The 72,089-nt window shown below is 44.7% G+C and overlaps 1 protein-coding gene across 1 annotated transcript; it reads right to left on the minus strand.

Annotated features, from left to right (window-relative positions):
• Window positions 1–3,687: 3,687 nt before the first annotated feature.
• LOC124251346 (carcinoembryonic antigen-related cell adhesion molecule 1-like) lies at window positions 3,688–20,437 on the minus strand. Its single transcript, XM_046684088.1, is given in 10 exon segments — window positions 3,688–5,515; window positions 5,517–5,585; window positions 6,647–6,678; window positions 7,373–7,425; window positions 8,162–8,288; window positions 12,873–13,151; window positions 14,429–14,683; window positions 15,094–15,372; window positions 19,027–19,383; window positions 20,286–20,437. Coding segments are annotated over 10 exon segments (1,617 nt in total). The 5' UTR covers window positions 20,413–20,437; the 3' UTR covers window positions 3,688–5,476.
• Window positions 20,438–72,089: the final 51,652 nt, after the last annotated feature.

A 72,089-nucleotide genomic window follows, 5' to 3' on the forward strand; every position in this document is an offset into this window, starting at 1 on the left:
CTTTAGTTAGGGATTAACTGAGATGCCAGCTACCATCAGTGCCTGTGAACATTGCTAAAGGTTGGAGGGTAATGAGTGTATCTGTGACTCAGACATTTACAGGCTAGAAGGACACAGACCCTTGCTTTCTTGTCTCTGTATTTTGTCCTTAACTTCTTGTTATCTCACTTTGAGTTTGGACTGACCCTGTTTGGTTTTTTGCTATTTCTTCAGAAGAGGACCCTGAAGGAGCTCCTTGAGAGCATGAACAGCTTTATATGGTGCTGTGGTAGGCAGAGTTCTAAGATGGTACCCCAAGATTTACCCCTAATCCTGGACTGTGAATATGATGAGATATTGTGCCTGTGATTATGTTACCTTAAGTGGCAAAAGGGATTTTGCTGACGTAACTAGGGTTGCTTGGCAGTTGACTTCGAGTTTTACAAAAAGACATGATCTGAGTTGTTTAATCTAATCACACAAGCCCTTTAAAAGCAGACATTTTTTTCCAGCTGGTCTGAGAAAGGAAATTCGATTAGAAATGTGAGAGGGATTAAGGGATGTTCTCCATTGCCAAGTTGGAGGGGCCTTAGTGGCTGGGACATGAGGATGTCCTCTAGTAGCTTAGGCAGTACCTAGCAGGACAATGGGGACCTCAGTCTTATAACTTCAAGGAACTGAATTCTCTGAGCTAATAAATGGTTTTTATTTTAATCCACTAAATTTGTGATAAATTGTTTGGCAAAAATAGAAAATACAAGTACTTTGTACCTGATAGGTTAAATTAGCTTCTTCTTTGTTTATTTTATTTTTAAAAATTGAGATAAAATTAAAATACGTTAAAATGCCTGCGGATTTTAAGTGTAAAATTTGGTTTTTGGTAAATGTATACACCCATGTAATCACCACCTGCGTTGAGATGTAGAAATTTTTCATCAGCCCAAAAAGCTCCCTTGTGTACCTTTTCACTTAATTCCATCCATTATCGTGAATTCTAATGCCATTAATTACTATTGCCTATTCTTAAAGGTCATTTAAATGTCATCATATTGTATGTACTCCTTTGTGTCTGGCTTCTTTTGCACAGCGTAATGTTTTGAAGAGTAATCCATCATGTTTTAGCACTAGTTTGTGCCCTTTGTATTGCTAACTAGTATTCCACTGTATAGATATACCACAATCTGTTTATCCATTCACATGTTGGGGGATGTTTTAGTTGTTTCTCCCTTTTGGCTACTACAAATAATGCTGCTATGAACATTGGTGTATAACTCTTTGTGTGGATATCTATTTTCATTTCTCTTGGGTAAATACCTAGGAGTGGGATTGCTGCACTGTATAAGTATATTTAACTTTACATGAAAATAGCAAACTCTTTTCCAGAGTGGTTGTGCCATTTTATATTTCCCCCAGCAATATATAAGAATGCCACTTTTTTCCCATTCTCACAAGACTTGGAATCATCAACTTTTAAAGTTTAGCTATTTGCCAATAATTTACTTTTGAGTACTTCTCTGTGCCTTGCAGAATACATTATTCATTTCATGCCCATCTCATGGAATATTCTTCTAACTCCCCAGTTTTTCATTCCTCCCTGTTTTAGGTCACTGTTGCCTAACATAAAATATATGTGAGAATCACCTGGGAGTTTTTCAAAATATACAAGTCCAAGTCTCATTCCAGACATACTGTATCAGCTTCTTCTGGGATGGTTTTAGGCTTATTATGTATGTTGAAAAAGTTCTATAGGTAATTCTGGTTCATGCTCCTAGCTAAAACCACTACTTTTAGGATTAAATCCTACCTACTATAGTGGAAGTTCTCCATCCTGGCTACACATAAAAAGTGTCTGGGAAGCTTTAAAAAATTACCAATGTCTGGGTTCCACCTCACGCCAATTAAATTGGGATCAGTGGGTGGGACTGAGTATGAGTAGTTTTTAAAGTTTTCCCAGTCATTCTAATGTGTAGCCTATTTCCCACTGGATTTCTCTTGTCTTCTCTTGTGGCATTTACCCCTTTCTATGTTTGTATTATAATAATTTTTCATGTCTTATCTCCTGTCTCAGGCTTTATGTTCCCTGGGGTAGAGACCCTGACTTTCTTCTTTCTGTATCCTTCCTGGAGTCTAACGCTGAGACTTGTAGCACAGCAGGTACTCAATAGGATTCCATGAATACAGGAACTGGTCATCAGGAAAAGATTCTCAATCACAGGTAGGTTGTATCCTGAGTCTTAGGTTCACATGTTAATGCTACTGGGTCCCTGTTCTCCCCTGGGGATTGAGTTTTTGATTGTGATGACCAGTGTAGGTAACTCCTCTGTTAGAGAACAGGGAGAACATTGCCCTGTTTGGTTTTTGTTTTCAGGTCTATCATTGGCCCTAAGAATTATATGTGTATAAGTGGTGGAGGGGCAGCAATGGGTAAGGAGAAAGATCTAATTAGAATGGAGGAATTATACTAGAGAGTGGTGGTAAAGAAAGTAAGAAATGTTAGTAAAGAGGAAGAAATGTGAACTTATCTGGTAGGCAAGGATTGACCACTGTAGATTCTTGAGTAGGAGAGTGAACCAGTTTTTAGGAAGGTAATGAGGCAGCAGTATGCAAGGAAGATTTCAGTAGAGAGTCCAGAGACAAACAGTCAAGCTGTATTTCCAGCAGCAGAGTTGTTGAGGGCCTGGGTTATTAAGCTTTACGGGAATGGAGAGACGAACGCAACTGAGAGATGTTAAAAAAGAATCAATGTGTTTTGATGATGCATTGAATCTGGGAAACAAACAGGCAAGGTATTTGGATTTGAGTGTCAGGTGTTCTGGGAAGTAGCAGGGGCTAGAGACAGAGATGCAGGAGGCACCTGCCGAGAGGTCATCGAGCTGTGGGAATAGGGTGGTGGAGGGAGACAAGCAGGGTCTGAGAATTAAATCTGGAGTGGGCGTGCTGTGCATCAGTAGGGATGGGAGGAGGAGAGCGTCCAAGAAGGAAAAGGTTGTCTGTGCTCTTAGTTGTTGTGAAAGTGAACAATGTGAAGACGGTGAAAATACCTTTGAGTTTGGCCAAGAGATGGATACTGATTTTATTCTACTTACAGCGGTCTTGGGTCTGGAGGCACTAATGAAGAGAGCCCAGAGAAATGAGGTGATGAGGAAGGGGAAAGACGGCACACATGTTTCAATTGCTTGTAAGTGAAGGAAATGTGGTAATAGTTTAATACTTAGTGGAATTAATAAATGAAGGTTATTCATGTCAGAAGACATCTGATCCTCTGAGAGGGCAGAACAAAGGAACTGGGGACAGGAAGATAGAAGGTGCTGGAGAGATTTTTATATGACTGAACCTGTGGAGACTCTTGTGAGGGAAAGCTGTGTTGCTGCATCTGATTCACTGGAGCCCACTGTGCGGGAGGGGTTATTTGTCCCTAAGAAAGAGGCTGAGAGATCTTTACTCATGAAATCATCTTCTTTCTGGGAGGAAGACAGGCAATTTCCTTCAGGCAGGTTGGAGCTGTGGCCTGTTGGTACTAGATAGACCCACTTTGTTAGCAGATGTGCAGATGAATGTAGCTAATTCTCCGACGCTAGGTCAAATATCTGTAGACTTAGAAAGAGACTTACTCTGATGCCCAGTTAAGCAAGTTCTTTTTCTTCTACCTGTAAAGAAGACATTGTCTAAAGTGGTATCAACTATGAAGCAGCATGCTGATCTCTGATATGTAATATTTATTATAAATATAGAGTACATTTTATAAATAATTCACAAGTGGCTGCAGCCAGGCAAAATTAAATAACACAGAATAGCATGAATAAGTGGAAGTCTATGCAGTCTGTGTCAGGGTTAGGAATCCCTGAAAGAGATACTTGAGTACGAAGCACTCTCAGCTAATTTTCTTTGACGTGTCTCTTAGATACAGCCTGAGATAAGTAATCAGTGTCAAATAAGACCTTTCAACAGCCCCGAAAAGATTCCATCTTTGTAGAAAAAGGCTGGGTGGGAAGTATTTTTGCCCTACCTTCTCTTGCCCTTCCTTTTATCCTAAGACATATTGGGACTCATAGACTCCATGGGATAAAATAGATTTCACAGACTGTTCAAGAAACCTAAGGCCCAGTTATAACCCTCCCCTTGTGTCCTAAGGAGCGTCAGCACCAGTGCAGCTTTCTAGGTTGCAAACAATGCCAACAGTCTGAGTGCGAATGTTCCCTTCAGGGCACTCCCACTTCTCAAGGACCAAATGCTTCTTAGGAGGGGCCATGATTTCCTGAGAAAGAGAGTGGGGCAGACAGACAGAACATGCACAGACAGATTCATGGGGTAGAACGGTGTCTGCTGATTTGCCTGAGATGCCTGGAAACTGAGTTAGATCCATTTCCAGCCATGAATGAGGAAAACAGCTTCTTTTCTGTTTGGAGCCCCTGACATAAAAACCTTGAGGAGCTCCTGGCCAAGGGGACTTGAGGGGTTTTGGTGGCTTCTTTCACCTGAGGCAGTCAGATTGGCTTACACAGCTAAGCTAAGTGAAAATAACCCCTCTCTCATAGATAAGCAGTTACAAAAAATGAAATGGCAGAATGTCTGAGACTATAGAGGAAAAACTCAATTCTGTAAATTGTGCATTCTTCAACAGTTCTTTAAACGATATCTGAAGAGTAGCCCTCTGATTCCTTTCCAAAATTCCCAGCAGATTGTCTCTGTTAACAGCTGACTACTACTAATTCCATAACCCTTCTTCTTTGGACATTTACTTGAATAAAGCCCATAAAGTAATTAAAACATCTGAGAATTTTTTTTTTGCATTTTCCATTAGGAATCTCCTATGGACCTTGGCAAATAATTTTCCTAGTTGCTTCTAGTGGGTTCTCTGAAGACAGCCTTGCCAAAGGGCCTAGGTGATTTTCCAGCTAAGCAGCAATGTTCTTAGGCCCTGGTGCTACAGGTAGACAACCCTGTTTTGGACAAAAGTGTAGAACTTCTCAGTTCAGAATTGGTTATATATTTGTTTCCCTGTGTCTGATGGGTTCACTGTGGGCTTTGGAAAAACAGTAGAAACTTTTACTTTTACTTTTTCTCTGTTCTTTTTTGGCATGTGCATTTCAGTGGATAAGGACAAAACTTGAAAGGTTATGGCAAATTCAAGTTAGACTAGTCTGGGGTAGGAAGGTGAGTGTGCTCTGACTAGGTAATTTTAAAACAAGTCTAGGTCAGGAGAGGAGGAGGAGTGGCAGGTTCTGGCAACTCTCTCTGAAAGTCTGCTTTGCCAAATTTCAAAGACTAGGAAGATTGGGTTTCCTACAGACTCCTGGATGTACCTTTTCACGTATTGACACTGAAGTGAGGGGCTCTGACTGGGCAGCCTGGAGGTGCTTCATTTGAGAATTAAGGGGGGAGGGGGAGTCTTCTTCACTTATTCTTTGAGGGTAAAGGGATCCTTCCTGTGATGAGGATGAGAAGCTTGGAGTAAGTCAGCAGTGCAGCGAACAGGGCAGGTTGCATTACTTCTTTTTTACTTCTGAATAAACTGTTTCTGTGGCTGATGGAAGGAGGGAGGCTGAAGTTGGTTTCCTTGATTCCTGGGCTTTGAAGGTCAAGGAAGAATATGTAATTTCTTCAACCTGAAAGGCATGAGCAGCCGTCAGTTAAATCAGTGTCATAGGTCAGGCCCTCACCTGGTCTAGTGTGATTCAGTACCACCTGCTATCACCACTTTGAAACTTTTAGCTTTGGAGAAGGGCTTTTATCAACCATTATCTCTGCTTGCTAACATCCTATGAATGATCATTGGAAGAGAAAGATTATGGTATTCATATAATGGAATATGATGATTACAGCTATGAGAATGAACACACTACAAATACGTACAACAGTATGGGTGAATCTCACAAAATAAGTTTGAATGAAAGAAAGCAGACACATATAAGGATATGCTGTGTCTTTCATTTATGTAAAAGCATAAACAGGCAAAACAAATCTAGTGCATTGGAAGTCAGCATAGTGATTTCTCTTTGCAGGGAAGTAACTGCAGGTTTTTTTGAGGGGATGACATGTTTTCTTGATTTTGGTGCTGCTTACGTGAGTATGTTCTACTTGTGAAAATTCATACATTGTTAAAATATACTTATTATTTAAGCACTTTTCAGTATATATGTGCACACTGTTGAAAGGATAAGATGAATAAAACTTGGTAAAAGTATTATAAAGTAAAGGAACTAAGACCTCAGACCCAATAGAAGGGAAATTATCCTTTGAGAGTAAGAGCAAAGTCAGCCTGAAGGTAGAGGAGGGAGAATGACTGAGGCCTTCCTTGTGTTGGGCACTGTGCTGGGTGCTGTACATTTGTATGTCATTGAATTCCTTCACCTCTTCTTTGAAGTAGGCAGCATGCCCATTCTGAGATGACAAAGCCGAGAATCAGAAAGGTTAAGCTATTTGTCCAAGGACACAGAGCTACTAAGAGTCTCAGCCAGGATTCAAACACAGGATAGGGATAATTCCAAAGTCCACATGTTTGCAATGAGGTAGACTCATGGGAGTTGTTACCAACACTTCTTTGTTTGCTGCTGCATTGAGGAACTTTGGTCCAAACCTGGTCTCACATTAGTATTTTCAAGAATAACCCATTCTTCACTGGGATATTTCCATGAGAAAGTGAACCAGTGAAACTGGCCCTGCTTACCTTGTTAGGAGAATTGTCAGAGTGGCCCTGACCTGGGAAAGCAAAAGAAGAGTTACCAACCAATAGAAATACAAAGCTGACTTGTGTCCTTAGAACAATGGTGTTCCTAAGCTGTTGTGATTTCTAGCTTAAGGAGATGGCAGGTGTTGGGAGGGTGGAGTAGGGGAGGTGGCACATGATCACTTAAGGAATTGGCTTCCCTCAGAGTGTGTGATCCAGAGCCAGGGCATTAGTACCAGAGGAGGGCCAGGAGTAGAGCCAGAGGAGACCTCCATCCACTTCTGAAGATTTCTTCAGGCCACAAGGGCTTGATTTTTTCCCTGATATGTTTCTCAGCAATGGGCTTCAGTGGCAAGGAGGGGCACTGAGGCCCACAGCACCCAGAGCACCACAAGACAGGGAACCTCTCACCAAAGGAGATGCCCACATCCATGAAGAGGCAGGAGGGGAAGGAGTATGGATGAGGAAATGGCTCCTGGAAACATGTCCATCTTACTCAGTCCTGCCTAGCCTAAGTGGAGTGAGCGTCTCTCCTGGAGCCTTCTCTCAGGGAATCTTTTGTGTCTAGGAAGGTTGTGAGCACCTGTGCCAACTTAAGTTTGGGAAATGGAGATCCCCTCTAAAAATTCAGAAGGTAGGGAGTGGTTTGGGAATTCAGAATTCACTGCTGTGTGAGGGCACGTGGTAGAACACAACAGTTCTCACTGGGGGAGTGGCTTTACTTACTGTGGTTGGAGGCTGAGGTTTTGTGCTCTGTGAGATCACGCTGGTCACTTGCCCTAAATAAATATCAGACACTGTGACTGCTATTCCCAAGCAGAGGATCTTTGCTCCTTGAGTGAGGAAGGAGACTGTCAACAGATAACTCATTAGGGCTCCTCAGTGTTCATCTATACCATGGTGGGTACTGCCTTTCCCCTCAGGGGCTCCTTCCACAGTCTACCCTTGATTCCTTCTAGTGTTTACTCCTTTCCTGTTTGCTGGGTGTGCACATTTAGGTCCATTATCTATCAACTGCTTCTGAGCCTACTTCTACCCTGACACCTTTCCCCTTTTGTAGGTAGATGCTATTATGTTTTCTCACTTTCTTTATTGTCCAAGAGGCCTTTGTTTGTTTCTGCTTTTTCTTAGGTTCTCTTCCTGTCTTATCCCTCCCTCCTTCCTGCTGCTATGGTTCCCAGAGCACAGGATTCCCTTTATCTTGCCCCTCCTTTCATTTCCTCATTTGTTTTCCTTCTTGAACTTTGGCTTCCCTGACTGGGGAACAGAGGAACATAATTGGAACTGCCCCCCCAAGCCAGGTGTGGATAGGAATAACCATATCCAGCAGACAGTGACATAGAGGAATCCTAAAGACCAGGGAAGAAGAAACCCATAGTAATTAGTGCGAGAAGCAGAGGTTTAGGAAGAAGGAGGAGCAGATCCAGGCCCAGAGACAGAGTTGAAGTCTCTTTCCCTCTCCCAAGCATGGTCGTTCACCTTAGAAAAGTGAAACACTAAGAAAAACCATCATACCCTGAAGTCTTTCTGATGTACAGAAAGTAGACCAGGGCTGCTATCAGAGCGACCCCGGCCAGCACTCCAATCACGATGCCACCAATAGCCCCAGCTGAGAGTCCAGAACTTCCTAGTGTTGGATCATCTGTCATGGAAAGAAAAGAGAATGAATGAAGGTGACATTGTTTTACAGTGGGGGGGTGCCCTGGGAAATAACGCTCAATATGGAGTAATCTCTACTTGTTCCTTCAAGGAATACATTTTTTGTGGAAAGCTTGCAGTGAGGTAATTAGCTGACTATATCCTTGCAAATTTTTTCTTTCACCGTATTTCTTTTCTTTCTTTCTTTTTTTTTGAGGAAGATTAGCCCTGAGCTAACTGCTGCCAATCCTCCTCTTTTTGCTGAGGAATACCGGCCCTAAGCTAACATCTGTGCCCATCTTCCTCTACTCTACATGTGGAACGCCTACCACAGCATGGCTTGCCAAACAGTGCCATGCCCGCACCCAGGATCCGAACTGGCGAACCCCGGGCAGCTGAAGTGGAACGTGTGCACTTAACTGCTGCGCCACCCGGCCGGCCCCTGTCACTGTATTTCTAAGTTGGTGGTCAGGCTTGCCTCAATTCCATCCTGGCCTTTCTGCATTGAAATTTTTGAAGGCTTTGGAAAAGTGAGAAAGGCTGATGGCTCTTTTTGTGTGTTGTAACTTCCCACCTTTTCATGGTTACATCTTTTTCTGTGTACCAAGCATGGCAGCCATGAATATGTGCCTCTCAGGTCTCTTGTGGTGGGGACTTAATTGATGGAAGGCCTGGGCTAGTGCACTCTGAATTCACCATCTCCATTCACCATCACCATTCACTACACAGAGACCATGCTTCCCCTAGGCTCCCAGCAGGAATATGAAAGCAATCCCAAGTCTGTGAGAAACAACTTTCCTCTGATGGGTGTCTATAGCTCAAGAACTCCCTGTCAGCCTTATGGACACTCTCTTAGTGCTGCATTGCAAGCTAAAGCTGCCTTCCTTTTCTTCTGCTTAACAGGGATCAGATCTGCACCATGGTTTGAGGAATCGCCCATGCTCTTCCCACTCCTGCCCCACTTTCCTTCACAGGCATTTTCTCCAATAAATTTCTTGTATGTCTAATTTCATCTTGGCTGCATAATAGAAGATGAAAACTAACACACTAGGCTTGAAACTTTGTACTCAACTCCTTTTTTTCCTTTCCTATATTGAGTCAGTAACCATGTCTTAATGTTTTTTTTCTGTAATGCCCTCCAATATATAACACCTTTTGCATCTGTTTCTTCTTTTTCACTTCTTTGCATTCACCAGTCAACTCAATGCTGATGATTAATATTAATGTTAACTACTGTTATGGAGTACTTACTATGTGCCAGGCTCTGTGCTATATATATACTCTATATATATCTTTATATATATCTCAATTTGATTCATTTAATAACCCAGTCAAATAGACATTATTTTCATTTTACGGATGGAAAAACTGAGGGTTACAATGGTGAAAAATTTGCCCACTTTCTTATGGCTAGTGAAATGTGGATGTGAGATTTGACCCTAGAACTTACTGACTTTATAGAGTCTATGACAATAGTAGTAATAATAGCAGCTAACACTTGTGGAACATTTCCTCTGTGTGTGGCATTTTCGAAAGGGTTTAATTGACTATCACATTAAATCTTTAAAACAATACCATGAAGCAGGTACTGTTATTGCAATTTTCAGTTGAGGTTTATGAGACTCAGAGAAGTTAGGAATCTTGTTCAAGAAATTTGTAATTGTAAATGCTTACATAAAGAAGAAGAAAGATCTCAAATCAACTACCTAACTTTACATGTAAAGAACTAGAAAAAGAAGGACAGGGTAAACCCAAAGCTAACGTAAGGAAGGAAATAATAAAGATTATAGTGGAGATAAATAAGTAGAGAATGGAAAAACAGAGAAAATCAGTAAAACCAAAATTTCTACAAAAATGGTTAACAAAATTGACAAACTTTTGACTAGATTGACTAAGAAAAAAAGAAATGATTCAAATTACTAAAATACAATCGGAATTACTAAAAGAAATGAAAGCGGGGAAATTACTATCAATTCTATAGATAATACGAATTTTAAGAGTTAAAAGAATAATTATATGCCAACAAATTGGATAACCTAGATGAAGAAACACAAAAGCTACCATGAAATCATGAAGAAACAGAAAATTTGAATAGATTTTAACTAGTAACAGACTGAATTAGCAAAAGCATTCAACAAAATTCAACATCCTATCATGAGAAGAAGACTCAAATTAGGAATAAAAGGAAACCACCTCAACATAATAAAGGCCATAGATGAAAGACCCACAGCTAACATTATCTTCAATGGTAAAAGACGGAAAGTTTTTGTTCTACGATTAAAAACAAGACTAGGATGCCTGCTTTTGTGATTTCTATTCAAAATAGTACTGGAAGTCCTAGCCAGAGCGATTAGCCAAGAGAAAGCAATAGAAATGCATCCATATTGGTAAGAAGAAGTAAGATTATCTTTGTTCACAGATGACATAAACTTACATGTGAAACACTGACGATCCCCCCAAAGAGTTAGAACTAATAAACAAAAACAGCAAAGTTGCAGGAAACTAAATCAAAATAAAGACCAGTTGTATTTCTGAACACTAACAACAAAAAAATCTGAAAAGGAAATTAAGAAAACAATTCCTTTTGCAATAGCATCAAAGCAAAAAATACTTAGGAATGAATTTAACCAAGGAGGTGAAAGACTTGTACATTGGAAATTACAAAACATTGCTGAAAGAAAAAAAGACATAAATAAATGGACGGACATTCCCTGTTCATGCATTAGAAGACAATATTGTTAAGATGATATTACCCAAAGTCATCTACAGATACAATACAATCCCCATCAAAATCCCAATGACATTATTTTTTTGCAGGAATAGAAAAATCCTTCCTAAAATTCATTTGGAATTTCAAGGGACCACAAATATCTAAAACAATCTTGAAAAAGAACAATATTGGAGGACTCACAATTTCTGATTTCAAGTCCTGATTTCAAAATTTACTACAAAGCTATGGTAATCAAAATGGTCTGGTACCTGCATGAAGACAGACATATAGACCGATGGAATAGAGAGCCCAGAAATAAGCTCCTGCGTATATCGTCAAATGATTTTTGACAGGGGTGCAAAGACCATCCAATGGGAAAAAGACAGTCTTCAACAAATGGTGTTGGAAAAACTAGACTTCCATGCAAAAGAATGATATTTAACCCTTAATTAACGCCACATACAAAAAATTAACTCAAAATGGATCAAAGACCTAAATGTAAGACCTAAAACTATAAAAAGTCTTAGAAGAGAATATAGGGTGAAAGCTTCATGACTTTGGATTTGGCAGTGATTTCGTGGACATGAAACCAAAGGCACAGGCAACAAAAGAAAAATTAGATAAATTGGTCTTCAGCAAGATTAAAATATTTTGTGCATCAGAGAATGCTATCAACAAAGTAAGAAGACATCCACAGAGTGGGAGAAAATATTTGCAAATAGTATATCTTATAAGGGACTAACATCTAGAATATATGGAGAACTACAACTTAATAAAAACAAAAACCCAATCAAAAAATGGGCAAAGGACTTGAACAGTCATTTCTTGAAAGAAGATGCACAAATGGCCAATAGGCACATGACAACATGCTCAGCATCACTAATCATTAGGGAAATGCAAAACAAAACCACAATGAGATACCACCTCACATCCATTAGGATGGCTGTTGTAGAAAAAAGCAAAACAGGAAACAAGCGTTGGCAAGGATATGGAGAAATTGGGACTTCTGAGTATTGTTGGTGGGACTGTAAAATGGTGTAGCCACTGTGGGAAAAGGTATGACAGTTCATCAAAAAATTGAACAGAGAATTACCATTTGATCCAGCAATTCCACTTTTGGATATATGCCCAAAGAACTGAAAGCAGGGATTTGAACAGATATTTGCACACCCATGTTCGTAGCAGCATTATTCAGAACAGCCAAAAGGTGGAAGCAACCCAAAAGTTCATGTATATATTAATGATAAACAAAATGGGATATATACAAAGAAGGGAATATTATTCAGCCTTAAAAAGGAATGACATTCTGATATATGCTAAAATATGGGTGGCACCTTGAAGACATTTATGCTAACTGCCAAAAAACAGACACAAAAGGACAAATATCATCTGAAGCCAATTATACGAGGTATGTAGAATAGTCAAATTCATAGAGACAGAAAGCAGAATGGTGGTTACCAGGGGTTGAAGTAGGAAATTGGGAGTTGTTCATTGGGTACAGAGTTTTACTATGGTAAGATGAAAAAGTTTTGAAAATGGATAGTTGTGATGGTAGTACAACAATACGATTGTGCTAAGGACACTGAACTATACACTTAAAAATGGTTAAAATGGTAAATGTTATGTACATTTACCTCATTAAAAAATGATAAGAGAAAAAAAGAATCTAGTGCAAGGTCACACAGTAAATGCCAGACCCAGGAGAAGAAACTTAATATATTCGATTCAGAGACTGAGCTCTTAACTACTTTGCCATACTGTTTGCTGTAATAGTCTCTCGATGGATACTCTGTCTTCTATGACTTGTATCCATTTTGCACACCACTGCTAGAGTCATCCTCCCAGAAAGATGTAGGATAGGGGCAAGTGGTCACTTACATTTCACATCCAGCGTGAGGATGTCACTTTTGCTGGAACTGACCGGGTTGGAGACCTCACACTGATAATCCCCCGCATCCTCCCTCCTGATGGGGTCTATGGTGAGGGTGCTGTTGTCCTGGGACAGCTCCATCCTCTCTGTGAGCCCTAGAATCTGGTTATTGAAGAACCACTGGATGGAGATCCCAGTGTCACTAGTGAGGCAGGTCAGGACCACGATGTCCTTCTGTTCTGTGACTGTGGTGTTGCTGGCTCGGATGGAGGGCTGTGCCACTGGCTCTGTGGAGAAACGGGAGGTGACTGATTGACAGTGGGCCTGGAGCCTGGGACCTCACTCCTTTCTCAGAGATCTGAGCCGGTTCTCAGATCCCACAGTGAGCTCTGTAAAGGTGACTCATGGGATGGATGGCCCAGACCCCTGCAGAAGGACAATGGTCCTTTTTCTGGTGATGATCTGTAAGGAGAGAGCTGCTCCTCCTCCTTTGTTCCCCAGGTCACACCAGGATGACCTCTGACTGGTTCTCCTGGACATCTCCATAGCATGAGCACCAGGAAACTCTCTCAGCCCCTGTGTCCAGCATCCTATCATCAGCTGGAATTTATTTTCCCATTGGATTTTGTGTGACCATTTGCTAGAGCTTTCTGTGAATTTATGAATGATCAGTCCCCCTCTCTAGTGTGGTAGCTTTAAACAGAGAAGGGAAGGCGTTTCCTTTTTGTTAAATAATTTATCAGAGGATGAGAATGGCCCAGCCAGTATTCATGACCTTAGGACCTGGAGGAGTTCCAATCGAAACGGTTTCTCAACATGAATAGGACTTTTACTTCCTGGCCTGTGGACTGACTATCAAAGAGAGGGGACTCTCAAGAGAGAAGTGGTCACACTTTTAACAAAAGGCTGGTACTCTTAGCCCTCTCTATAAACTATAAACTTTTTGGCACTGCCAGTCTGTCCCATGAAGGGACTTCATGAATGAACCTACCTATTTTTCCAAGTGTGTCCCATTATTCACTGTTCTCCTTTGGTATGCATATGTGCTGGTGTCACACAGCCTCATACAGCTGGTGACTTCAGAGACAGGACAGTTCAGAGGAGTCTGAACCAAGGTTTGCTCTTTTCCCATTTTACTGCAGCCTGGCCGGAGAAAGACTGTGGTGTCAGTGGGTGGCACAATTTGGCCACTGAGGTCAGGCCCCCCATGTACCTTCTCTACATGCCCGTGTCCCACACAGATGGCATCAGAGCAGAGTCAGTCATGTGGTGAGCCAGGAGCAGAACGACCTCCTTTCCTCTCCCTCTGTGAAGCCCCCTTCACTGTATGGGACTTTCTGGGGCTGACAGAACCCCCTCCCCATGTTTCAGGCTGGACCCACTCCTGCCCTGGGGAATCAGAGCAAGGGGGTGAAGGATCTTCAGAGATGTAGTGGGAGGGTTTAAGGACAGATTTGGGATTTGCTTCTGTCCATGGACAGAGGATAGGAAACAACTTCTTCTTCTGAACACCAGAGAGACTCCACCTCAGAGCCTGGTGCTGATGGTCCAGGGAGCCACTTACCAGAGACTGTGATGGTCTTGACTGTGGTCCTATTGAGGCCGGTGTCAGAGTTATGGACGAGGCAGGTGTAGGATCCACTATCACTCACAGTGATGTTGGGGATAAAGAGCTCCTGTGTGAATTGCTGGGGCCTCCCGTTGATAAGCCAAGAATACTGTGCAGGTGGGTTAGAGGCTGCATAGCAGGAGAGGCTGAGGTTTGCCCCTTGCTGGTAATAGGAGTCTGAGGGGGAAATGGTGGGGGCATCCGGGCCATCTGGAGCAAACAAAATAAAGCCACATGTGATGTAATCATGGGGAAGGAGAAGCTCCTGATCTGTTGAAGGGCCACAGTATCCTTCTGAGCAGGGTCACAACCTATTTTTAAAAAGTCCCAATCCTGGCCCCTCAGTGTTCACTCGTCCTGAGTCTGAGACATTAACCTGTTTCTCCTATCGTGGGTTGCTGGCCCTGAGCCTCTAAAGGCAGGAGCAGGCTGTCCCTTCCTAGTCTTGGCTTAAGGCTTGGCCTGCCCAGGTTTACCTGAGACTGGAAGTCATGGCCAGCCTGGGGGTCCAGGGATGAGGGTCTGTGTACTTGGACCTGAGAAGGTTGGATGTGGCCTTGCCTCTGGCAGTGTGGATTTGGGCAGGCAGCCTGGGTCAGGTAGGGACAGAAGTTACTCACAGAGAACATTGAGGTAGAATGGGTCACTGCGATGGGCACTCACTGGGTTCTGGGTTTCACACTCATAGGGTCCAGTGTCATTCCTTGTGATGTTGAATAAAGTGAGAGTCCTGTTGTCCGAGGATAGCTTCAGCCAGGTGCTGTCCGGGAGGTTCTGATTGTTGATCGACCACCGGTAGGTGGTGTTCTGAGTCTCAGGTTCACATGTTAACACTACAGGGTCCCTGTGCTCCACGGGGTTGGAGTTGTTGCATGCGATGTTGGGTTTGGTTAACTCCGCTGCACAGATAACAGAGAGAATAACCTGTGTGGTACCTTTGATTCCTCCAAAGTCATCTTCAATCAGAGTTGGCATCTCTCACCTCTCAGCCAACCCAGGTCCTTAAAAGAATAAGGCAGGTATCTCAAGGCAAATGCATGAGGATCTGAGCACTCAGAGAGTGTCAGGCTGCCTGTTTTACATCTGGGAGAAAGCAGAGACATTCCCAAGTCAAATATGCATCAGGATTGGTCATGGGAAGACACAGGACAGGGAGTCAGAGACCACTCAGTGCTTCTTCTAGTTCTTCACTGACCAACTAACTGTCTCACTAACCTTGGGGTCCTCACCCTGAAAGTGTGGGTGCTGAGGCCCTTTCTATTGCAGAGACCTACATTGCCCAGCCTAGATGTGTTTTCCCTGAGGCCTTGCTTTCCAAGATTATCCTAGAGATGGATAATGATGGGAATTTCTACAGTTCTTAAGCCCAGAGAAGACTGAGGAGCATAGCCTGGAACTGGGTATTTGAGCAGAAATACTATATAAGGAGAGCAGGAACAAACCCAGAGTTCAATTCAGTACTCAGGTTGCAGGGCCATGAATTGGGGCAGGCTGCCCAGGTGTTCCATGGTGACTGGCATGAGACAGTGACTTCATAAAGGGTAGAGCAGATTTAAGACTAGAAATGATCCAGAAAAGAATGAGGAGTTCAGGCAGGAGCTGGCTGGCTTGGGCAACAGAGCTATGTACTCTGCCCTTGGTCTTTAAAGTCTCTTCTCCCATGGCAGAGGGCAGTGAAATACATGTTCCTCTTTCCTGAAATGCAAGTGGATGTTTTCAAATGCAGAAGGGGTGACCAGTGGAAGGCGGGGCGGGGGGGGGGGGGGGGGGGGGGGCGCTGGAGAATCTAGCTCTCATGGACCATTTGTAAACACAGTTTTCAGACAGAAATCTGAGAAGTTAATTGGTTTCTATATTGAAAATGAGTATTAATGCCCCAAAGATCTAAAACCAGTTTGTGGAGGAATGTCTCTCTAGAAAGCACTAAATGTCATAGGGCAAGCTCTGCAGTCCAACCAGCATCACATTATGATCAAAGGAGGATGCTAAAGTGGGTTTGAAATCACTGTCTCCCTGGGTAGAGAGAGACACTGTTAAAAGGACAGAATTAATCAGGGTGCAAGTCTTAATATAAAGGGAAGAATGCTACCAAATTAGTTAAAAGGATATGTGGTAAATTTAAGATAGAGGTCCCCATCAACAGTTTCTATGGACTATCAGGCTAAATTGGAAGAAAGTCCAACATTTGCATGTAGTTTTATTTCAACTTCAGGAAACACAAGTTTGATCGAATTCATCCAAATTGGGAAGAATCTACGTGAAACCACAGTGGGTGGTGGATCTCAGCATCTACCCACCCTGTGGTAAAGGCGTCATCATGAAGACCTATGTGTGCGAAATAGTAAACCAGTCAGACAGTGCAGGGTCTGGCAACCCCACCTTGGGAAGGTCTCAGGAACTACTGGATGATGGGAGCCTCACCAGGATGAGGATGTGAGTCAGGAGTCAAAGAGGTGAAATGAGCCTGTGAGCTTTTGGGGTCTGCAGACCTGTCCTTCTGCCTTTGAGTCTCTGGTTGAGTCATGTAGAGAGTAGATTGAAGAGTCACACATCCCTGTCATGTAGCATGTTCCACATATTGGCATCATGAAGGGAAAGAGCCTTGGATGGGGTCACAGCAGAAGCTTGTTCTCTTGGTGACCTGGGGAAATCAGCTAGTGCTGGAGTCTCAAGGGGCTGCTGCTCCCACTGATTTCTGTGTCCTTTAGTATTTCCCGGGAAGGTGGGCCTGATGACAGGTGTTAGTGGAAGAATCCATGGAAGGCTTAAGAGTGGAGGAAGCTGTGCAGAACAGTGGCAGTCCCAGCTGGAATGAAGCGAGAGGAAGATGAGGGACGTGGAAGGAACTACGAGAGCCAGTAACATCTAAGGTTGTGAGCAGTGTGGTCTATAAGTGACTTCAAAGACCCCAGAGACCAAGAGCCTGTGGCCGCCTCAGGGGCAGGACCAGAACAGCCCTGAGAACTCTCCCATGCTGAGCAGCCCCACAGTCATCATGATACTCTGCTTTCAGAGAGGCCTTAGGGACTAGTGGTCAGAGGGATGGAACTTGGGTTTCAGCCCCTGGGGAGACAGGGATCAGGTATCACCATAACCTTCAAGGATTCTGCATCCAGGTTCCAGTCTTTGAAGAGATTATTGATCATTCATTCATTCATTCATTCACCATTCATTCCTTGCCTCCTTCATGAAAGAGCAGTTGAGTAGTTGGGACCTGTGCTGACTGCAGGTGTAGAGTGAGGAGTGAGAAAGGAAAGTCCTTTCCTTTATACTCCAGTGAGAGTGACACCAATATATCAGGAAACAAGTCATATCAAGTCCAGCTCAGGCAGAGTAAGGATTGATCACCTGAGGGGGAGGCCTGAACATTCCTGTCACTGACTCTGATTGTTGATGAAGGTAATTTAGTTCTCAAGTAAAAACAGATTGATTTTCTATTTGCTCTCACTCCCCAGACCAGAAAATCTACCTTGAGCTGTGGATCCCTAAGAAGAAAGCATCTGATCCAACGGCTGGTCTTGCGATCTATAGATGCTTAATAAGGCCCCTGGGGTGGTGGAGAGGTCAGGATTCTGGCTGCACAAAGATCTTGTGACTCTGATCTGCTGTTCATGGTCTGTGACCCTAATTCAATGACCGTATCTCCCTGTGCCTCAGTTTCCCCTAAATAAAAGTGGGTAAATTGTCTCTGGATTACCGTGTCATCTGTGAATTAACCTTAAAACATCCCCAAATACCTGACCTAAAGCTTACTATGGAGAAGCTGCCAAATAAAGGCAACTCCATATTATTTGCATTCGTCAGAGATAGCTCCCTGGGCCTGATCCCTTGTGGATGAGGAGCTACCAGGAGCATTTTCTATGCTCTGTTCCTCCCTGGGGATACTGACCATTATTTAGAGTCCCCTATGCCTCTAGGGCACATGGCTAATGGCCTGGGGACCTTGTCCATCTGTGCTCTCCAAGCCAAGTCTCAAGTGAAAGACCAGGCTCTGCCTCTGCCCAGATGTGGCTCTTAGGGATGAGCCCTGGCTGGTGACCAGCTCAAAAGCCTCAGGCCTTGGACAGCCAGGAAGTCATTCCTCCCAGTCAACCCTGCCCAGGAGGTCAAAATCTAGCTCTGGTACAGGCTCCCCAGGGTCACTGGAGTCAGAAGCCCTGGGACAGGTGTCTGGGCAGGGGCTTCCGAGGGCTGAGCTTCCCTGTGAGAATTCCAGGGGCCCCCACAGGCCAAGCTTTGGCCAAGCCCTACAGGGTCATGTTCACAGGGAGGGGCCCAGGGGGCTGGACTGACACTGATCTCCCTCTGCTGAGTTATTCCCGTCAGATTAGTCCTTCTCTCTGCAACAATGTCTGTGGAGGCTGGAATCCAGAAAAGGAATTCTGATCTTATGGTGTTTGTCTCCACTGTGTGTCATTTACACTAAAAACTTAAACCTCAACACAGGACATAATGCAGAGGGGGGTGTAGGCACAGTCAGGCCTGTCAATCCTGTGTGTGGGAAGTAAAATTCATCCCACCTGAAACCCAGAGGTCAGAGAGGAATCACTCACGGTATATGCGGAGCTGTCCCATTCCTACTTCAGTTTGGAAATTTGCCTTGAAGACTTGTAGGGTGTAGTATCCTGTGTCCTCCTGGGTGACATTCTGGAACAGCAGGGATCCATTGGAGTATATTGTCTCTCGACCACTGTATAGAGGCCCTGGGGTAGTTTGTAGTGTGTTTATTACATAGGACACAATTTCTTGACTGGGATCTACTCTGTCCCCTTTGTACCAGCCATAGGCTGCAAGATTCCCAGGCAGATTGTGGACAAGCAAAAGAACATCCTTCCCTTGGACAGCATTGGATGGCACCGATTCAATAGTGAGTTGGGCAGTGGTGGGCAGGATCCAGGTTAAGAGTGAGACTAGGAGGGAAGAGAGAGAAATCAATCAATATTTGGACCTATGTATTGGGAAGGAAAGATGAGGCCCTGGGTCCTGAGCAGGACTCTTCATCTCTTAGACTTGGAGTGTGTGTGTGTGTATGTGTGTGTGCATGTACATGTGTTCGTGTCTCCTACTGGTCAAGGTCAGGAGCATGACCACCATTACTTCAGTCCCTCTGAACTTATTTCCTCTGTTCCCAATACTCCTCCCAGATGTCTGCCTGGCTCACTCCCCAACTGTCCTCAGCCCCCTGCTCACTCTCAGGGCATCCTTGGGAGGTGCCTTCCCTGAGGTGCTCTAAGGACCCTCTGTCTTTCCTTTCAATCTTTCCCTGCTCTGTTTCCTTCATGACACTTGTGAGTCCCTGACATCGCATTCTAGATCTCTTTGCTTGTCTGTCTTCCTCCCCATAGAACATGAGCTCTGTGAGGGCAGGGAGTTCTCTGATCTTGTTGTACCCCTGGTGCCTGGAACAGGCTGCAAACACCTGCGGAAGCATGACTGAGTTTTCCCAGGGCTCTCTACATCTGGTGTTTCTTTGCTGATTTCTGAGCTTTATGAAGAAGGACAATGTTTAGTGCCCCGAGTTATGTTTTTTTTCTGAAGTGTTACTCTGATATAGTTATTGTCTTATTTTTCAAAATGTAACTTGAAAAACATACATCGGTTAAGATATTCCTGTCCCTCACCACTTCCAGATCATGAGAATTTCCTGTTCCTCAGTCCCCTCCCCCCATCTTCCCCTGCTCCTGTGTCGTGTCCCCTCAGGTCCAAGCAGAAGTCCTCTGTCCTCACTCAGAGCCCCATCCTCCCGAGGAGACTGCAGCAGTCTCTGTTCTCCCAACCTCTGGGCCACCCTCAGAGAAACATCCCCTCTCACCTGCCAGCAGAACCCCCTGCCAGGGGACAGGCCCTCTGTGGGCAGGGGCTGAGGGGGGCACCATGGTGTCTGCTGCCTGCTCTGTCCCTCCCTCTGTGAGAAGAGCTTGGGCTCCAGAAAGTCTCATAAGCACTGCTGTCCCGATGAGTAAACTCTGCTGTCCTTCCTCCCTCTGTGCTGACTCTCCTCCTAGGGCAGGAGTGCCTCACTGGGTCACATGCACCAGGGGTGGGATCTCTGCCCAGGGCCCTCCCCTTCTCTCCCTTTATTCCTACCTCCATTGTCTTCTCCTTCCTCTTTCCTTTCTGTCAACATTTTACTTCTCCTAGAACTGCAGACGCCTCTCCCTCTTTAGCTGAGACCCCCATACACACACACACACACACACACACACACACACACACACCCTTATTTGGACAAGCACAAGCCTGGGGCATTGGTGTCCTGGGCGGTCTCCAGAACTCTGGGTCACAGTGCACAGTCGGTCTCCCCTACAGCTCTTTCACTTTCACATTTGACTTTTCCCTTCAGAGCAGGAGGTCTGGGACTACATCAGGAACTCTTGTCACGGGGACGTCACCCCTGCTCTGTGTCAGAATCACCGATGGAACTGTCTAAAGATTGTGAATGCCTAGGTGACAACTGAGAAATGCTACCTTAGCAGCTGCCCAGGTTTGTGGATAGGCAGCCAGGTTAAGACTCCATTTTGTGAGGGTGGGGCTGCCTCTCCCCTTCACCAGTTCAGAGTCAAGAGATTCTGTTAAAATGAAGGTTCTGACACCACAGATGCAGGGTGGACCCCACAGTCTGCACCTCACAAGCTCTCAGGTGATGCTGATCACATTGGCCTGTGGAGCACACTTTTAATAGCAAGTCTGATGGGGACCTTGTCCCCTGAGAGGATGATGCCTCCTGCTCCCAGCATTGACCTCTGCTGTGTCCTGGCCTTGGATCTGTCCGCACCACACAGAGACCCAGGGGTCTCCAAAGCCAGGGGATTATTTCTGTTTGTGACACAGAAACCCAGCTGGCCACCAGGGTCTTCTCAGTGTTCTCCAATGCTCTGGGAAGTTTGGATTTACTCCCAGCCACAAGGTCACAGAGATGACTCCGGGGGTGAGAAAGGGGCAAGCTGAGTGATGATTGGTGAGGGGACCAGCCCTCTGTCTCTGGGTGTCACCATTCTGGCCTCTGCTTTCAGAGACAGAGACCCAGTACCAGTGTCTCAGAAGCTTCAGTTCCCGGGTGTGACAGGGAAGGTTTCCTGCATGTCCTGGGTAATGTGATGGTTGTGGTGGGATGTCAGGTGGCTGTGAGTTCCCTGGTCCTCTGGGGAAGGTTTCACGGAGGCCCTCCCTCTCCATGTGTGTTGGCTGAGCTCTGGCTCAGAGCCTGTCCATGTGCTCCCTGACCATCCTGGGGGCCTCTGTCCTTTGCCTGGCTACCTTCCCTGTGGTCACCCCACCTTCCTCATGGATGGCACCAGGCAGGGAATGGGGAGCTGCACTGGACCCTCTGACACAGCAGAGTGCTCTGACATCCTTAGAAGGGGCAGGCAGGATAGAGCAGGTACATAGGAGGAACCCAGAAGGATCTGTTGGACCTAAGGATGGAAATCAGCCTCCTTCTCCACTTCCTTAGCCAAAGCCACATTCCTGTGTTAATTTCCTGCTAATTTCCTGTGTGATCTGATATTGTCCCCTGGAGGGCATGAAAAGACCTGCAGCCAATGTTAGGATCTGCACCAGGGCTGCTGATCAGGCTCTAGGAGGTGTGAGCTGGCCTTGAGCCCTGACAGAGGTGGGCTCTGATCTCCAGGCTGAGGGACCCTTCAGCCCAGGTTCTGTCACTGAGGGTCCCCAGGCTGCCCAACTCCATCCCAGTGCAGGTCGAGTCCAGGGAGAGGACAGGAATTGTCCAGTGGATACCTAATCCAGTGTTCTGTGCTGCCTGGTGGATGTGCTCCCTCAGGAGGAGCTCTCTGCCCCTGAGGTTCCAAAGAAAATGCCCAGTGAGTGGTCTACTGAGGGCTCAAGACAGCGTGAAGGGTCTCAAGGCCTAGGGGGCTGAGATCTCAGCAGTGGGGCATTCTATCTGAGTCATCTGTGCTCCTGTCTGTCATCTGCTCCAAGTCTCCCCACAGGGCCCAGGATCTGGAGCAGTTCCACATGGAGAGTCAGCCAGGGGATTCCATAGGTTCCTCTGTTACAGGAGGGGAGGCCCCTGTGGACCCTCAGCCCCTCTGAGATGGAAGCAAACACATCCTGGTTTTCCTGTCCCAACTAGATGGGGAATTCCCCTTGTTCCACCTGACACTTTGGGCTAGTGAGATGTCTTCGTGTGTTGACAGCCAGGTGTCTCCACAGACCAGGAACCCTGGGGATGGGGAGTCAGCCATGACTTCCTTTGTGATCGGGGTAGGGCTTTGATTTTTCTGGTGGTAACTTTACCTGGGGTGGAGTATCCAGAGTTTGTGTCAGGTCAGGTCTCTGTGAGAAGAGGAGGCACACAGGCTCCTGGCCCAGGCCCTCTGGGGAGAGAAGTCACTCACAAGGTTGAGATGGGGAGGGAGTGTGATTTTCTGGGATGAATGGATATCTGACCCCTGACTGTTAGGAGGTCCCTGTCCTCCCTCCTGACTCTACAAGGAGTACAGTTCCATCTCTGGGATAGCCGTGGGCACTTGTTGGCTTCCTCCCATGCGATATCAGTGTCCTTGTGTCTATAGGGAATGTGCTCTGACCCCCAGGTGTCACATGGGGGTGACAGGCTTCTGTTGTGCGGTTCCCCTCATCCATTTAACAGTGTTTATTAAGCATCTCTTACTAGGTGCAGACAGGGATGGCTAGATATCTGACTTGGCTTGTTTCTCATCCTCACAGACATTGTGGCTGGAGTGGAGGCTTCTGTTCAGAGTCCCTGCCTGGGCACAAGGAAGGGACCCTATGTTCTCATCTCTCATCAGGGATTAATCATGGTGGCCCAGGCATTGTTTCCACCTCTTGGTCTCACTGCAGGTTCCTTGTCAAACCTCAGTCTCCCATCTTGGCACTGCCTTGGACTTAGCATCAGCTCCCTGGAACAGCGGTCTGGATATACTAGGTGCTGAGCCCACCAAACCCTCCTCCTCATGTGACACTCCCTGCATCAGAGAGGAGGGCCAGGTGATGGGATCAGAGTGGTGCCTGGGCAAGTGCCTTCAAGCCTTGGGAATGCCAACTGCACAGACTGGCAGGTCAGTGCTGTGATATCTTGACGGGTGGTCACAGGGTCCAGGCATGCACAGGAGCTGCCCTGAGATCTCAGGAGGGGGTCATTGCTTTCCAGTAGGAATTCAGCTTCCAGAACTTCCCAATGTCTGTGGATGCCAGAGGCAAAGAGCATAGGGCTATGGTGATATTTGAGATGGAGCCGTGAAGAAAGATTGGAACTCTCTGGCCTTGGGTCCCACACCCACCCATCAGCACTCTAGGGACTTGGGGACATCAGAGCACAGGGACAGCCCGGGCCACCCTTGCTGTCTTAAAGATCAGAGGACCTTGAGTCTGGACTCTCCTGCTGCTGGTCACAGGTGGTAGGATCTGGGAGAGGTCCCAGGAACCACCTCTACTTTTTTATTTCAGATTTAAAGGGAAAGGGGAAGTCATTTTTTGCCAGGTCAGTAATTGTAGGTAGGCTATTGACAGAAGGGCACTCTTACATCATTGTGAACATGAACATAATGCACTGGAATTCCCTTCTATGGAAAAAGAAATAACTATTTTAGTTTTATCAGCAACTGTGATGTACGTTTTATTCTCTAGCACATTGTTAATGTAACTTTTATAGTTTAGCTTTTAAGGAAATGGTGAAAGCCACAAGAATCCATTTTTTCAGCACAGGAATGTGGATTGTACGTGGACTCTCCTATAATTTTAAACTTCCATGAATTTCTATAGGTCTTCTGTGAACACTAATGCGATTTCTCCTTGTCCATTTCTGCTGGTTATCCCTGTGGAGAGAGTCACATTTCCCCCTAAGAGTTGGAAAGCATCTGATACCAAAAAATAGTGTCCAAATCCTTCTGGGTAGTGATGATGGCACTCAAATGGAGGTCTGTTCTAAGTGGGTATGGGCAAGTGTTTTTGAGAACTTTTCCCTCAAAATCACAAGCAGGAGGCACCTGTTGGACCTGTTACAATGTTGGGATGGATGAAGAACAGAACTAGAGATAAATAATTTAAGTATCAAATCCAAGATGGACAATAGACTCTGCCCCGAGTGTGAGACTGGAGGGGTGAGGACACTGAAAAGGCCTCCTGCCTCTAATGGGGGAGCATCAAAGGCTCCTGTGATTCAAAGAGGGGTCCTGGGTTGGGAGAGCAGGGCACTGTCAGCCCACAGGTGCTAGGAATGAGACCCTGACACTTGCCAGTCTCTGACGAAGTCCATTTTTCGGGTGTAGATTCATGCTTAAGGAATGATGCAAGGTATATGATCCTGAAAATAAAGAGAAACTCCTATGATACAATTTTCTTCGTAATAAGATATTTTTTCCTAATGATAGAATTACTTTGCATTGATTGCTAAGGTGCCTCTTAAGATGATAAGAACATCAGAGTAGACTGTCTAATGACGTTGCATATAGATTTGTCATGTCTTTTTTCATCTCAATGTCTATAGTATTTCCCTCATCTGACTTTGCAGTATAACCCAGTGGTGTCGTTCTGATTTGTGGTTACACCCTTTGAAAAACCACAGTCTTCTAGCTGGTGAGCTACAGGCAGCTATAAGTTAATTACCCCTAAATATGCCTCCTTCTGAACCTGAATGCACCATTTCTCCAAGGTCAGCCCTAATCTCTCAGCTCTCCTGGCCCCATTTTGCTCTTCTTCCAGTGGGAACCATCCATTGGAGGGCACTCCTCCTCCGCCTTGAGGCCTTGTGGACCTTTTCCATCACCTGAGACCAATGCAACTGTTCTTACTGCTACAACCCCAGGCCTCAAACGCTCTTTAGATTTACTCTGGGTGAAGCTCCTGGGAGACATCAGGGGCCCCAGAGAGGAACCTCCCCTTGGAGGAGGTATCAGCCTGGACTAGTGATCTGGAACTGATACCAGAGCCTAAGTCATTTTGGAGAGGGGGCTAGCACAGAGGACAGTAAAAGATGGACACTCAGGGCCCAGATGCCCCTGCCCAGGTGTGGACACTGAGGCAAATGTCCATGAGCCTGTGGCCCTGAAGGCCCTGTCACTTAGGCTCTGTGGACATGGGCCTTGCCTGGGCTGCTGTGGATTATTCCAGATTGGGCCTTCCACAGATAGAGATGGGTCATTACTCCTGGAGGTCAGAGTGGTAGATGGTGGGCAGACAGGAGCATGCAAACCCTTGAGCTGCTGCAGCTGAGTTATTTCCTCTGGAGAATCCAGCATTTTACCTGCAAACATTCAAGAACTTTCTAGTTCAGTGCTTCTGGCTGAGGTCCCTCACTTCCATTCTCTGACCCAGTCCTTCCTCAACTCTGTCCATATCACACTTGTGCAGCTCTATGTGACTGCCCACTTTCCCAATACCCCCAGGTCTTCAGATGGTCAGTGCCTCCTGTCTCCATAAGTCTGGAGGCGAAGTCCTACCTTCCTGATGAGCTGGACCAGGCTCTCAGGCTCTATCATCCTGATTTTCAATCATCTGCCAGGATGTGGCAGCAGCTGAAAAGATGAGAGATGCATAGATATTTGTGAGCCACCCTGTGTGACTGCAAGTGGACCTGTAGGGGAGGAACCCAGGAAATGACTGAACTTCCTACTAATTTAGATGTGGGCAGTGTGTGCCCTGGGGACTTTCTTTATTTTGTAGGACAGGCTTCTGAGTTTGGAATTTTAGGTTTCCCTTAATGTCACTGTCAACCTCAATCCCAACCATTTGGAGCACAGACTGCAAATTCTGCATCCTGGAGCAGGGTTGGTGTTGGGCCGAGGCATTGTCAGCCTGGCCTGGGCACCCTCTGTATGTGCAGTTGCTGCAGAGAAATGTGTTCTCTGTTGGGAATAGTGCACCTTCCTCCTGGTGCCCTCCCTGCTCCCTGCATCACCCCACTCCTCTGAGACATATCCCACCCTCAGCCTCCTTTTAACCCTCACAGCAGACTCTGAGCTGACTGTCCCAGGGACATCGCATGGGTCCTCACTCTCTTTACTCTGTTTTTGATGCCTGCCTGGTGCAGTCCAGGATCCTGTAGGTTCCCTGAGTGTGCGTGTGTGTGTGTGTGTGCGTGTGCGTGTGTGTGTGTGTGTGTGGTGGGCCCCTGCATACATGTAAAATCTCAAGGTGAGGGAATTTGAGAGTTATTTAACAAGTATTTATTTTAAATGCAAGGATTCATGGTTAGAACTTCTACATCTAATAAACATGGGCTCATGTCATAGATTGGATCACTCTTCTTCATCTTCCTGTCTTCCTCACATTATAATGACACATCCATGCTCTTTTCTTGCTCCTTCCAGCTCCTTCTACTAGTAAGAGAGCATATCTCCACCCTAGCCCCATTTATCTCAGGCTTGGCCATAAGAACACAGAGCCCAGGGATCTCCATTCTCAAAAAGTGATGCGGGGTCGGTGAGCCGAGGAGTCGAAAGAAAGATTTCTTGGACTCTCAAGATCTGGCAGTAGTGCTCTCTTTATTTAGAGAATAGTGTGGAATAGCATGGGGACAGGACCCATGGGCAGTCAGAGCTCCTGCTGCTGCATGTGAACAGGACCCATGGGCAGTCAGAGCTCCTGCTGCTGCCCTGAGTTGAGGGTTAGGGCTAATTTTATAAGGCATGGGTACGTGACTTATTTTTACTGGAAAAAGAAAAGATGATGTAAAAAGTCATTAAATGATTTCAGTGCAGATGGGGTCTGGTTATTGTGCGGTCATATAATGTTTAGATACGAATCTGGCCATATAGATCGGCATGTAGGTGAGGATGCTCTGGGCTTCTCTCCCTGGGGCAGCCCTAATTCATACCATAAAAAAATCCACCAGGTCATATAGTTTGGCATGTAGGCCAGGTCACCTTGGGCTTCTCTAGCTGGGGCAGCCTTAATCCACATCAAAAAGCACCCCAGGTAATTCTCAAAAACACTGAGAATATAAGAAACATTTCCCTAAAGAGTATAATTTGAGATATTCCACCAGTAGGACAAATTATTGCCATATTGGTTATAGGTTATAGGAGAGTTGCAAATTGGATCTCCTTATCCTAATCTATAAAACTAAACCAAAATACTCAAGCAATCATGTAATCAATTATGTAGAAGTACCTGGAATATTAGGAGATAAAAATATTACCTGTTACTCTGAACTCCCTCAAAAAATAGCAGAAAAGAATCATAGTTAAATTACTATTCCCCATTCTCCCACACTGGGGACTTCAGACAAGCATGTATCACAGTCTATATCACTGTTTGGGGCAAAGGGATCAGCAGCTTACCTGTGTTTTAGACTCCAGTTAGGACCCAGTCCTAAAGCTGTTGGAACAGGTACTGCAGATGATCATAGCAGGGCAGGCAGATATAAATAGCTACTCCAAAGGGAGTCTTCCTAGAGAAAATGCTCAGGAGATTTTAGTCTTCATGACCTTACAACAAAATTAATAGAAATGGGGATCTGGTCCAAGGAATGAAAAGACCTGGAGACCCACCCTCCCTGCTCACAGCCACACCCACATCCCCTCAAAACTGAGAGTGGCCAATGTACATGGAGCCTGGTGGGGGGCATTTGGTGCAGGGCCTTGGGGGCCACATGAAAGAGTCTGTGCTTTAATCTGAGTGTGGTAGGAAGTCACTGAAGGGTTAGTTTGTTTGTTGTTTGATTGATTTGTTTTTTAGGAGTCGTATGATCTAATGATGTGATGTTATTATAATGACATCACTCTGCTTACTGGATGGAGAATGCACCAGAAAGAGGGCAGAATGGGAGCTGGGATGATGGGCAGAGGAGTGACCTCCAAAATGTCCAATCCTAGTCCCCAGAATCTGTGAATATGTTACTTGACATGACAATGGGGTATTAAGGTTGCAGATAGAATTAAGGTTGCTAATCGTCTGGCCTTTAAATAGGGAGATTGTCTTGGATTACCCCTATGGATATGTCTATGTTAGGCTTCTGATCTACAGAAGTGTAAGATAATAAATTTGCATTGATTTAAGCCACGAAGTTTGTGGTGATTTGTTACAAGCAGCAATGGCAACTTAATGCACTAGAAGACTGGGTAGACATTGCCGGATCCGAGTAGAAAATGGTGGTGTGGATACCTGGTAGTAGTGGAGAGGAGAACAGTAGAGAAATATGAGAAATGGAGGGGTAACTATGGAAAAGAATTTAACAGAATGAGACGTATGCAGTGTAAGCCTGTGTGGAGACCAGAATTAAACTTTTAAATTATGTGCAGTTCAGATAGCTGAGAGTGAATGGTTTGACTGGTTAAGAATGGTCCCAGCTTATATGAGAGGCCAGAGAGGAGCGGTGAGTGCAGTCCATCCAGAGTGACATGATTCTTACAATGTTGACCTTGGCCTTGATGTCTTCAGAATTATAAGACAGAGAGGAACTTCAGTGGGCAATGGAACAGCTGACAGAGCACACAGGCCTGAGATCTGACCTCAACCAGTGCCTTTCTGGGCTGTAGCCTGTCATGTATTTTCCCGGCTGCCCTGCTGGTAGCCAGCACTGTCCTGCACGTTACAGCTAGAGTCGCAGAGTCACTGACTGGAACATTACCAATCAGTTGCATCCTCCCATTTCCCTTGTTTTCTGTGTTAAATTGTGATTAATTGGGGGCTGGCCCCGTGGCCGAGTGGTTAAGTTCGTGCGCTCTGCTGCAAGTGGCCCAGTGTTTCGTTGGTTCGAATCCTGGGCGCGGACATGGCACTGCTCATCAAGCCACGCTGAGGCAGCGTCCCACATGCCACAACTAGAAGGACCCACAACAAAGAATATACAACTATGTACTGGGGGGCTTTGGGGAGAAAAAGGAAAAAATAAAATCTTTAAAAAAAAAAATTGTGATTAATTGCACATCTGCACTTTACTGGCCCAAGTAGAATAAGAGTGATTCAAACTACATTTTGTCCTGAGTACCTTTTGTTTCTTTTCCTCATGCAGCTTGAATATATTAAAAGACAAAACCAAATAAAAGCCCACCATCACCAGGGTACTGGCAGAAGCAAACACCTCTTTACTCAAAAGACTTGGCTTCCTTTCTTCCCTCAGATGCTGCTTCTCCCCACACAACCATGAACAGTAACACAAACCGCAGAAATATGCACAGGGTGTTTCTTGAAAGCCTGTGACTGTGCACCTCCCGGCACACACACTTTCAACTCTCGGAGTCGACGGCGGCTCCTCTGTGGAGCCCCGGGACCAGCCATGTTCTAAGGAACCCTCAGCCTCACTGTGGAGCTCCTATGATGATGTAAAGGAAAAAAATTACAGGAACGATGCCATTGCCTAAGGAACATCAGTAAGCTTTTTCTGTGACTAGCATACCAGAAAAATTTCTGGGGTTCAGATTTTGAATACATCAGATCTATGGGGCACCCACCTAACTTTGTCAATATCCGAGATCGTGAGTTTAAGAAGTTCTTCCAGAGAGACACAGTTTTGTGTAGGTTTCTAGTGACATCATGGCCTTGTGCAATGACGTGCTTTTCAGCATATGATGAAAAAAGAGTCAAGAAGTATCATCTGGACAAAAGAGTCATTTGGTAATGGACAAGCAGCTGCCTTACTTCTGACTATGGTTCTCATTTGTCTATACTGAAGCAAACTTTAAAAGTTTGGATTTTCCTGTCAACTAACTCACATTTAACACCGTAAATAGAGCAATTGTTCTATTTCTCTCACCTCTGGTGAATATGAGTTAAATTCACTGTACTTCTTCACTTGGAACTCTCATTTTTCAACAAAATAATTGTTACTCCAACAGTTTCTTGCACCCTCTGCTATCATTGAATCTATACCCACTGATTGGTTGCCTGATATTCAAGCTATCAGAACTCCTAGGGCAAAGTTCTGCAGGTCCCAGGGTGCTGGAAAGGCATCCATCAAGGGCCCCCAGTCTCCCTGCACCCACTTGTCAGGTGTGTCAAGAATGCAAGGCCTGGGGCCGGCCCCATGGCCGAGTGGTTAAATTTGCCTGCTTGATTTGGCAGCCCAAGGTTTTGCAGGTTTGGATCCAGGGCGTGGACCTAGCACTGCTCACCAAGCCATGCTGAGGCAGCATCCCACATGCCACAACTAGAAGGACCCACAACTAAAAATATATACAACTATGTACCAGGGGACTTTGGGGGAATGAAGGAAAAATAAAATCTTAAAAAAAAAAAAAAGACTGCAAGGCCCTATATGCTCTTTATCAAGCTTTTGGCTTGGCTGATGTGGGGAGATAGTGTTACCATCTATCATATGGAGAACACTAGGGAAAAGCAAATTGGGAGTTTAAAAAAATCAAGAGATTCATTTGGACATCAAACATTAAGATGCCTATCAGAGAGCTGAAATATTCTGAATGCTTGTTCTGTGGAGTCCTTACTTGCCCTACCCATAAAGATGGGCTAATTTCTTTCAAACTCTCTAATCAATTTCCCTGGTTTTTGTTTCACTTATTAAATAACCAAGTGTGGTGAGAATCTGGAAAACAAATTCTGACATTTTCATGGTGAACGTGTGAATTAGTGTAACCACTCCAAGGAGCATTCTGGCAACATCTATCATCATTTAAGATGCCCTTGCCCTAGCGCCAGCTACTCCACTTTCGGATATTAATATATCCCCTGGATAAACTCTGACCTGTGTGTAAGAAGACATGTTCAAGGGTATGCAAGTCTTGCTGTTATAGCAAAATGTGGTTTCAACTTACTGCCTTTCAGTAGGGGAATGAACTGTGGTTTATTGCTACAGTGGAATCCTACCCAGCACTTAAAATGACGGAGATTTACATACAACCACCAGGATACATGTGCTAAAGAGTGGAGGTTTTTTTTATAGCTTGTTATAAAAATACTTAGCTTATGGCCCATTTACGTATATTTAAAAATATTAAACTATGTATTATTGATGAATACAAAAATATGTAAAAAGTATCCAGACATGCATGGGGTAAGACCCTTCCCTGCAGGATGGTGATTGCTTCTTGGGAAAAAGGAAGGGGGTGGGGGTGTTCAATTTTATGTAACATTTTGCCTCTTTTCTTAAAAAGAGAGATGTGAAGCAAATTTCTAAAATGTTCACATCTGTTAAGTCTTGGAGATGAGCAAACAGAGGAATGTTATATTTTATGTATTATGAAATGTTTCATAATTAAAAGGAAAAAATCTATGTATTATTATACATGACATCTCTCCACATCAAAAAGTCTTAATTCTCCCTCATCTTAAAGATACCCATTTGATGGCTGTAGAGTATTACACTAAATGGATAAAACATACTAGAAAAAACAAATGACGGACATAAATTGTTTCCACATTCTTTTTCTAAAAAATACCATTAGGAACATGCTTTGACATAGATCTTTACACATTTGTCTTACCATTTCTATAGATTAACTTTGTAAAATGGGAATTTTCCAAAGAATGAACACATTTTAAATTTGGATAATGTATTAGCATATTTCTCCTGCAAAAGTTTATGACATACTTTCCTCAAGAACATTAGAAAGGATTCTCTTTTCATGTTTAATCCTAGAAACTATCAACCATTTCAGTGATCGCTAACGATTTTCCACTTATGAACTGTAATCATCAGAATAATCCTATAAGGTTAGCAATACCGTCACCCCCATTTTGCAGATAAGTAAACTGCACAGAGAAGGTAAATGATTGTCATTTTCACCCAGTTATTTAGTGGCCAAGAAGGGATTTGAATCCTGGCAGACTGGCTTCAGAGCCTACAATGATCTTAAGCACTCCAATTTTTGGCAATCTGATGGGTTAAAAAAAAAAGAATTAATTTTTATATATTATAAGTAATAGATACTAAAAATATACATGTAGTTTAAGGTACATAGTTTAAATTGTAATTAATTGTCTATTATTGAGGATAAGAATCTTTGCATATGATCATTAGGTATTTGTTCTTCATTTATGAAGTGCCTTATGTCTTTTGTTAATTTTTCTACAGGTGGCATTTATTTTTCCTTATAAATATGGAAGGGCTTTTTATATTTTAAGGGTAGTATGATAGGTAGTTATAAAACATGTTTACGTGGCTTGACTTTCACCTTTTAATTTTATTTGTGGTGACTGCTTTAGAGAAGTTTTAAATTTTGCGTGTGGCTCATGACTTAAAATTGTATTTGGTTTTGCTTTTGCCTTCCACAGTACCTAGCTTAACACCGAGCATGTAATAGCTGTAAAGGTCAAAGAGTAACATGGGAAAAAGGACTTGTAAAAAAAGGGCACATTTCCTGCATAGTTCTTCCTCTAGCAGGACAGACCCAGTGCCCTGGAGGTAGAGGATTGGGCTTGGGTCCCTGGATACAACTCTTGACATGGTTTTTGGAGATTGTGCAGGACTCAGAGCTGCCTCTCTCATTTGCTATTTCCCCCACAATACGCAACATCTCTTTTGCCCAGAGCCCATTTTCATGTCTCTAATATGAGGATAGTAGGAAATATCTTAACACAATTAGGAGGATCAAATGTCGTGACTAAATTAATGTACCAGCACTGAAAACTCTTCATTTCCTGTCCTCTTCCCCCTAAAAAGGAAGAGAGCTGGATCACCTCTTGATAAACTAGATGGCTTTTCAGGAGAGTAAAGAATTCCATTCACTTGTAATTGATCACATGTTCTCTCTTGTTTGAGGGATGGCCAGGGAGCTAGGAAGGCAGAGATGCAAGGGGAATTAAAAAAAAGGTGGGTGAGGGAGAGAACGTATGCTCATCAGAGGGCTTCCATTCCAGACGCACAGCACTGGAAGGGCCACAGGCAGCAGCTCGGTCCCTGGACTCATCCTGTCCTCACAAAAACTAGAGGCTGTAGATCAGCTGACACCAAATGAGGTAGGTCTCCACAAATTGATGCAGAAGAGAGCCCAAGGCAAATTCTATAGTGGAAAAAAATCAAATTGTAAAATAATATATACAGTATCATATCTTCTTCTAAAGCGGGCAGGAGGAAGAAAGGAAAAGTCTAATTCTATGTATATGCACCAGCTTGTGTTCTACCCGTTCATTTATGCATCGAATATTTATTGAACATCTGCTATGTAGAAAGCATTATTTCTGGCACTGAGGATGTAGTAGTGACCCAGAGAGGTGAAGTCTGTCAAAACAAACAAAAAAAAACAAGTCTGAGCAAGTCCAAGCATAAGTCAGGAAAGACTTTATAAATAGGGACTTGATTCCATAGGGGATGGTTGTCACACAGTGTAGACTGCAATAGGGGAGACACACAAAGCCTGAGGCAGCAACGTCTCAGGGACTGGGTAGGTGAGCAAAGGTTTTGTATGCAGAGACCATGTGTTAAGTGACTGGAAAGAGGAGGGGCATGGCTAAAAGAAAAAATGGCTAGGGGGTTTCTTGAAACTTAACAAGCTGCATCAACCATTGCGATGACAGGGACTCGAAACAGGAAATGTTCATTTGTGGTTAGGCAGATGGGGCAGGAACCTGGGTGGGAGCTGATGAAAATAAGTCCACAAAGTTTGGGCCTGTTTGTCTTAGAGAAGAAACCTAAAGTTCTATCAAGCACAAAGTGCAGTCAGCCTTGTAACTCCTCCCTGGGCCCTCCCTTCTTAGGAAGATCTCTGAGCTCTTCGGCAGAGACCCTTAGGGACCCTGAGGACCACAGGCAGCCCCCACTCCTATCCTGTCCCTATCACAGCCAGTCAGTCAGGAGCTCAGCAAGCAGAGGGGACTGCTGACTGCCCAGAGAGACTGATATGCCAGGGTGGGAAGGAGCAGACTGAGACCAGGAGAGGCCCTCTGCATGGAACCCGGAAGTGTATAGGGTGGGTAGGGACTGGAGAGTGAGATTAGGGAGCTGTGACTGTGAAAGGGGACACCAGAGTGCATGAGAGGGGACCCCAGTCTCATCACAGGAGGCCCTTTCTCCCCAGAATCTACATATTCAGAGGGAACAGCCACACCTCTGAACCATTGGGAAACCTTGTGAGCACAGATCCCAAGCTCTGGGACCTTCTGGGTTCTAGCTCTTCTGTCCCTGGATTTAAATCAACCCAAGTCCCCGTACCTTTGCTCTCAGAGAGTGTCCATCATCCCCAGTGCCCAGAGCCATTTGGAGACACTTTAGGATGTTGTTGGGGTTGGGGCTTCAGGGCACTTGATTCTGTAAGGGATGGTTGTCACATGGTGGAGACTGCAAGTTTCTCCCTTCAACCCCATCCACTCACTCTCTCTTCCTAAATGAGAAACCCCTGATATTTGGTCTGGCTCCAGGTATGATCCCATGAATAAGTCCTAATAAATGGTGTATTCAAGGATTCTTGTGTGCCCGAGTGTTTTCAGACGTGTTTTTGATAAAAACAAATTCTTTTTCTGCTCAATTAATTTCTCTTCAAAGCTATTTCATTGTGAAAATATATAGTCAGTTTTTGGCACTGTAATTCTAACAAGACAAAATATATAAACCTTTTCCATGACTTTAAATGCTTCCTTCACTTTGTTGGTCCTTATGGAAATGTCAATGTTGAGAGAAGTTCCATCTTTATCTTAAGGCTGTTTGTTCTTGTTTTCGGGTCTTGGCAAATGCTTAAAGTAGACATACAATACATACTCAATGGCCACATCAGGCCCTTTTGGAAAAACAAGGTCAGACCAAATTAGGTTTACACCAAATGGCTTCCTCATATACTCCAATAGATCCTATTATTTGCCATTTGTCTGTCACACAGGTATTATATATATATATTATATATAATATATATAATAATTATATATATAAAATATATATATTAAGTGTAATGATTTGGGCCTGTTGATTTAAAATTAAAAAGTAGTATTTATTTATTATTTGGGGGCAGGCCTCTCAAATGCTAGACCACTACCTCCTCATCTTTTTTTATCTTTATAATACTTTTGTCTCAATTGTCTAAAATTAACATCTACCTTTTTATAATTAAAAAATCAAATTCTATTACTTTTCCAGCTTTACTGAGATAAAACTACCTCCTTATCTAACTCTCATATGCCAAATCAGTATTTCCCCTGCCCTTCGCTGTCCCAGGGCCGGGTCCCAGGCAACTAGAGACCACCCCTATAGCTCCAAGCCTCCAGGATGATTCCGTTAGACAATATTAAACTGTTTGCTCTGCCCTGCTGTGGACCCTTTACTGGAAACCAGGACTCTGGCTTAGGCCCTCCCCTCTCAATGATCTTTTGCAAACTTCACCCAACTTGGTGCTTCTCCTGGGTCCCTGCATGGTATGCAGCACCTATCCTGTCTAGGGGAATGGTGAATAAGTTTAAACTTCTTTTTAAATGTCATTGGCCTCTCTGTCTTGCCACTCTGTCACCTTTATAAATTAAGACCCAGGCACCAGGTCTGAAGTCATAGTTGAGACTGAAGGAGGTATTCATTATGTTTTCCAAGGATGTGATAATTTTGTCTATGAAAGGCATACCCATGGAATTTCTAGTGCATATCATGGTGACATTTCTAATAGATAAGATGATACTATTTTTACCAGTGGAATTAATAACATATCTAAAGGAGTTACCAATATTCATAAAATAGATATGCATGTCTGCAACTGAAAATATTCTTATGTGTGGAATGAGAAAGATTGTGTCTGCTATAGAAAACCTGTTTGTGGTTAACCCCATAAAAATTATCACATATTTCTTTAAGTTTAAGAAGCTCCATGAACCAAACTGTGCAAATAAAGTTTAAGGAAAAAATTATAAACACATATGGAAAATGAGTATAACTGGTGAATGTACTGTTTTGCTTTCCTCAAAGAAGCAAAAATTATTAATTGATATCATCACAAATGGAAAACATCTGTTATTGGAAATATTTTTGCAAGGAGGCACTTTTTTGTTGAGGTTTTTTTTTTAAACCAGTGATTTGCTTCATCATTTTATCAAATCTGCTTGCCTGCCTAATAAGACCGATTTGAAACCGAGTAAAATAAAATATTCTTAAATAGAATGCAGTGTTGGAGAGGATGTGGAGAAAAGGGAACTCTTATACACTGCCGATGGGAGTGCAAACTGGGGCAGCCACTATGGAAAACAGTATAGAACTACCGTACAATCCTGGTACTCCACTGCTGGGTATTTATCTAAAGAACATGAAAACATGAATGCAGAAAGATATAGGCTCCCCTATGTTCACTGCAGCATTATTCACAATAGCCAAGACTTGAAAGCAACCTATGTGCCCATTAAGGGATGAATGGATAAAGAAGATGTGGTAAATATACACAATGAACTACTACTCAGCCATAAGAAATGATGAACTGTTGCCATTTGTGATAACATGGATGGACCTGAAGGGTATTATGCTAAGTGAAATAAGTCAGAGGAAGAAAGTCAAATAGTGTATAATGTCACTCATAAATAGAAGATAAAAACAACAACAAACAAATACATGGACAGAGATTGGATTGGTGGTTACCAGAGGGGAAGTGGGGAGGGGGGAGGGCAAAAGGGATGATTAGTCACATGCGTGTGGTGGTAGATTGTAATTAGTGTTTGGGTGGTAAACATGATGTAATCTACACGGAAACCAGAATATAATGATGTACACCTGAAATTTATATAATGTTATAAACCAATGCTACCTCAATAAAAAGGAAAATAAAAAAAATTAAAATAATGGAATGCAGCCTATGGCCTGTTTCTGAGGTGAGGTCTGTCTGGGGTTCAGCCCAGAGTCTCTGTCCTGGACCCTCAAGGGGGGAGTAACAATGGCACAGAGCCCTGGATTGAGGTGGGAGGAGATCTCCCTGGGGACTGGGGAGGCCTGCCAGGGGCTTGAGCTTGGATCTGGTTCAGAGAATAGGGGAGGGGAGGCCCAAAGGCTAAAACTGTGGAGTTCGGAGTCCTGATTGGCTTTGAGAACCTCCTGCCTCAGTAGGACACTCTCCAGGGAGGCTGAGTCTCATGGTGGGTGGTCTGAGGGGCAGTATATGACCTGAGGAGAGGTGTAGGAATCAGGACCAGGGTAGACATGGCAGCCTGGAGGATAAAATGAGGGAATGAAAACATACAGGGAAACCTTCCAAAAGCTTCCTGATGTCATCTTTTTGGTCATTGGGACACTGGAGGCCCAGATCCTTCCTTCTTAAAATATTGTCAGTACCTTCTCAGTCAGCTGGAAGAGCCCTGCCCTCCAAGCTCCTGCTGGTTAAAGGTCTTGAAACAGGAATGATCTATGCATCTGCCTTTGAATGCACAGTTTTTGAATCCCATTTGGTTTAATATGACACTAAACCTTTTGGGAAAACAATGTAATGAACAGGCACTTCTTTTGGACAATTTAAATAGCTCATTGTACTGTAGAGGTGCTTTGATATATGAAGAAATAAAATTATGCACATAGCTGACCTCTGGAGAGGTACCCCTCCTGCCGTGCCTGCCCCAGTTATGTAGGGTCCTGGGTCCCCACCCTAAGCCCTTTCCTCACTCCCTTGGGCTCAGCATGCTCCAAGGACATCCTGCTATCTACCCCCTCGACCCAGCACCCCAACACCCCACAACCTTTCCTTCCCTCCCACCACTAGGCTGCTCCTCAGAATCTACTTGGTGCCTCCTACTTAAACAAAATTCCCTGGGGAGCTTGCTACATTGGAGGTTCATGAGAAGAGGTCTTGGCGGACTAGAGAGGTGACACTTTGCTTGTTTAGGGTGCTCCCTGGTGATACTGAAACTGCCTGACCCAGGCCCCACTTGGGCAAGCAGCTACATCATCTCATGGTCAGAGCTGGACACTGGAAAACCCTGGCACTCATTCTGGAAACTGTCATCGCTGACTCTAACTCAGCCTCAGCCTGCCATTCATTTCCCACCCTTCCCCCAAGCTGGACTGCAGAACCCTATTTCAATCTGACAAGCTCTGACTCCCTCCCTTCCTAGAATGCCTCCTGGCCTCATCCCCAACCTTCTGGATCTGCGGGGTCACCATGCCCTCCAATCCCTCCTAACTCCATAGATTCTGGTCCCCCACTGGACTCTAATCTCCTTCTGCTGAGGGCCCCTCTCCTAGGGTCCCCATCAGCCCCTTCCCCTGGGCCATCCTGTCCCTAAACTGCAGGCTTCTGAGCCCTGGAGATATATGTCCGCCTGTCCCTCCCTCTACCTCTCTTGAGGGAGTCACTCTCCACCTTCAGGTTTCTTGACATTTTACTTTTTTTTCATCCTTATGACTGCTCACCCTGCCATGGATTTCCCAAATGAAGAGTTTTGTCCCAGTGTCGAGGGCACTCATCTGAGTCTTCAAGTATCTTATCCTTTCCTCCAAACCTCATCCCTCCTCTCAAGACCTTTGTGTTTAAAAAATGTTTGCCTTTTCTGAAGACATTAAACTGATTCAGTGCCCTAATGGTGAGCATTTAGTCAGGGGCAGAAGAGGACGGAGGAGGAGGGTTACCCGTGACATTAATAGGTGGTTAAGGCAAAGAGAACATGTTTAAAAGAGCACAAAATATGTCTCACTTGACTAACTTCCTCCCAGGAAGAAGCCCCACTTTATGGCAATGAGGGAACCCACTCAGGGCCTGTGAGATCTGCAAAGTCACAGGGAGGGGACCAGAACAACTGCTTCTTGGAAATTCACCATCCATAACCCCAAGAAAGCCAGATGGTGCATTTCATTCTGTATTCAAGGGTATCATTGGGATTCACATTAAGAGACAATATTTCTTTATTTTTTCTTTTCCTTTTTGTCATCAAATGCTCGTATAATAACATTTACCATCTTAACCACTTTTAAATGTACACTTTCATGGTATTAAATACAAGCACATTGTTGGGCAACCATCATAATCATCCATCCCCATAACTCTTTTTACCTTGTAAAAGAGAAACAAAATTATTAAACAGCTCCATATCCACCCCTCCCCCAGCCCCTGGCAAACACCATTACACCTTCTGTCTCTACAGTTTTGACAAAGTACCTCATAAAAGTGGAATCAAAGAGCATTTGTCGTTTTGTGACTGGACTATTTCACTTGTGGCATAATGTCCTCAAGGTTAAGCCACATTGTAGCATATTGCAGAATTTCTTTCCTTTTTAAGGCTGAATAATACTCTATTGAATGGATCTACCACATTTGGCTTATCCATTCATCCATCATTGGACACTTAGATTGCTTTCACATTTTAGTCATTTTGAATAGTGCTCTATGAACATGGATGTACAATCTCTCTTAGAGTTCCTGCTTTCAATTCTTTTTGGTGTATATACCCAGAAGTGAAATTCCTGGATCACATGGCAATTCTATGTTTAACTTCTTGAGGAACCACCATACTGTTTTCCACAAAGCTGTACCATTTTACATTCCCACCAACAGTGCACAAGTGTTCCAATTTCTCCACAGTCTCGCCAACACTTGTTGTTTTCTCTTTTTTTGATAATAGCCATTCTAATGGATATGAGGTGGTATCTCATTGTACTTTTGATTTGTATTTCCCCAAGAGACATGACTTGTCACCACAGTTTCTGAACCTCACACATGGCCCTGGGCCATGTCCCCATGCTGGACTTACCTGCCCTCAGCATGTTGAACTGACCTTCCCTTTCCCTGGGAGTCTTTGCAGATCGTGTCCCACTAATGCCCAGAATCACCACCTTCCAGTGGTTTGGGTGACAAGCCTTGCAGAGGCTGCCCTGCCAGGTACACATAGGTGGGGGTGCAGGGTGGTGATGGATCTGAAGTCATAGAGGAAGGAGCCCCTGCATGGTCAAAGGAGGTGTGAGGGAAAAGGGTGTGAAAGAAACCACTGCCCAATGGGGACATGCCTCCTGGGCTGACTGGAAATGTGTGGCCTGCCTTGCTCTGGTTCTTTAGTCTCCTCATTCCAAACAAAGCATGTAAACACCAACTTCTACAGCAACAATGAGAAACCCTGTCACTTTAAACAAAAACAGGGGGAACCAGTCCTGAAGGTCCTTTTGCTCTCTTGGAGCCACTGCTAGATCATCCCTGTCCTCTGGAAATATCCTCAGCACCTTGTTTTGTGCTGTAAGAGGAGAGAACTCCATGCTCCTTAGGGAGACAAGTCTGAAAACTGGATCAATTTATGCCCATTGACTTCATACAAAATTAGGATTCTGAATCCTAGTAGGTTTAACATCAAACCAGCAGTTGGTGGAAAAAATACGTCCTAACAGGCAAGTTTTGATTAGTGTTTGAAACAGCTCATTACACTGTAGAGCTCTTTAACATATGAAGAAGGAAAACTGTGTGGAAATAGCTATGACCCTGGAGAGTTCCCCTCACTCCAAGTTCATCCTCAATCCTCTGGGTGTTCCCCCTCTTTTGTGTATTTTCAGACCCTGACTTCAGACCCTACTTTGAGATCCAGCTCCTCCCATCTCACCTGGTCAGAGTTGGACTTTGGAAACCCTGGCCTCTCTCTGCAAACCTTGTCCCTCCATCCTGGTGCCACTTCCCACCCATCATATTTCCCACTCCCAGGCTGGTGTTGGAACACTCTACTGGTCTCTGTCACACACTCATGGTCAAGCCCTCAGCTCCAGCCTCTGCCTCTGTGGTATCTAGATGTCCCCATCCTATCCTTCCTCTTGGACTTCCAGTTCCTGCTGGATTCTGTCTCCCTCTTGGTCTATCCCTAGTCTCTTTTTGGATGCATCTGCTCATCTGGGTTTGCTGGACCAACTTCAAGGAGACTGTAGGTTGCTGCTCTCTCTGGAGGCTCTAGGGGAGAATCCTTTCCTTGTCTTCCAGCTTCTGGGGACTGTCCTCATTCTTCGTATCACAGTATCATCAAACACTTTTCCTCCTCCTGCTTCAGTCCTGACTTATCTTCTTCCTCAGGCTTTCTATCTGTCTCTTAGAAGTAATACCGAACCTGAAGGGAGTTCACTCACCCATTGCACAGCAAGCCAATCTCTGACACAGGGTGTAGTGGAAGAAAGTAGGAATTTTATTATTGCACAGTGCTGAGCAAGGAGAGAGGGCAGCTAACACTGAAATCCCAAACTCCTCGAAAAGCTTAAAGGAAGGGTTTTTATTTGGAGTTTTAGGTAGGGGAGGGGGGCACCATATGGCCTTGCTGGTCTGAGCTTTCCCACCAGCCTGTATCTCTTTGTAGGGAGGACATAGTGAATCCAGGTGCTTGTCCTTGGTGGTGTCTGTCTCCATGGAGGAAAGTGGAGCCAGGGAGCCAGGGAGTAAGCAGGGAATGAGTGTTTTGGTTTTAACCCCGTATACGCTGGCTTTAATGTAGGGAAACTGATATCAGGGTCAGTATCAGAAGGTCTCTGGGATTCCATTTAGGATAATCCAGAATATTCTTTCCATCTCAAGATCCTTAACTTCATCGCATCTGCAGATTCCCTTGTGCCATATAAAGGGACAATCACAGGTTCTGGGGATGAGATGTTGGGTGCCTTTGGTGGCCATTAGTTAGCCTATGATGTGTCAAAAGAACATCAAAATGTTCGGAATTTATATTAAAAACCTTTGCAAAAACCATCCTTTTCAAAACCTCTTTACGTGATCACAGTAAAGTGCTGTCTCCTTATTTGTACCTGTTTATGCTGTGCCAGCCCGCACTGTGGGAGAGTCCCTGCTGCCTTTCACCCCCTGGACATTTGCAATGTTGGCGTCACACCTGCCAGTCTGGTTGGAGAGCAGCAATCATAGATGGCTCATGGTGATGGGCGCTGTGGCACAGGCTCATTGTCCAGGAGCACCTCTGCTGCGTGGGATGAGCAGAGGTCATATCCTTCACTTCTTTCATGGCTGACTTCTCCAGGGATGACGTCATAACTGGGAATGAAGCAGAAAGTCACACACAGTGTGTTTTCCAAGTATTTGATTATTTCATGTGCAAAGGCCATAGCAGTTCTAGTGGATAACATGGTTGCATTTCTCATGGATGAGATAAGGGCATCTCTAACACACCACTGATGTGGCCAAAGAAATGGTCCATACTGTTCTTAAACCAAATGTGTAAGGCTGCCTATACTTTTAGTGTGCAAGATGGCTTCAGTTATATAACCAGTTGGTCATGAAATGTTTAAAAACTCTACCACTCTTTTTTTCAAGATGATGTGTTGCAAGCCAACAGCAATGATTGTGGATTTTTACCGCTTACAAATTGAGCAAAGTATCTACACACCAAGATCGCCCTAAACGTTTAAAAGACAAAATCACATCTGGAAATAGATAGTGTCTATGGCTTCACAACATTGTGAATGTAATTGATGCCAATGAATTGTACTCTGAAAAATGGTTAAAATTTCAAATTTTATTCACGTGTATTTTACCACAATAAAAAATAAAGTTAAAGATAACAAAGGAATGACCCTTCCTTACTGCAATAGCTTGATACTTACGACCTAATAGAGAGTAAAAGATTAGAGAAGTTGGCAGTTGGAGTTTGATGTGCATATTGGAAGTCTGAGAAGACAAGGACTAACCCCATTCTCTCAATTCAGGTGTAGCTGGTAAAACTGTGAAGGAAATAATGGGAATGATGATGAATTCAGGAACCATCACTTCCAGGTTCCAGGGAGGAGCTTGTGGCCAGGACTGGACCCAGAGGCACTTCTGAAGCTGGCAATGAACAAGTTCCTGACTTGAATGGCTACCCAGGTGTTAGCTGTTATGTTTTACTAATTTACACCTATATGGTATGAACGTTCTCATACTTTTTTTTTTTTTAGGAGATTTTTTTTTTTTTTAAAGATTTTATTATTTCCTTTTTCTCCCCAAAGCCCCCCGGTACATAGTTGTATATTCTTCGTTGTGGGTTCTTCTAGTTGTGGTATGTGGGACGCTGCCTCAGCGTGGTCTGACGAGCAGTGCCATGTCCGCGCCCAGGATTCGAACCAACGAAACACTGGGCCGCCTGCAGCGGAGCGCGCGAACTTAACCACTCGGCCACGGGGCCAGCCCCACGTTCTCATACTTTTTAAATAAAGTAGCTTATAAAGTAATGTTAATGTGTTTTTTCATAATCATCTTGTCTTTAAACATATAATTGCCTTATCTTTAATACAAATAATATTTTTACAAAAATATATTGACCTATTTTAAATAAATGACATTATATTGTCCCTTATAATTAACAAAGTCATCATTTAAATAAGATTATACGGTCCCTTGAGAAGACAGAATAATTGTATCTCTTTAAAAATACAATCTCTAGTTTTTTAAGTGTAATGAGGTTATCCTTATAGAAAATGAAATGATCAGATCTCTTTAATAACTGTAAAGATACTACCCTTTGAAAAGTATAATGTCTTTTTAAAAGTATAATGACCTTTTCCTTTCAAAATATCCAGATCATGTCCTTTAGACTTTCAATGACCCTGCCAGTAATAAATGTGTCATTTCCTAAGGAAGTGTAAAAATCTTACAGTGATGACAATGAGGGAACTGTGACCACACATGCCAACTTGGCTATATCTCAGAGGCACAATGTTCAGTAAAAAGAAGCCAGACACTAATCCATGTGTCTAACATACATAGAGTGTGTGTGTGTGTGTGTGTGCACAGATAAGACAGAGAACAGTCTTACTGTTTCACATGGACACATGTCACATTAAGTGACAACATCAGCCTGAGTCTTTGTTTTCTCTCTGTAAAAGCAGCATGAGGACAGTGTGACTCTCTCAGGATCATCACAGAGATGATGGGAGGACAGGCATGAAAAGCCAGGAGGGTAGACCACTCCACAGGGACCCCAGTGTTCCTCCTGCAGAGAAATTCACCCAAGATTTGGGTTCCTCTGTCTCCCCTGTGCTCAAACTTATCATCTCTCACCATGATGGGGTTTATAAAATTTTTAGGTCTCTCATTATTTCAAACGTGGAGCAGTGTTTTTTTTTTTTTTTTTTTTTTTAACATTGGCCCTGAGCTAACATCTTTTGCCAATCCTTTTTTTTTCTTATTCTCCCCGAAGCCTCCCAATACATAGTTGTATATTCTAGTTCTAGATCCCTTCTAGTTCTGCTACGTGGGATGCTCCTTCAGCGTGGCTTGATGAGCTATGCTAGGTCCATGCCCAGGATCCGAACCAGTGAAACCCTAGGCCCCAAGTGAAGCATGCAAACATAACCACCTGGCCACAGGGCCAGCCCCCTTGGAACAATTTTAAGTTTAGGGTGGTTAGTTACATAGTAACAGATATCGGGAATGAGGCCCATCCTTACATCATTCCTACCTGTTGTCAGGGCTGGAATTCTCCACGTTTTACAGACAATGAAATTGAAGTGACTGCACTTAATTCTCAGCATGCACGTAGTCACAGGTGAGTTAATCTGTTTTCTGAACACCAAGTACACATTCTGCCCAGGCTTAGAGTGGTTGTAGGGGACACAAAAGTGAATCTGACAGTTGCTGGCCTTGGGGAGTTGATGTTCTAGTGAAGAGGGAGAGGCAATCAAGATAAAAAAGCAGTAGTTCAGATGGTAGTAGGTCCTCTAAAGGAAAATAAAGTGAGTGAATATGACAGGGAGTGGCTGGGTTTGGGGGAGGGGGGTCTTTTTATTTTATATAGGATTGTCAGGAAATCCTCCATGACAAGGTGACATTTGAGCAGTACATTTAGAAAGGGAGGGAAGGGTCATGAAGTTCTCTGGAGGAAGAATATTCCAGGGAGAAGGAACAGCCAGTGCAAAGGCCCTGGAGCAGGAGCTTGCTTGGCATGTTTGAGTGTTAGGAAGCCACTGTGACTGAAACAGATAGAATGAGGAGGGTGACATGAGAGTGTAGGCAGGGACTAGGTTGTACAGGACAGTGCTACTCAAAGGTGGTCTGCAAGGAGCTGAGGAGAGGAGGTTGGGCCAGACAGTAGATCGGTCACATTACTAAGTGCCTGTTTATTTCAGCTGACACTTTCTTCTTTGCAAGACTTTCTCCACCAAAGCACTGAGTTGATCAACCTCCTGGTGAAATCTGTCTTGTTGCAGAACAGCACTTTGAGTGGCACTAACCTGGGCCTGTGGGCTGTGATGAAAACATTGCATTTTGGTGTGATTGAGATGTGAGTGACAGGAGGGCCTTAACCAGAAAAATGGTGACCTGATTTGGGCTTTAAAAGAATTCATCTCTGAGAATTCAGAGATCCTACTGTGAGGAGAAAGATATAAGGGAAGGAGGGAGACTATCACAATAACCCCATGTAGGAGTGGTGGTGGTTTGGACCTGAGTGTCTGGATTCTATTTATATTCTGTAGATGGATTGCAGGGTTTGCAGGTGGTTTAGAGATTAGTTGGAGAGGAACAGAGGCATCAATGATAACACCAAGATATCCAACCTGAGCCCCTAGAAGGATGGAGCTGACCTTGTCTGAGAAGAGGAAGACTCTGCGAGGATCAGGTTGGGAGGTGGGGAAATAAAGGTTCTTGGTTGTGGATATATTATGTTGGAGGTGCCCCATGACATCCAGGATAGATACTCCACATTGACAACTCATTTTCTTCCAACCCCTTTGAAAAACACAATAAATTCTAAGAAGCTGAAGACAGCATTTCCCAGAACCTCTGACAGCAGATTTATGTTTTGAAGAGGGAAGTAATCCTTGTTATATGCGGTATATAAATGTGATATGCGGGTGGAGTCAGTGGGTCCCTAGCTTGTCTTTACTGAGACACTGCAGAGGTGCTGTGGCAGTGGTACAAGGTCTTGATTCCACATTTTTTTTCATCCCAGAAGTAGGAAGAGTTTCCTTAGTAAGCTAAACCCCCAGTCTTGCCCTTGGAGATATTCCGGAAGCTGTAACTAGATCCTGATTCCAAATATGTAAGTAAAAAATAAAATTAAGTTAAATAAGTAACGCCTCTCTAAAAACGGAAGGCACACCATTTACAGACTGGTGATTTCACTGGGTCACGCAAAGATTATAATTTTTTGGTTCTCTGCTCCTGACGTAAATTAAAAAAACAGATAAAACAAGTCAGTCCCCATAATATGTCATGTGGACAAACACCTAAGACACTTGGGCTTCTTGGAATGATCTTAATCAGGTGTGTAAGGCTTACCTAGAGGGGTGTATTGTTTTTATGTGAAATCTACAACCCCAAGAGATTTGAATCTATTGTGCAGCCCATGGTAATCAGAACAATGAAATTATTATTTTGTTGCTGATATTCACACTGTGAGCAAAACCAGTTCTGGCTCCCACCTGTTGGATGTTCTCTTTCTTGGATTTGTGACAACACTGGACTTGGCTATGATAAGCCCAGTGTCTCCATATTTTCCGTTCAGAGTGATCACAGGAAGGTCCTGGCTTCTCCTGTCTGGGCCACATTGAGGAGATCTGGGCCAAACAGCAGCAGTTCCTCCAGATGGAACCAAAGTCCTCTCTGAATAACATGCTCTGAGGATACTTACTGATTTTTCACTTTCAGGCATTATCTAAGGTCTTCCTTCTTGAAAGATGAAGACTCAGCTCCTTTCTTCCCCATCACCATAACACACCCCCTTCCCATCCCAACTCACTAGTGTTTTCCTAAGACCAAGATTCAGTGTGAACATTTTTGTCTATTTAATGCTACTCATATTTGAGTGAAGTAGCTGTGATTTCCTTTTTTTCCCGTTGGATGTGGAGTCCAAAATTTGAATCTCTAAAGTACATCAGGTCTGGAGTAACTTCCTTCTGTGAGCTACAAATTTAGGGGGTGGCAGGAGGAAGTTAGAGACTTATAATGACACAAACAGAGCCAAATTCATCCTCATCTCTCTTCACAGCCCTCCAGGTTACCCTGTGGTGGTGCCAACCTCTGGTGGCCATGTTTGAAAGTGCACCTTCCAACAGAGTCAAACTTGTTTTTTTCCAAAGGGAGCCCTTCCACCCATGGTCACTCCCAGGGGCAGAACCAGCTACATAAATAGCAGGACTCAGCATTAAGTGTAAATCAGGGCTTCTTTTACAAAAATTGTAAAGAATTTAAAGATGTCAAAAGCAGAACATTAAAGCTACTTCAGGCCCTTCTAAGTGACTTTACAGACTGTGAGCCCACAAGGGCAGCCCAGCCTGGCATAGCAAATGGATATGTTCATCCTCCAAGTCAATTCTATGCCAACCTCAAGCCATGAAAAACCTACAGACCTACAGCTCATATCATACTTAACAGTGAGAACTAGCAGCTTCCCGCTAATGATGAACAAGAAATGGCCAGTATTCTGATTGCCTTAGTAAGACACTTGTGCTCCAAAGGGTGGAAGTGGATGCCTGCTAATATTGATCATGGAAGACAATGACATCAGTGTTGACAAAGACGTCATTGACAGGATCAGCTCTAGTTATCAAAACTTTAAGCCAAAGTATGAGAATTCTGTGGGCTGTAGGGCCATCCACATCTGTTACCACTCAGGGATCTGCTACAACTATGAAGGATTTAGGGCTCCAAAAGTCTGCAGCATGCTAGACATACCCTCAAGAGGAAAGGAGAAGTTCCTGCACATGTACCTCCATCCAACCCACGTTAGAAGGATGAAGGGTGTTTTGTGGAGCCTCTGGCAGAAACTAATGAGAGAATTCCATGGAGACTCCTAGGGTTCTGAGCAAGGCCATGACTTTTACAACATTAGAAAAGGCAGCTCCTGACCTTTCCTAGGGCTTAGGACAGATAGAGCATCTGAACATGTGACATAATGTGACCAGGCAGACAGGGTGGTCCAGTGCGGCTGTAGGAGTTCTTGATGTGGCAGGGATCTGCTTGTCCACTAGAGTTCTTGGGTTTTATGACAGAATATCTTTAAAAATCAGCATGATCTTGTTCCTTGAAGGTGAGGTGAAAATGTGTGTGGAATGAGGACACCATGGGGTTAGGGCCATTGTGATGGGGTGCCTTCCAGGTCTCTACTGGGAGATTGGACTTTAGCTCACAGTTCTCAGATTCTGGGGAAAAAGGCTGGATAGCAGGCAACCTGGGACCCCAGAAGGTTCTGGGCAGTCAGATCCTCTCCTGTTGTGGACACCAAGTCAGAAGGGAGGGAGGGAAATTGGAAATGTTCATTTGGAGGATTGTAGCCAGATAAGGAAAGAAATTGTAGGACTTGAAAATGTGGTGAGGATTGACACTGAGTGAAAGATGAAAATCAGCTAATTACACGTAGGTGATGTTAAAGTAAAAATTGTACCAGACAAAGTTAAAGAGGGAGAAAGACTTTATTCAAGCTCAGTGCAATAGAAGAGAGACTGAACTCAACCCCCAAAACAAAAGGCTGGAGAGATTTTAAAAGTAGGTAGAGGAAATTGCAGGCACTTTTGTTTCCTAATCAGCCTTGCACAATAGAAAAGTAAAACTTCTCCTAACATCCTGACAGGAAGTAGGTTTACATCTTGGTTGTAAAGGGACTCACTGAAGTTAGGCTCCTGCCCTCCCTCAGAGACTGGGAGGTAGTGTCCGTATCTTCCAGAAGGATTACGTTTCAAAGGGTTGGGCCCAGGCCCTTAAGAAAGACATTCTCTGGATCCTCAAACTGGCAAGAAAATTCTAAGGAAACTTACATACGTTTCAAAAGGGCAGAGAAAGAATCTGCAATTACAGAGAGCAATTACATCTCTAATGGCACTTCTCTAAGAAAATGGAGGCCAGAATCCTACAGTGAGGAAGAACTGTCTGAAGTTGAGTGAGTCTGAGGGGAACATCAGGCCTCTAGGTCAAAACAAAACTACTTTCTCTGCAGCAGAAGGGAAACATAACTACATCTCTATCAGCCAAGATCCAGTCCGCATCTCTATCAGTTCCTTGCAATTTATAAAGAGGTGCAAAATAGCTGAGAGACAGTGAACAGGGGCAGAATCTGATCCTCAGAAGGCTGTGCTTGCTGAGGTTTTCCATGGAAACACAACATTTCTTTCTATGGTCATCTCCCTTTTGATTTGATAAGAAATCATCTCCAAGGAAGATTACTCTTGACCCTACAACATGGCTGGCCTGATTATGTTTGGCCTGATTTTTTTATAGGTGCAGCAAGATTGTGCATTTCCCACATAGTTTCCTTTGCTGGAAGTTTCCCTTAGTTTTCTCAGATTGAACTTTGTAAAGTCTCTTGAGATTGGGAAACCTCTCCATAGCTTTGGGTGACATCCTCTCTCCTCAAGGTCCCCAAATACCCCTTCAGTCAACCTGAGCTCCCTAAAATGTGGGGTCCTATCTGATCCCATGGGCATCATTCTCAACCAGGACATTTGAGTCAGAGCCATGATTGTTCCACCAATTTTTCCAATTAATTCCTAGTACAAGATGGACAGAGTCTTACTGTACCTATGCAATAACACTATTGTCCTGAAAATAAAATCCTCAAGAAGACTTTAGGAATCCTTTCAAAGGAATCAAAGAAACAAAGAATAATGTTTCATTTGTGCTTACAAAGGAGAGTCTACAGAGTTGTTATGAATTGGTGATAGCTTAAGAGAAAGAAAATGAGTTTCTTTATTCTAGAAATAGAACATTAAAGTATCACCGAGTTCCAAACAAACCCCATCCTCATGGTCCCATGTGCATATGGACCCAGTCTCCTTGGAGGATGTCAGAGTCACCGAAGTGATGCCATCAGAAGCCTGTGCTGTGGAGGACCTGACAAATCCCCTGTCCACCGGTCTCTGAGACAGTCCTCTTTGGTGGATGATGGGGAACTCTGGCTTGTGCCTGACTGAGAGACACTCTCGGGGAACCATTGGGGTAAATCTACCCATGACCTGTAGAGGACAGAAGACTTAAAATGGCTGTGGTTCACAAAATACATTTGCAAAAGATTAACGTCTGAAGAAAGTTCATTACCCAAGTAATGCACTGACAAGGAAATTTGATTGTATCTGTGGTTGCAAAAGAGTCAATGATTTTAAAAGTCAACATTGGAGGTAATTTGCCTTCAATTACCTTCAAAAGTGAAAAGTTTTGTTTTTTAAACAATAAAAGTATTTGATATCTGTGATGGCAATGACTGATGTAAATATTATTTGTGATAGAATCTATGGCTGCTGTGAAAAGTTACCACAAGCTTAGTTGACTTACAACATAGATTTATTCTCTAACAGTCAGTGGTCCTGAAATTTCCAATAAGTTTCTTGCGGCCAAAACCAGAGTGTCTTCAGGGCTGGGCTCCTTCCTGAGGCTCTTGGGCACAATCTGATCCCTTGCCTTTTCAAGCTGCTACAAGATGTCCTCATGCCTAGGCTTGTGGCCCCCCATCACATTGTCTTTTCTCCCCCTGACCCATCCTGACATCATCATTTTCCTCTTCTTATCATTATTATTTTTAGGAAGATTAGCCTTGAGCTAACATCCACTGCCAATCCTCCTCTTTTTGCTGAGGAAGACTGACCCTGAGCTAACATCCATGCCCGTCTTCCTCTACTTTATACGTGGGACGCCTGCCACAGCATGGCTTGTCAAGCGGTGCCATGTCCACACCCAAGATCTGAACCGGCGAACCCCTGGCTGCTGAAGCAGAACGTGCTCACTTAACCGCTATGCCACCAGGCCGGGCCCTCATTGTGATTTTTATCTACATCTCACTGATGACTAATGATGTTGAGCATTTTTTCATGTACTTCTTGGACATTTGCATATCTTCTTGGCCATCTCTCTCTTCAAATACTTTGTTCATTTTTTAATTGAATTCTTCTTTTTTATTATTGAGTTGTGCATTTTCTTTCTATATATTCTAGATATGAGTCCCTTATCAGATATGTGGTTGGCAAAAGCTTTTTCCCATTCTGTAGGTTACTTTTTCACTTTCTTGATGAGGTCCTTTGAAGCACACAAGTTTTAAATTTTGGTGAGGTCTAGTTATCTATTTTCTTTTTTGTTCCCAAATGTATTTTATTCCACTTTTGTCTACGCCAGAGTCTAAGCAAAAGCCCCACATTGCATGTGGTATTAATCTAGAAAGCCTTTTTTTTCCTGAAACCTTGATTATGTTTAGGGCTCAGGCTTTGGGGGTCCAAGTCTGGATCTGTCTAGTAGTTTCTCCTAGGGTCTCTCTCTTGCCCTTTCATGTCCCCTCACTTCTATAAACTGGAGGTGAAAGTTAGCCTCAGTGGGGCTCATTGCAGAGTTTAGGGGGAGCCTCCCATGGGTGCAGCTCTAGATATCACTCAAAATCCCATCAGGAACTGGACCAGAGGGTCAGGCTGCCTGTAGTAGGTTGAATGGGGGCTCCCAAAAAGATGGGTCCATGTCCTAAAACCCAGAACCTGTGAATGTGACTTTGTTTGGAAAAAGTTTCTTTGTAGATACAATTAAGTTAAGGATCTGGAGATGAGATCATATTGGGTTATCTGGGTGAGTCCTAAATCTAATGATGTGTCCTTATAAGAAACAGAAGAGAAGAAGACACAGAGGAGAAGGCCATGTTAAACGGAGGCAGAGACTGGAGTGATGCAACCACAAGCCAAGGAATGCTGACAGCCACCAAAAGCTGGAAGAGGAAAGGAGCAGAATCTCTCCTAGAGCCTCTGGAAGGAATGTGGTCCTGCTGATACTTTGATTTTGGATTTATGGTCTCTAAAACTGTCAGAGAATAACTTTCTTATGTTTTAAGACACCAAATGTGCTGTAATTTGTTATGGCAGCCACAAGAAACTAATGCACTGTCCTTCTTGACAATGAGGAATCTATCCCCCAGTGCAAACAGAGAGAGCTCTTTCTCCCTAGCATTAACTCCATAGCCCCTCAGATCCTGTGGGTCCCTGAGGGAACATATAAGTGCCTGTGGATGTCACATGCCCAACACCACTCCCGACCACTGCTGCACACCCCACCCTTTTCCTGGCCTGAGTCTGTGGTGGTGTTTGGATGCACAAGGACAGTCACTCACTCTCTCGTCCCTCCTGCATTCATACACAGGCACCTCCTGTGCAAAGGGATTTCTCTCACCCTTATACCCCAGTCCTTGTGGGAAGGACAGCACCCAGGCTGGACACTTGTCCTGGAAGCCTTAACTTTCAGGGTGAGGAGTTGATTCCTGTCACCTCCAATGGAGGTAGATTAGGGGATAGATTTTGCTGTCTCTCTTTGAGGATAATTATGGCTTTTTATATAATCAATATGTTTCACTTATTCTTTTTGATGCCAAAATCATCTCAAATTTGGTCACAGACTTGGTCAGAGCAAAATACCTACCTAATAATCATCAGATCCCAAGACGTGAAATTTTCAAAAGAAAGAGAACCCTGTCACTGGGGATTTTAAAGACAATGACGGCTCACCGTTTCTGTAGGTTCTGTATGGCTTGAGTTGATGTGGCATTCACGTGGAGGATGATCACATCCATCTGCGGAGACGCAGGGCTGACTTCATGGGCTGTCAGTCTGGTCGGTCACAGTCACTTAGAAGGGCTTGTGCTAGGTGTAATCCTCTGCTTTTGCCATCTTGAAATTCTTAATGATTTTTGAATGAGGAGCCCTGCATTTTCACTTTACGTTGAATCCTGCAATTTATGTAGCTGGTTCTGCACCTGGGAGTGACCAGGGGTTGATGGTCTGTCTTTGGAAAAAGAAAGCCATGATGCCATTTCGAGCTGCAATACATCCTGCAGCCACCAGATGGTGGCGCCAGCACAGGGTCACTTTGGAGGCTGTGAATACATGCATGTAGAAATTTGGCTTTTTCTACTCTGTGTCCTCATAGGTCTCTAACTGCCCCATCTTCCACCCCAAGGTTACAGAGCGAATGTTTTCCAGCCCCTGTATACTGCAGGAATTCAAATTTGTCACTCTACAATCTAAGGTAGGGGAGGAGGGGCAGGGATCACAGCTAATTGACTCAAATGTGAATAGCGTTCAATAGACGTAATAAAGTCCACGCCAAACGGTGGTTTTAGGAAAATACTGGAGATACAGGGATGAGAAGAGTGTATGTGTTACAGTGATGAGGAAGAAAGGAGCTGAGTCCTCATCTTCTAAGAGGGGAGACCTTAGATAATTCCTGAAAGTGAAAAATCAGTAAGTAGCCTCAGAGCAGGTTTTTCAGAGATGACTTTGGTTCCATCCAGAGGAGCTGCTCCTGTTTGGGGTAGATCTCCTCAGTGTGGCCCAGACAGGAGAAGCCAGGACCTTCCTGTGGTCACTGTGAACAGAACACAGAAACACAGGGCTTATCATGGCCAAGTCCAGTGTTGTCACAAATATAAGAAAGAGAACATCCAACAGGAGGGAGCCAGAACTGGTTTTGTTCAGTGTGAATATCAGGCATAGAATAATAATTTCATTGTTCTGGATGCAGTGGGCTCCATGAAAACAGGTTAAAATCTCCTTAGGGTTGTAGTCATTCACATCAAAACAGTATGCCCCCTCTGGGCAGCCCTTACACACCCAATTAAGAATCATCCCAAAAGTCCAAACATCTTAGGTTCTTTGTCCCTGTAACATGCGTGGACTGACATGTTTGCTTGTTTGTTTTGGCATCAGAAGCATGGAATTACAAAACCATAACCTTGTTCATGACCCAATATCATCACCAGTTCATAAACAACCTTTCTTCCTTTTTAAAAGGTATTATTTTATTTGGAATCAGGCTCTAGTTAAAGCTTCCAGAAAGAACCCTAAGGACAGGACTGGGAATCTGGCTTGCTAAGAAGCTCTGTCCTGGATGAATAACCAGAGAAATCAGAATGCTGCTGACATATTGGCTTTGGACCCAGCACCTCTGCTATGATTTGCAACAGGAAATGCTTTCCCATTCTCAGCCATTTGGGACCCAACACTTTAATGGTCCTGGGTGCCAAGAGAAGCACAGCATTCATCTCACAAGAACCATTTCCCTCTTCCACAATGTGAATCTGCTGTCAGAGATTCTGGGAATTTCCATCTTCAGCTTCTTGAGCTTTCATGTGTTTTTCAAGAGGATTAGAAGAGAATGAGTCCATCTAGCTCTACAGCCAAGACCTTTATTCCCCCCGCCTCCCAACCTGATCCTCCCAGAGTCTTCCTGTTCTGGGTCAAGGTCAACTCCCTCCTTCCAGGAGCTCAGTCAGAAATCTTGGTGGTATTTTTGATGCCTCTCTTGCTCTCAGAGTACTATCTAATCGATTAGCAAACTCTGCAATCCATCCAAGTTCTTCCCTTAATCAATCCTAAATTCTCTCTTTGATTTGGCCAAGCATTATTGGTTTTCCCAAATTCTCCCCCTTATTTTTCTCCAAACGTCTACTATCTGACCTCTTAATTTCCCACAAATTGTTCCCTTAATTTTATCCAATTATCCCCAGACTCTTCCCGAAGAACACATTTCTTTCCCCCAAATATAATCTTAATTTCTCTCCAAACCACCGTTAACTCTGAAAGCCCCCAAACTCTTCCTTCAATTTCCCTTCAAAGTTTTCCCTTAGCCTGCCCCAGTTTCTTTCTGCTTTAACCAAAGTGTTCTGACAATTTTGACCAAAACTTTATTTTCTCTCTAAACTCCTCTCAAGCTCCCAACCTCTTACTTTAATTTTCCATAAATTCATCAGAGATGTGGCTAGCTCTAATTTCAGTGCTCTGTAAGTGTAGCATACATACCAAATTTCAAAGGCTTAGTATGATAAAAAGAACATAAAACATTTCAATAATCTTAATTAATTACATATTGAAATAATATTTTGAGTATATTGGGATAATAAAAATATTACTAAAACTGACTTCACCTGTTTATTTTTTTAATTTTTGTGTGTGTGTGTGAGAAAGATTAGCATGAGCTAACATCTTCTGCCAATCCTCCTCTTTTTGCTAAGTAAGATTGGCCCTGAGCTAACATCTGTGCCCATCTTCCTCTATTTTATATGTGGGACACTTGCCACAGCATGGCTCCATGAGCAGTGTGTAGGGCTGCAACTAGGATCTGAACTTGTGAACCCCAGGCAGCAAAAATGGATCATGCAAACTTAACTGCTATGCCACTGGGCCATCCCCTTTAATTTTTTTTTATTGTGGCAAAATATATATAACGTAAAATTCACCATTTTAACCATCTTTAACTGTAGAGTTCAGTTGTGTTAAGTACATTCACATTTTTGTGCAACCATCACCGCCATCCATCTCCAGAACTCTTTTCATCTTGCAAAAGAGAAATTGTCCCCATTAAACAACAACTTCCCATTCCCTTCCCCAGCCCCAGGCAACCACCATTCTACTTTGTATCTCTATGAATTTGATACTCTAGGAACCTCATGTAACTGGAATCATACAGCATTTGTCTTTTTGAGTCTGGCTTATTTCACTTAACATAATGACTTCAAGGTTCATCCATGTTGTACCATGTGTTAGAATTTCCTTCCTTTTTGAGGCTGAATAATACCCCATTGTATGTACCTACCATGTTTTGTTAATCCATTAATCTCTCAACGGGCACTTGGGTTTCCACTTTTTAGCTATTGTGAATAATGCTGCTGTGAACAGAGGTGTACAAATACCTGTTCAAGTCCCTGCTTTCAGTTCTTCTGGGTATACACCAGAAATGAGATTGCCAGATCGTATGGTAATTCTAAGTTTAAGTTTTTGAGGACAACCGTACTGTTTTCCATTGGGTCTGTACCATTTGATATCCCCACCAGCAATGTGCAATGGTTCCAATTTCTCCATATCTGTGTGAATACTTCTTTTCTTTTTCCCCCCTTATTTTCCCATCCTAATGGATGTGAGGTGGTATCTTGTGGTTTTTTCATTTCCTTAGTGATTTATATTTTTGAGCATCTTTTCACGTGCTTATTCATCTGTTTCTTGTTACAATTTTTGATGTGAGTGCTAGAAAATTTAAAATTATGTGTATAGCTCCCATTGTATTTCTATTGCACAGCACTATTTCAGATGTTTGAGAGTGGAATGTGGGTGTGAGCAGGTGAGCAGTGGTTTATAGATGTTCCCAGATGTTTTGCAAATGGGTCATAGCTCCACCTGTAGGAGACAGGCTGGTACTGCAGATGGCAGCAAAGGAGAATCAGGGCTGCACTTGGAACTCTTGCCCGGGTCTATGTTTGCAGAAAAGATGCCCAAGTCACCAGGTGGAGAGTCCCAGTGAGGACAAACACATGCTGACATTTTTGCAATTCTTCATCACAACATTTTCTAGTTGGGAGAGTAAGCATGTTCCCACAGAAGTGAGATGTTAGCAGAAGAGGTGCTGAATCTCTGTCTGTGGGGATTTCCTCCTTAAAAACAACCTGCTGCTTCCTGTCCCGGGGAGTCCCCCAAGTCTGAGGGGTGCAGGGGGGCTTGGGGATTCAGGCTCCATCCCCAAACGGGTTCTCTTTTGCCAGCCTTAGCCAGGTCTGCAGGTGCTGGGAGCTCTGTTGTGGGAGGGCTAGGGAGAGTTTGGAAATCCAGTTCCAGTACCCAGGTAAGGGGAAAGGCTACAGTTATTAACTAAACAAGTAAAGATACAACATCTGGCACAGCAGGTACAGTTGGGGCTACAACTTGGTGATGTTGACAAGAGTCCCCTGTTATCTGCCATTATCCATCTGGACTTTGGAGATGCCAGACTGGTGAACTAAGTGGGGACATGATGAGACCATCACCCCAGTATCCTTCAGCCTTTCAGGGTGGCCCTACTCCCTGCCATTTGCCCTGGGATGTGATATTGGTTTTGATTTATTATATTGTTGTGGGGGGAGTGTAAATAAAGAGGTTTCCACTTTGTTTTTCCTACTATACTAGCTTTTACCCACAGGTCAAGAACCTCATCAGGATTCTCCCAATTAGTAAGTATATCCATTCTTATTACACATCTGACACATGCCAGAAACTGTTGGCACCTCATCTCCAGCTGTGTGTGGTGCTCACTGTCATCTGTGGTGAGTGATCCAATCACTTAAGAATATACCCTTAAGACCAGTTCCTAGGACCACTGCTGGTGTGGATAGTCTTGGGTCATGTTTACTAGAAGCAGAGCAGGAGATGGGATTCAAGAGGTTCATGGAGGGGATGCTGGAAGGAATCCAGACAGTATGGAGCAAGGAAGCTAGCAAGGGTCAGGTCTGAGTGGCGATCCGCTGAAGCTGACCGTGGGGGCTCTGGAGGACACAGTGCAGCCCAGAGTTGCCTCATGTTGGGCTCCAGAGCCCTTTGCCATGCTGTCCCTGAATGCTGGCTGCTCTCAGGAGTGCATGGAGGCAACTACCTCATGAAAGAACTGTGGCTCTAATGAGGACAAATTTCTGTAGAAGAGGCCAGCTACAGAGGTGAATGAGCAGCTTGGGGAACAGGAACTGAGCAGTGAACCAAAAGTATTCACTAAATGTGCAAATACTTTTAAAGAAAAATATCAGATACTTTGGAAATTAGAAGTGACAGTGAGGAGTGATAAGCAAGGATGGGGTTCTGGGCAGAAGTGAGATGAGAGACTGGAAAGACTTCAAAGCACAGTCAGGGTTAAGCAGAGTGACTAAGGGAAGGAAGAAGCCCACACCTTCTTTCAAAAGGAAGTAGCTCTCAGGCATGGGCCTCTTGTAGGCACTACTTAGAACCAGGGAATCAAGGCTTTGTGGTGGAGAGCCCTTTGGGCTGAGTGTGTGTGTGTGCATGTGTCCATTTATATGTGTGTCCATGTATATAACATGCATGCATGTGTGTATATGTGTGTGTGCATATGTGAGTGTGTGTAAATGCATATACACGTGTATGTGTGTATATATGAGAGTCTGTGTGTTTTGAGGTAGTTAGAGTGGGGGACACACAGACATAAATCTCCAGGGGTGCAGGAGTCTGCAGGGACACCTGATGAACAGGCCAACAGGGGACAGGGCACAGAGAATATGGTGGAGAGGGAGATTCAGATCTTATGGGGATAGAAACCCAGAGAATGAGCAGGGACTGGAAGATGACATGGGACCCCAAGGAGACAGTGGGCTGATTTGAAAAAGGAAGGGAGTTAAGTGCTGGAGTGCCCTCAGAAGTGGGTTCTTGAATGCCAGTAGCGGGAAGGGTGGTTAGTGAAGGACAGGCTTGGGTTGGGGACTAGAGATGCCAGATGCAGTTTCAAGAGTGAGGGCTGGGTTTCCAGTGTCCAACTCCCACCAGACTGAGATGTTCCAGTTCCTCTCAAAGCTGGGTCAGGGTCAGGTGTTTGTAGAATCTCTGGATACTAGATAGGAAAGTGAATGTTGTCAATGCAAATAATCTGTAACCAATCTATAAATCAAAATTGGGGTGAGTTCATTGTGAGCCAGATCTGAGGATCATATAGCCAGGGAGAGTCCTTTCACAAAGGAACAGAGCACTCCAAAGAAGTAGGGGTGTACAGAGTAGTTATATACTGTCAAAAAGCATGTTTCACATACGATTGGAATGTCTCTTTTACAATAGTCATGAGATTGATTTGCTGCCACAGCATTTCACACAGCAATTGATGAACACAGCAGGTAGCAGATCTGTGGTCTCAAGCTGGGTGGTAACAGGGTGAGCGCAGCAGACCAGCAATCAATCCTTAGTTTAGGGAGAGATACTGTAGGGGAGGAAGACATTTCCTCTACCTGCTGTGGGTTCTTCTGGCCAGAGAACGAATTAAATTCACATGAAACAGAATAACAGGGGAAAATTAAACAAAGCTTTATAACATGTATACATGGGAGAGGCTCAGGCAAGCTGAGCAACTCGCCAAAATGGCCGAAGCCATCACCTTAAATAACATATTCAGCTAAAGACAAAGGAGGATGTTGGGGGTGGAGGGGAGTCAGCTACAGGAAGTTACCAGGCAAGCACAATAAACAGGAATAAGATTATTATGCAGAGTTAAGTCCTTGCATTCTGTATTGATAGGAGTTTCTAGAGATAAGGTCATCCCCCCTTCTTCCTGGTACAGAGAGGGAGACAACTTTACAGATGGAGATTTCCTTTACAATGTAAATGTCTCTTACACAGGGTAAGTAAATTCTACTTTTCAGTTGCTTTCCTGTCTGCAGTTTATTAAAAGTAATCAGCCCCAAATAATCCTCATGCCAAAGAGACATATCTTGGGGTGGCCAATTCCAGTCCCCCACAATACTTATCCTTAAGGAAATGCTGATATGGGGGAAGTTACATTCTTATCTATAAGGGCATTGTTCTTGTCTTTGGGACATAGTAAACACTTAAAGTAGATATACAATGCATGCTCAGTGGCCATGCCAGGCTTTTTTGGAAAAGCAACTGCAGGCCGAATTAGTTTTACACCAAATGTCTTCTCCATATACTCCAATATATCCTATTGCTTGTCATTTATTTATCAGTGTCCACCTCCAGGCTCCAAGGTGTCCTTCAGCACAGTTTTCAAGTTAACAAGAGGCCAGGATTTATGAATAAGTGAAACTGACTGAGCCCCCAAGTGGAGGCTGAAAAGTAGCCTAGGTGCAGGGAGTGGGCAGGGGAAGGAGATGTAGCTCAGAAAGACTTCAGAGTGTGTGGGGCCCAGAAGAATCTATAAAATGGGGAAGGGGAGGGGGCAACAGGGAGGATGTGAAGAGAGGGGCACCACCCTAGAGGATTGGGGGTGAATCTGGAGGTGATGACTGTCTCTCAAGGTTGAGATGACTTGTACACTGTTTCACTTCTTCCTGCACAAGGAAGCCTCCATCTTATCCCTCACTGTTTAACCCCTCAGCCTAACCAGCCCCCCTAGGACAGCAGAGAAGATTGTTCAAGTCCACACCCTTCCCCCTCTGAAGTCTGTCCTTATACTTCTTAGAGTCCCTCCAAGCTCAGAGCATCCCCATCCTTCTGTGTCCACCATAATTTGTCCCTTAAAGATTTCCACCCCCAGTCAACCGACTTAGGGTCTGTTCATTCTGCCCACTCATTATGGCACCATTTCTCCTTGGCTCCCATTTTTCTTCCTCCCCTCAAACCAGGAACTGCCCTCTCCAAGCACCCCATGGTACTTATGGTGCTCCACCACTTATGGAGACAGGAGGTTTTCAATGCCTCCTCAGGACTCAACTCCAGAATTTCACCTTTGAAATCTCTCCATCATCAAAACCTCATCCAGGCTCACACCCCTTCAGGTTCCAGCCCCCATGGAGATGTTCTTCCTGCTGGGCATGGGTTCACTCCAGATGGGGAATGCTCACAAGCTCAGAGCCCAGGCAAGAGACTCACTCCAACACGAGAAGGAAATCACCAGAGAAACAACCTGAGACCTCATTCTAGCAGGGTTATACTTTATTTCCTCAGTTTCAAATCCATCTTCTTTGCCAGGGAGGTGTGGTCTTTCTTAGGGAGGTGTCCTCTTTGTCCAGAAGGCTTCTTCTTTGTCAGAGAGGCAGAGTTGGTAGAAAATGATGAAAGCAAAATTTAAGTATCAAAATTTCATGGCAGTGGTTGATGAAACTGCAGTTGAGGAATGGGTTCAGGAATCCAGGACAGGAATCTGTGTGTCCTCCTGAAGATGGTTATCATAACGTGCAGGATTTATCATCAGTAATGAAGCACATTCTCTGCTGTTAACTTCCAACGAGGCATCATCTTATAAAAGTAATTTGTGATGTTGTGTTTTAAAATTTCACAAGGATTTTGTAGATACCCAACTGGATTTAGAAGTAGAAATTAAACCACAATCACTTGTGCTTGTTGGAGATGCATCATATTTTTAGAGAAATATGCGATCTTGTTTTTTAAACATTTCACATACAACTGGTTGTATGCAACAGAAGCCGTCTTTCTCAGTATATATTATTGATTAGAAATGTAGACAAAGGTGCTAAGAGAACCAGGGCCTGCTCCATTCCATGTGTCATTAATTTATCTTTTATGAATTTTCATATTTCATCAGTGAGAAATGGAACCACTCTACTCCCTAGAATTTTCATGGCATCATCTTTGCTAAGTGAAATAAGTGAATCCATGGTGAAAATGTATCAAGTGTTTCTGTTGGTTTCAGTCAAAGTTATGACTTCATCCGGGAGAGTAGGCTTCTTATATACTCTGCTATACTCTGTGTATGTTACACAGAGGAGGTGGTCCTGGGCAATGAGCGTGGGGTGGCATCCTCAGCACCACTCATAATCCACGTTTTCTTCCTGCCAGCTAGAACTTAGGCAGTAATTTTGAAGAAGTGATGCAACAGGACCTTCCCACAGCGTTGGGGGAGCATACAGCCCTTCACCTACAGGGGCAGCACTTCACCATGATGCAGTACACAAGAATGGAAATGGACAGTGTTTTCAAAAGCTTTTATCTATGAAGATGGAACATTTTGAAGTTTTTTTAAATACTGTGATAGGCAGAATAAGTGTCCCCAAAGATATCTATAGCCTAATCCCTGTGACCGGTGAAAATTACATCATATGGTCAAGGGACCTTTGCACATGTGATAAAGTCAAGCATCTTGATGTGGCGGGATTATCCTGGATTATCCAGGTAGGATCTAAATAGAATCACAAGGATCTCTGTAAGAGTGGGACTGAGAGAAATTTGTGCACAGAAGAGGGGGCTGGCCCAGTGGCGCAGTGGTTAAGTTTGCACATTACACTTCGGCGGCCCAGGGTTCGCCACTTCGGATCCCAGGTGCAGACATGGCACTGCTTGGCAAGCTATGCTGTGGCATGCATCTCACATATAAAGTAGAGGAAGATGGGCATGGATGTTAGCTCAGGGCCAGTCCTCCTCAGCAAAAAGAGGAGGATTGGCAGCAGATGTTAGCTCAGGGCTAATCTTCCTCAAAAAAAAAAAAAAGAAGAAGAAGAAAATAATATGAAAAAAACAGAATAGGGAAATCCACAGAGACAAAGTGTAGATTAGTGGTTGCCAGAGGTTGGAGGGTATGGGAGGACTGGGGTGTGACTGCTAAGTAGTATGGGGTTTCTTTGGGAGTTATGAAAATGTTTTAAAATTAAATGGTAATGATGGTTTCACAACTCTGTGAATACACTGAAAGGATTGTATTGTGCACTTTGTATGAGTAAATTGTATGGTATGTGAATTCTATCTCCATAAAGATCTTAACATATATCATTAACATAGTCTTTCAGCAGGGTAGGTGTATTAGTTTCCTATCGCTGCTCTAACAAGTGACCGCAAACCAGTGGGAAAGTCTCAAAATGGACTGAGCATTAGAGGATACTAGAGAATTAGAATTCTGTTAGTTTCACTGATGGAATTGTGGCTACACAGAGGAATGTCACTTTCTGAAGACAGGCAGGTAGAAGTATTTAGGACAGAGTGTTGTGATGCTTGTAATTTATTTCAAAATGTTCCAGAAAATCATAACATATAGGCAAGTAGAAAAAAAGATAGATAGGGGCTGGCCTGGTGGTGCAGCGGTTAAGTACGCACATTCCACTTTGGCGGCCCAGGGTTTGCCAGTTCGCATCCCGGGTGTGGACGTGGCACTGCTTGGCAAGCCATGCTGTGGCACGCATCCCACATATAAAGTAGAGGAAGATGGGCACAGATGTTAGCTCAGGGCCAGTCCTCCTCAGCAAAAAGAGGAGGACTGGCAGCAGATGTTAGCTCAGGGCTAATCTTCCTCAAAAAACAAAAAGATTGTCTCCTGAGCTAACATCTGTTGCCAATCTTCTTATTTTTTTCTTCTTTTTCTCCCCAAATCCCCATGGTACCTAGTTGTATATTCTAGTTGTGAGTGCCTCTGGTTGTGCTATGTGGAATACTGCCTTGGCACGGCTTGATGAGAGATGCCATGTCTGCGCTCAGGATCCAAACCAGTGAAACTCTGGGCTGCTGAAGTGGAGTGCACAAACATAACCACTCAGCCCCAGGGGCAGCCCCCAGGACAGTATTTTCCACAAACAGTGTTGGAAAACTCGATATCCACATGCAGAAGAATGAAGCTGGACCATTGCCTTATGCCATATACAAAAATTAACTCAAAATGGTTCAAATCCTAAAGTAAGACCTAAAACTATAAAACTCAGAAGAAAATATAGGGAGAAACCTTCATGATATTGGATTTGGCAATCATTTCTTGAATATGAAACTAAGACAAGAGGCAAAAAAGGAGAAAATAGATAAATTGTGCTTCATCAAAATGAAAAACCTCAGTTCATTGAAGGACACAGTCAAAGAGTAAAAGGTGATCTAAGAAATGGGAGAAAATAATTTGCAAATTATATAACAGTAAGGGATTAATATTCAGAATATACAAAGAACTCCTAAACTCAACAAGAACAACAAAACCAAATAATCTGATTGAAAAAGGAGCAAATCAAAGTTGGCATCTCTCACTCAGCCAACTTGAGTCCTTGAAAGAATAAGGTAGGTTTGTGTATCTCAAGACAAGGGCATGAGGATCAGAGTGCTCAGAGGATGTAAGGCCGCCGGTTCTTGTCCAGGAGAAAGCACAGACTTTCTCAAGTGTCAATATGTCAGCAGGGTTTGATCTTGAAAAGACGGAGGAGGAGAATTAGAGACCATCAGCCCCTCAATACCACCCTCCATGCCTCTCCTGGTTCTTCACTGACCAGCTGACTGCCAGGCCAGCCAGGGCTGATTCCTTCCCACTGTGCACACCTCCATCATCCAGCGAGGTGTGTTTTCTCTGAGGCACCATTTCCAAGGTTCTCCTAGAGATGGGTAATGGTGGGTCTGGGGTTTGAGCATAAATAACACATGAGGACCAGGAGCAAGCAGAGAAGTCAGGTGGGTACTCAGGCCTCGGGGCAAAGATGTGGATTAAATCTTCCCAGGTGACTGTAACTGACATGAGCCAGTGACCCAATAAATGATAGAGTCCAAAGAATGATCCAGAGGAAAGTGAGGGGGAAGGAAGGAGCTGCCTGGCTTTGGCAGCAGAACCTGATCTCTGCCCTTGGTCTTTAATGTCTCTTCTGTCTCTGCTGAGGGCAAGTATGGGCATGTGCAAATGCAGAAGGGGTGACTGATGGAAAGGGGGGAGCCTGAACCTGCTGCAGATCTGGCCTCATGGACCATCTGTGTTTGTGGTTATGAGACAGAAATGTGAGGAGAAGTTAAAATTCTTCTATATGTGAAAATTATGATTAATGCCCCAGGGCCTCAGACCACTAACGGGAAGGAATATTTCCCTAGAGAGCAGTAAAAATTCTGAGACATAGGCCTCAGCTCCTGAAGGGTCAGAGAACCTGTCCTGTGTGGCCAGAATTCCAAGGACTCTGCACTCGGGTTCCAGTGTCTGAAGAGAATTTGGATTATTCATTCATTCATTAACCACTCTTTCCTTCATCAAAAGCAATTGAGAGCTGGTTACACGTGGGCCCTGTGCTGGCTGCAGGTGTAGAATGGGGAGTGAGATGGCAAAGTCTTTCCTTTACACTCCAGTGGGAGTGACCCCAACACATCAGGAAGTAAATAGGTGACTTCAAGTCCAGTGCAGTGAGGTTGGGTCGGTCACCTGAGGGGGTGGCCTGGAGATTTCCTGCACTGACTCTGGTTGTTTATGCAAGTGATTTAGTTCTAGAATAAACACGGATGAATTCTCCACTTGCTCTCACTCCCCAGACCAGGATCTCTCCCTCTGACTGGGGATGCCTAAGAAGAAAGGATCTGAACTGGCAGCTGGTCTTGGTGTCCACAGACACCTAATAAGGCCCCCGGGTGGAGGAGAGGAGGGGGCTGTGGCTCCAGACAGACCTTGTGTGACTGAACTGCCCCTCATGGTCTATGCGACTCTGATTCAGTGACTGCATCTCCCTGTGCCTCAGATTCCCCTCAGTCAAGGAGGATACATATTTGGCTGGCAGTTTGTCAGTGAATTAACCTTAAAATGTTCATGACACCTGACTTAAATCTTGGTAGAGAGGAGCTGCCCAAATAAATTACATCTGTTATTATTTGATTCCAAGAGAGAATGCCCCTGGGCCTGATCCCTGGTGGATGAGGAGCTGCCAGTAGCATCTTCTCTCTTTTGTTCCTCCTCTGGGGGCACTGACCTTCCTCTGGAGTCTCCTAAAGTCCCCAGGGCAGTGGTTAATGGCTGTGGGACCTTGTCCATCTGTGCTCTCCATGCTGAGTCTCAGGTCATGGGTCAGGCTCTGACCCTGCACAGACGTGGCTCTTGGAACTGAGCCCTGGCTGGTGACCAGCTCAGGAGCCTGGGGACTCGGGTAGCCAGGAAATCATTGCTCCCAGTCGGGCCTGCCCAGGTGGCCAAAATCCAGCCCTGGAACAGGGTCCTTAGGGTCACTGGAGTCAGGAGCCCTGGGACAGGGGTCTGGGCAGGGGCTTCCTGGGCTGGGCTTCTCTGTGAGGATCCGGGGATCTTCAAGCCCTGCAGGATCTTTCTCAGGATGATGGCACTGAGGGGAGGGGCCCAGAGAGCTGGACTGAGACAGATCTCTGCTGTGTTACTCCTATCAACTTAGTCCTTCTCTCTGCAGGGAATGTCTTCAAGGTCTGTATTCCCAGGAAGGAATTCCAGTCTTTTAAAGTCTGTCTCCACTGTGTGTTCTGCACTAAATGGTCAAATCCCAACATGGGACATAATGCAGAGGGGGATGTAGGTTTAATTCAGGCCTGTCAATCCTGTGTGTGAAGTAGAATTCAGCCCACCCAACACCCACAGGTCAGAGAGCAATCACTCATGGTATACATGGGGCTGTCCAACTCCTAGCTCACTGTAAAAAATTTTCTGTATGACTTGTAAGGTGTAGTGTCTTCTGTACTCCTTGGTGACATTCTGGAACAGCATGGATCCATTGGGGTATATTGTCATTTGAACACTGTATACAGGCCCTGGGGTAAATTCTTGTGGGTCTGTTTCATAAAACACAACTTGTTGATTAGGATCTACTCCATGCTCTTTGTACATAGCCTAGAAGATTCCCAGGCAGATTGTGGACAAGTAGAAGAACATTTTTTCCTTCAGCAGCATTGGTTGGCACCAATTCAGTAGTGAGTTGGGCAGTGGCGGGTGGGTTCCAGAAGGTTAAGAGTGAGACTAGGAGGGAAGAGAGAGAGATCAATCAATATTTGGACCTATGTATTGGGATGGAAAGATGAGGCCCTGGGTCCTGAGCAGGTCTTTTCTTCTCTTAGACTTGAAGTGTGTGTGTGTGTGTGTGAGAGTGTGTGTGTGTGTGTATGTATGTGCGTGTGTATCTCCTACTGGTCAGGATCAGCAGCATGACCGCCATTACTTCAGCCCCTCTGATCTTGTTATTTCCTCTGTTCCCAATACTCTTCCCCAGGTGTCTGCCTGGCTCACTCCCTCCCTGCCCTCAGCGCCCTGCTCACTCTCAGGGGCATCCTTGGGAGATGGCTTCCCTGACCACCTGCTCTAAACACCCTCTGTCTTCACTTTCTGACCTTTCCCTGTTCTGTTCCCTTCATGACGATGTCAGTCCCTGACATCACATTCTAGATCTCTTTGCTTCTCTCTCCTCATCCCCACGGAGTGTGAGCTCCTGAGGGCAGGGAGTTGTCTGATCTTGTTGTTCCCCCAGTGCCTGGAACAGGCTGCAAACACCTGTGGATGAATGAATGAGTGTGCCCAGGGCCCTCCAAATCCTGGGGTTTATTTGCCAATTTCTAAGGGTGATGAGTAAGGGAAATGTTTAGTGTCCTTAGTTAATTTGTTTCTGCTGTCATCCTCAAATAAATTATTATTATTATCATCAATTTTCAAAACTTATTGGGTCAGTGATAAGTAATATGGAAAGGTATAGCAATTGAGGCTTTCCTGGCCCTCACCACTTCCAGACCATGAGATTTTCCTGTTTCTGAGTCCCCTTCCCCCTTCCTCCCCCACGTCCTCTCCCCTCAGGTGCAAACAGAAGTCCTCTGTCCTCTCTCAGAGCCCTGTCCTCCCGAGGAGAACCCAGAACTATCAACTCCAGCCCACTCTCAGGGAATCCTCCCCTCTCACCTGCCAGCAGGAGCCCCTGCCAGGGTACATGCCCTCTGTGGGCAGGGGCTGAGGGGGATTGCATGGTGTCTACCACCTGCTCTGTCCCTCCCTCTGTGAGAAGAGCTTCTGTTCCAGAAATGCTCACAAGGCCTGCTGCTCCCAAGGTTCCTGCTCTGCTGTCCTTCCTCCCTCTGTGTTCAGCCTCCTCCTAGGGAGGAAGCACCTTGCTGGGTCACGTGGGCCGGGGGCAGGCTCTCTGCCCAGGACCCTCCTCCTCCCTCCCCTCATTCCTGCCCACCTTGTCCCTTCTTTCTCTTTCTCTTCTGTCACTATTTCTATTCCCTGGGAACTGCTGAATCCTCTGCCTTCTTCAGCAGTAATTCACCACCACACACACCCATACACACACTCTTGTTTGGGCAAGCGCAAGTCTGGGGCATCACGCCGTGGGCCCACAGATCTGGGTTCTGGTGCACAGTCACACTCCATCTCTCTCACTCCCTATGAGTTTTCCCTCCAGAGCACGAGCCCAGAGGGCACACCAGGAACTCTTGTCACATGGGTGTCACCCCTGCTGTGCCTTGAAATAACCTGTAGAACTTTATAAAGATTGTGAATGTCCAGGTGACACCTTAGAAATGCTACTTTAGCAGCCTCCTGGATGTGTGGATACCCAGCCTGGTTGAGCTCCCATTTTTGGGGAGTAGGGCAGCCTCTCTCCTTCCTCTCTTCAGAGTCAGAAGATTCTAATAAAATGCAGATTCTGACCCAGCATGTGTTGGGTGGACCCGAGTGTGTGCATCTAACAAGCTCTCAGGTGATGCTGATCACACTGGCCTTCAGAAAACACTTTCAATAGCAAGGCTGATGAGGACCCCTATCCCTTGAGTGGATGACCACCCTCACCCGGCATTGGCCTCTGCTGTGTCCTGTCCTTGGGTCTGTTAGCACCCCACAGAGACCCAGGAGTCACCAAACCTGGGGGATTATTTCCACTTGTGATACAGAAATCCAGCTGAGCACCAGATTCTTGCCAGTGTCCCCAAATGCTCTGGGAAGTTTCGATTTACTCCAAGCAGGAAGGTCACAGAGATGACTCTGGGAGTGAGAAAGGGGCAAGCTGACTGATGCCTCGTGAGAGGACCCACCCTCCATCTCTGGGTGTCACCAGCCTGGCCTCTGCTTTCAGGAACAGATGCCCAGTACCAGTGTCTAAGAAGGAGCTGCAGTCCCTGGTTTGAAGGGGGAGGTTTCCTGCATGTTCTGAGTGAGGGGATGGTGGTGGCGGGAGGTCCAGGTGGCTGTGGACTCCCTGGTCTTCTGGGGAAAGGTTTCAAGGAGACCCTCACTCTCCACGTGTGTTGGCTGAGCTGTGGCTGAGAGTCTGTCCATGTGCCCCCTCACCATCTTGAGGGCCTCTGTCCTCTGCCTGGCTGATTTTCCCGTGGTCAATCCACCTTCCCCATGAGTGGCGCCAGACAAGGTGTAGGGAGCTGCACAGGGATCCCTGACAGAGCAGGGTGCTCTGTTACCATTAGAAGGAGTAGGTGGGACAGAGTAGACATGTAGGAGGGGCCCAGAAGGATCTGTTGGACCAAGCGATGGAAATCAGGCTCCTTGTCTGCCTCCTCAACCAAAGCCACATTAATGTGTTGTTTCCTCCATCTTATCTGTGTGTACTGATGTCGCCCCCTAGAGTGCCTGAGGAGTTTTGCAGCCAATGTCAGGGACTGCTCCAGGGATGCTGACCAGGCTTCAGAGGGTGTGAGTTGGCCCTGAGCCCTGGACCGATGTGAGCTCTGACTTCCAGGCTGCAGGATCTCATAAGCCTGTCTCTTTGGTCACTGTGGGTCCCCAGGCTGCCCAACTCCATCCTAGTGCAGAGTGAGCCCAGGGAGAGGACAGACATTGTCCAGTGGACTCCTGATCTGATGTCCTGTGCTGCCTGGTGGATGGTTTGCCTCAGAAGGAGCTCTCTGACCCAAGATTTCAAAGGAAGGGCCAAGTGAGTGGTCTCTTGAGGTCTCAAGGACCCTGGGAAGTCTAAGGCCTGGGGGCTGGTGCCTAGAATGACCTGTGTTTCTCCCATCACAGCCCTGGGACATTGTATCTGAGTCATTTTGTTCCTGTCTGTCATCTGCTCGAGGTCGCCCCACAGAGTCCAAGAGCTGGAGCAGCTCCACATGGAGACTCAACCAGGAGATCCGGTGGGTTCTTTTCCTACAGAAGGAGAGGACCCTGTGGGACCTCCAGCCCCTCTGAGAGGGAAGTAAGCGTATGCTGGTTTGCCTGTCTCATCCTAAATGGGATTTTCCTCTTGTTCCCCTGGATGCCTTGGGCTGGTGAGATGTCTTCAAGGGTCCACTTCCAGGTGTCCTCACAGACCAGGGACCCTGGGGATGGGAGTCCCCCCTGATTTCCTTTGTGATCAGGGTAGGGCTCAACTTCCCTGGTGGTTTCTTTACCTGGGGTGGAGAATCCAGAGTTTGGGCCAGATCAGGTCTCTGTGAGAAGAGGAAGGACACAGGCTGCTGGCCCAGGCCCTCGAGGGAGAGAAGTCACTCAGAAGGGAGAGATGAGGAGGGGATGTGTTTTTCTGGGATGGAAGGGGATCTGACCCTTCACTGTTAGGAGGCCCCTGTGTCCCTCTGACTTTACAAGGGGTAAACGCCTGTAGCCAGGACAGCAAGAGGCACTCACTGGCTTCTTCCCATGCTGTGCCAGTGCCCCTCTGTCTACACAGAACATTCTCTGATCCCCAGGTGTCACAGGAGGGTGACAGGCTTCTGTTGTGTGTCTTCCCTCACCCATTTAACAGTGTTTATTAAGCATCTGTTACTGGGTGAAGACAGGGATAGCTGGATATATGTCCTAGCTTAGGTCTCATCTCAAAGACATTGCCTCTAGAGTGGAGGCTTCTGTTCAGAGTCCCCCTGGACACAAGGAAAGTACCACCCCATCTCATAAGAGATTAATCCTGGTGGCCCATGCCTTGACTCTGCCTCCTGCTGTCCCAACTGGTTCCTTGTCAAACCTCTGTCTCCCATCCTGGCACTAACTGAGGCCTCAGCACTGCCCCCCTGGAACACAGGTCAAGACACTTGGGATGCAGAGCCCAGCACTCCGTCCACCACACGTGACGTTTCTGGTGTCTGAGAGAACGGGCAGGTGATGGGATCAGGGCAGCCATGTAGAAAAGCACCTCTAAGGCTACAGGGCCACCACTTCAGGGACTTCCACATCTCTATGGCAGCATCTTGGAGGGTGGTCATGGGGTCCAGACGCACCCAGGAGCTGGCCCTGAGAGCTGAGCATGGGGTCAATGCTTTCCAGTAGGTATTCAGCTTCCAGAACTTCCTGGTGTTGGAGGATGCAGCAGAGGCAAAGAGTGCAGGGTTCTGGGGATGGTTGGGATGGAGCCACAAGGAGAGTGCAGGACTCTGTGGCTAGGGGCCTTGTACCCACCCATCAGTGCCCCACCAACATGGAGACATCAGGGCACAGTGTCAGCCTGGGGTCAAGCCGCTGTTTTGAGGACCTGGAGCCTTGGCTTGTTCTGCTACTGGTCACAGGCAGTAGGATCTGGGAGAGGGCCTGGGAGCCACCTGTAGTTTGGTATTTGTGGTTTAAAGGGAAAAGGGGGAGTCATTTCTACCAGGTCACAAAATTGTAGAAAGCCTGTTGACAGAAGGACACTCTTACATCATTGTGAAAATGAACATAATTCACTAGATGCTCTTTTAAGGAAAAAGGAATAACTATTTTAGTTTTATCAGTAACTGTGATGCACATTTTGTTCTCTAGTTCATTATTAATGTCACTTTTGTAGTTTTGTATCTTGAGGAAATGGTGAAAGCCAGGAGCTGCCTCTGGTTTCCTATTTGAGATTTAAAGGGAAAGGGGGAGTCATTTCTACCAGGTCACAAAATTGTAGATAGGATATTGGCAGAAGGGCACTCGTAAATAATTGTGAAAATGAACATAATGCACTCAGTTGCTCTTTTAAGGAAAAACAGATAGCTATTTTAGTTTTGTCAATAACTGTGGTGTTTTATTCTTCTACTTCACTGTTAATATTACTTTTGTAGTTCATCTCCTAAGGAAATGGTGAAAGCCGACCAGGATCCATGTTTTAGCGCAGGAATGTGGACTTTATGTGGACTCTCTTATGATTTTAGCTTTCATGCATTGATACAGCTCTTCTGTGAACACTAATCCAACTTCTCTTTGTCCATTTCTTTTTTTTTTATTGAGTTATTGATAGGTTACAATCTTGTGAAATTTCAATTGTACATTAATGTTTGTCAGTCATGTTGTAGGTGCACCACTTCACCCTTTGTGCCCACCCCCCACCCCACCTTTCCCCTGGTATCCACTAAACTGTTCTTGGTCCATAGTTTTAAATTCCTCATATGAGTGGAGTCATACACAGATTATCTTCCTCTCGCTGGCTTATTTCACTTAACGTAATTCTCTCAAGGTCCATCCATGTTATTGCAAATGGAATGATTTTGTTCTGTTTTGCAGCTGAGTAGTATTCCATTGTATATATGTACCACATCCTCTTTATCCATTCGTCTGTTCCTGGACACTTAGGTTGCTTCCACGTCTTGGCTATTGTAAACAGTGCTGCAATAAACATTGGGGTGCATAGGACTTTTGGGATTGCTGACTTCAGGCTCTTTGGATAAATACCCAGTAGTGGGATGGCTGGATCGTATAGTAGTTCTATTTTTAATTTTTTGAGGAATCTCCATACTGTTTTCCATAGTGGCTGCACCAGTTTGCATTCCCACCAGCAGTGTATGAGGGTTCCTTTTTCTCTGCAACCTCTCCAACATTTGTTGCTATTAGTTTTAGATATTTTTGTCATTCTAACGGGTGTAAGGTGATATCTTAGTATAGTTTTGATTTGCATTTCCCTGATGATC

Source organism: Equus quagga, chromosome 13 (assembly GCF_021613505.1).
Source record: "Equus quagga isolate Etosha38 chromosome 13, UCLA_HA_Equagga_1.0, whole genome shotgun sequence".
In the NCBI taxonomy this organism is placed as follows: domain Eukaryota; kingdom Metazoa; phylum Chordata; class Mammalia; order Perissodactyla; family Equidae; genus Equus; species Equus quagga.